The sequence below is a fragment of the Emys orbicularis genome, chromosome 10 (genome assembly GCF_028017835.1).
Source record: "Emys orbicularis isolate rEmyOrb1 chromosome 10, rEmyOrb1.hap1, whole genome shotgun sequence".
Lineage (NCBI taxonomy): Eukaryota > Metazoa > Chordata > Testudines > Emydidae > Emys > Emys orbicularis.
The window spans coordinates 48,540,803-48,612,114 of record NC_088692.1 but is presented as its reverse complement, the minus strand read 5'-3'; the positions used below and the strand labels follow the sequence as shown (position 1 = coordinate 48,612,114).

At 50.1% G+C, this 71,312-nt stretch overlaps 1 protein-coding gene across 1 annotated transcript; it reads right to left on the bottom strand.

Annotated features, from left to right (window-relative positions):
- Window positions 1-16,422: 16,422 nt before the first annotated feature.
- TRIP4 (thyroid hormone receptor interactor 4) lies at window positions 16,423-61,826 on the bottom strand. Its single transcript, XM_065411887.1, has 13 exons — window positions 61,731-61,826; window positions 57,564-57,730; window positions 57,188-57,324; window positions 54,086-54,316; window positions 52,059-52,137; window positions 49,446-49,575; window positions 46,289-46,504; window positions 44,893-45,019; window positions 43,312-43,499; window positions 42,030-42,154; window positions 40,432-40,523; window positions 23,180-23,282; window positions 16,423-16,676 (listed from the first exon to the last, which is right to left on the bottom strand). The coding sequence occupies exons 1-13, from the start codon at window positions 61,814-61,816 to the stop codon at window positions 16,609-16,611; spliced, it is 1,749 nt and encodes a 582-aa protein (XP_065267959.1). The 5' UTR covers window positions 61,817-61,826; the 3' UTR covers window positions 16,423-16,608.
- Between the last annotated feature and the right edge of the window lie 9,486 nt (window positions 61,827-71,312).

Below are 71,312 nucleotides of genomic sequence, written 5' to 3'. Positions count from 1 at the left end.
TCTCTGCAGTCCTCTACAGCCTTCTCCAGGTGCTACTGTCTGTCACCCCCAGGGATCTCACTACCCAAGCCGTTCCCTGAGTTATATGACCCCTTTTCCCCACCTGGGGAGGCAAGTTAATTACATAACAGGTGGGGCTGAGACCCATCCCCCTTAAAGGGCCAGCCACCCTTTGGCATTCCTGAGGATCCAGGCTTTGCCCAGGCTGATGTTACAAGTCCAGGCTGATGACAGGGCTTGCCCAGTCTCTTAGGGCAGGCTTTGCCTAAAATGATGTACTGATTATCTAGAGGAATAGAGCACTACAGAGCTACAGCCATAAATATCCTCCGCAGTACAAGTGCAGCGCTATTACCCGGGGCGTGAGTCATTGCAGCGCTCACCCAAACAACAGGGAAGGAGGTACAACAACATTAATGCAGGGCAAGCCATGCAGGGTCTAATTTATGTAAGACTGATGAAGTTCTTGAAAGGCAATAAATCTCCCCTGGATATAAAGTTGTTCTAAAGATATCATGCTGCTGAGGGTTAGCACGTTCTCCTCTGGCTTAAGGAGCTTTATTTATTGTATAATTGGACAGAACAATCTAATCAGAAATCAGCCCTGTAAATCCTCGCCCAGATGAGAAAGGGTTGGTCTCCTTGGCCAGGGACTGCTCTGGGTTAATACAAGGAGAGGTTTGGGTCCTGGGAATTCAGAATCCCCCCCATCTGTGCCTGAAGAGGGGGAACATGTGCATGTGCACGTGCACACTTCAGTGTATTGTTAATGGTTATTTAACGTCTATATTACAGTGGCACCCAGAGAATGGGGACCCATGGTGCTAGCAAAGACAGAGTATCCCTGCCCCAAGGAGCTGACTCCTAAGGAGCTGACAATCCAGGCTAGGATACAAGGTTTTTAATAAACTTAGCTAATGCTTGTGAAGATTCTAGCATAGACAGGACAAGTTGTATTGAAAGTGTGTTAACTGATCAAGGGGAGGCCTAGGCTCCCACCTGGGGGTGGGGCTCCCCGCGCTGAACTGAAGTAGTATGATTATTTGTATCATGGTATGGCCGAGAAGCCCTAGTCATGAACCAGGACCCCATTGTGCTAGGGACTGTATAAACCCAGGCCGAAGGGCTGGGCCCTGCCCCAAAAGTGTATTATTTAGGTACAAGGTGATAACCTGTGTCTTTACTAGGGAACAGGTCAAGGTGATTTAACATGTTTAAACTCACCCTCACCTACCGTTGGCCACTGTCCCTACTCTATACAAACCCCAAAGAACGGTGCTCCTAGAACCTGCATCTGCTTCACTCCAACCCGGCCTGTGTCCAGAACACTCTGCACATACCAGTCAAGTGAAGTCTGTGAAAATCACTGCTGTGAAATGCAGGCAGTACAGCTAATTCACCGGATGTGCAGTGGAGAGAGATTAGTATCAGCATAGCGTGTTAGTGAAAATATAATGGCACCGATAGTACATTTATGGCTGCAGTTACATTAGCTTCATAGTTGCCTCATCCCCCGACTTGCACCTAACAAAGGGTTTAAGGAAGATACACAGTACCAGGGCGCTAGCAACATTATTAAAGTGCAACGGGGGAGAGTCTGTGCTGCATTTCTAAGGCTAATTCCCCACCGTGCCCTCCCTGGGCTGCTCTGGGGAAAGGGAAAGCCCCCCCACTGTATTTTAAGAGAATGTTTGGGGTTTGAAGGAGTTCGGGCAGCCTCCTGGGCTTCCCTATGGGCCCCAGGACTGCTTTGAGTCTGCACAGCCCTGCATGATGCAGCGCTACTCCCAACATGCTAGAGCTTGGGAAGGGGTCCCCTGTGATCCCCAGGGCCTGCACCACAGCAATCCTCCCTCTGCTAGAGCCAGGGCTTTTACTGGCCCTCTGTCCTGTTCGGTCCTCTGACCTAGTAAAGGGGCCAGAGCTGGGGTGATGAACCCACTCACATGGGAACTTAATGTGTAAAGCGCCAAAGGAATACAAAGAACTGAGAGCCACTGCAAGACAATGGGAACGACCCTGCCGGAAGTTACACACGTTTGCAATGGTGTGGAAAAGCTGGTGTGACTTTACATTGTATTATTTGGGAAACAGACCATGTAATTAGCCTGCAGTGTGATGCATACATATAAGGGACAGAGTTAAGGTTGAACGTGCAACCTTAACTTTGGCATTTCTGTAACCTGAGCAGCCTCATCACTTCCTGCTATTAAATTGTACATTATAATATATTCCAGTTTTTTTTTTTAAATCCATGTTAATCGCTGTAGTTAAGGTCACATAGTAGTTTCCATTTAACCTCTGATTTCCACCACTCATAACTTTTTGAAACTTTCCCCTTTTGGTGTTAGTCATCCTGGCTTGGTCTCTGCTCCAAGGGGAATGCATTGTTCAAGCAAAATGGTTCTGCTATTAGTGAATGTGAAGTGAGTGGGGTGAAAAAATACCCTTGACACTTTCCCTATTATAAAAATAATTCTTGCAACCTTTTTAAAATCTGTCCTGCCGCTGAGCATGGGAAGGCAAGATTTGGTGCTTCCTTGCTACAGAGGAAACTGGCTTGACTTTCACTGTGGTATAAGCCCTTAAAAATCACATGTTGCCAACTCTCATGAGTCTCCTAATATGTGTTGTGTTTCTTAAAGCCCCAGCTCTTGGAATCATGGGATTCCATGAGAATCATAACTTGCATGGGAAGGAAAAAGTAACTTTCTGGCTTTCGTGGTTGCAGAGAAAAGCTTCAGCGTGTGAACTCTGAACACCAAGACCCCATCATGTCAACGAAAAGCACCACAAACATTTTACTGTTTACAATCTCATGGTTTTTAAGCCAACCTCATGAGCTTTGGCTGCTGGGGATAGGTCACACCTACGGTTGCCAACCCTCCAGGATTGGCATCGATCTCCCGGTGATTACTGAAAGCAGTCCGGGAGATTTTAATAGGATATTTTAAGAAAATTACATTACATCATGTTGGGGGGGGAAAAATCTCCCAGAATAGCTTCAGTCTGAGTTGGCAACCCTACATCCCATACTCAGCATGCACAATTGAGGTTGTCTCACCGAGTTTGCAAAGTGCAGAGCGAAGGATGTCATCACTGTTACAAGTCAAGTACATAGCGAAAGGTCCAACCAGCTACATTGCTGGTACTGAGTAGGGCTAGCAGGGGAAAAGGCTCCTGCAGATCTTGTGCAGTGCAAAGGGGCTGCCCTAATGTGTTTGTATAATATCAAAGGAAGCCCAGGCACACAGGCCTATACATACACGCGTCTTCCCTTTACCACCCCAAGGGAACCTGATGGGGAACCAGCAGCAAACAAGTATGCCCAGTACTCAGACAAAACAGGTGTGGGTGTGGGGGGGTAGGGGGGTGAAAGCCCCAGATCTTTCTGTGGGGATTGTAAAGAGCCAGAGCTGTGCCCGATTCAGCTGCTAAGAGGTAACTCACTGCTGCCACCTGGCTGGGGCGTGCGGCACCTGGATTAATTCCCTGTTTGAGTGAGTCTCATGCAGAGGGAGCATAAACCAGGATCTCTGGGTTGGCAGATTAAACACCCCGGGGGACACTCGCTGGCAGATGGATCTTGGCCCAGAAGGGGGCAGGCCAGACAGAAGGGCTGCATTTTCGAAGCTGGCCCTGTCTGATAACTGAGAAGGGCGATATCACCCCAGCAAACAATTCTACCTGGAGAATTCCATGAGAGGCAGTGATGGGTGGTGGTTAGAACAGGGAGTCAGGACAGCTGGGGTCTATTTACAGCTTTGCTAGTGACTTGCTGGGTGACCTTGGACAAGTCACTTCAGCTGCCTGTGACTCAGTTTCCCCATATGTAACATGGGATGATAACACTCACTCATCCCCCTGTGGGGAGCTGTGACAGTTGGGTCAGTGCTTTTTGATCCATGTGCCAAAGGCACTAGAGGAGGGCAAAGGGGAGGTACATCACCAATGAGTGCTGGTTGCTTTTGTCCAGCAATGCTATGAAGCGTCAAGTTTGGATAGTGCTGCGTCCCAGGAGTCCACATGGTGTGTCACGTACACACTCGTTGGAGGGTGTCCCAGGGTCCCACTCACCACAAAGGCACCTCCTCGTGGTTGCTCCAGGGATCGGCTCCACTCATGTCCAACGTGCCCTGCTGCTGCTCATTTGCACTCCCTGCTGCCTCTTTCTCTGCCACTCAGGGTGCTCTCTGCAGCTTGGCCCTCCTGCCAGGTCACCCTCATCCTCCCCTTACAGGATTGCAAAGTCCCACTGGACGATGTCCTAGGCAGTCTGCTGCTCCACTGCCTGGCCTGCACCACGTCTGCACTGATTGGTAGGGGAACCCGGGCCCGGCAACTACTCCAGGTTCCAGCCTAGGGACCCTACAACCAGCAGCCTTGGTCTGCACTGTCCCAAACCTGGCTGCTGTTCCCCTGGCTACTCCTACTTCTCTTCTATCATGTTCTTTCCCACTATCCTCCTTTGGGTATGCCCTTCCACCAGGGCCAGGGCCACAAGTCATCTCTCCGCCTCTCCCTTTCTACAGCTAGAGACTGGCTGCAGGCCTCCATGCTGCAGCCCCTTCTGCTTCCCTCTCCCTGGCTTTATTGTAGCCCCGCCTACTGCTTCTTAGCTGGGCTCCATCCCCGGGCAGGGGTTGCTTATCCAGCCTCATTCCCCTCTAGTGTGGCCTATTGAGTTAATTGGTCCCCTTCCCAAGGCTGGTGTGTGGTGAACAGAGGATAAGGGGGCGGCACGCGCAGGCTCTGTTACAGCTAGGCCCGCGTGAGCGCTGGGGAACTCCCCCCAGAACAACACCCTTCTGCTCTGGTTTCTGAAAAGGGGGATTGTCATGGGCTGGGGGCTTGATTTTTCTTCTCTCCCCCCCCCCTTAAATGAAAACGGCTGTTTTCTGGTGGAAGTGGTTGTTCAGTCAGCGAGGTGTTTTCCCTCCACAGTCGCTGGGACTGGCTTTACTCTCTGGGCGCTGGCACCTGCTCCCTGGAGAGGAGCTGGCTCTGGTGGGTTGCTCCACCTCCAAATGGTCAAGGCCCCCTTGGCCTTCTCTGTCCCCTGTGCAGGTGAAGCAGCCAGCTCCAGCTGGTGCACTGCCCTGGGGCCAGCTGTTTGCAGCCGCCTGTGCTTGGCATTAGCTAGTGCAGGGGTAGGCAACCTATGGCACATGTGCCGAAGGCGGCACGCGAGCTGATTTTCAGTGTCACTCACACTGCTCTGGTCCTGGCCACCGATCCGGGGGGCTCTGCATTTTAATTTAATTTTAAATAAGCTGCTTAAACATTTTAAAAACCTTATTTACTTTACATACAACAATAGTTTAGTTGTATATTACAGACTTATAGAAAGAGACCTTCTAGAAACGTTACAATGTATGACTGGCACGCGAAACCTTAAATCAGAGTGAATAAATGAAGGCTGGGCACACCACTTCTGAAAGGTTGCCGACCCCTGAGCTAGTGCAACAGTCCCACGCCCCACTCAGCTCAGTGCCTAGGGGGAATCTGGCTGGGCAGCAGGGGCTGAGCTGCTCAGGTCCAATCAGAACCAAATTCTGCCCAGCTCCCCAGCCTTTCCCTAGCCCTTTCTCCAGGACGCCACTGGCCTCATGCTCTCATGCAGGGCTAGCTCCTCCTCCCCAACCCAGCCTGTCCTCCCAATGCACCCCTCCTCCGTGCTGGTTCTTGGCTCAAGGGGAGCAAGCCAGGGGAGGATGGGTCCTAGCAGGGCAGGACTCAGGCCAGGCACTGCTCTTGTAACCCCGGGGTGGGATGGGGTGGATGTTACTGCTAAAATGATCAGCAGTGAAATAATTGATAGTCCATTCAGTTGTCATCATTAGGCCTCAGAGTTAACAAAATCAGTGTCCCATTGAGATGATTGGGAGCCAGTCGCACCTCTCAGAGTTACTGGGACAAATCCATCCCTGGTGTAATGCCAGTGGGTGTCTCGGATGAGTCTGAGGGGTGGGCTGCACTGACCTGTGTGCAGACTTGCAGAGGCAACGCCGCATTGGGCCATGCTCGAAAGGTGCCTGCGAGTCAAAGCTGGAATGTAATTTTGTTTCTTTTAATGAAATCTTAATTTCAGTAGCTACTGCTGGGCTTCCCCAGTGCTACGTGCCAGCCAGCGCTAGTCCAGCCCCCCCCCCCCCCCCCTGCAACGCAGGCAGCCGCTGGGCTATGCTGCCTGCTAGGAGCTCCTCTGCCAGCCCCCAGGGCCTGATGACTATATCTCAGTTTGCATCCATCTCAATGTGACCAGTGCCTATGAGGAGAGGTGGATAGTACCAGTGTCCCAGCTTGAGTCTAGCCCAGGAAAATAGGGACTGAAAGTTGTTTTCCTTTGAGGGCTTTTTGGCAGTCGAGATGAGATGAGTTGTTAGGTCCCTGCCAGGCTGGGCCTGCTCTAGTATTGCTAACCCCAAGCATTCAAAAACCTTCAGTTGGGACTTAAAAACCAGGCGATTTGTTTTTTAACGAATCAGTGCTGGGTTCTCGTTCTTTGCTGTCTGGTTTCTGAGCCTTCAGGTTGCACTTGGGTCACATTTTCAGCCTCTTCTCCACAACCAGCAGGAGCAGAAACTTGAAAGATGAGTTTCTCATGGCCACATGTGACGGCAGAAGCTGGGCCCCACGCTCCTGAGCCCTATGGTAAAATCACAACTGAGAGCATGTGAATTCGAGGGTGAAGAGCTCCCTGCCCAGGGCTGTCAGTTTGACACTAACTTCACAGCGAAGTGAAAAGAGAGAAATCTATGCCTGAGGGCTGTCCCACTCCTGGGGGCCGCACAGGGTCATGGCTAAAGCCCCTCAGCTCTCACTAAAACATTATGCTGTTAGCCCTCACAGTTGCAAAAAAAACTCTGAAAATGTGAATGGCATGTGACTGACACAGCGACGCCTGCCTGAGTCTGCAGAAAGCCTGAACCAGTGGCTCCCGAAGGTGTGAGCCACCCCCGCACACACATCTCAGAGGAGTGCTCAGAAACATAAAGGCCACTTCTTAAAAATCAACACTGCCCATTTCAGGGCAGATCATGTTCGTTAATGTGTTGAGCCCACCACCCAAGCGGCCTCCCACGCGCTGGCTGGATGAAATGCAAAGCCGGCCATGGCAAGTGTCCTGAAGAGGTTCCCAGGACAACGGAACATCGCATACAGGAGTGGGTCTGTCCTAGCACAGCTGAGCTGCATGCTCACTTGGGGTCTGTCTACACGGCAGCTGGCAGTAAGCCTCCCAGCCCAAGTAGCCAGACTCGCACTAGCAGGGCTCACATTAGAGCACTAACAGCAGAGGCTCAGGCTAGTCCCCTGAGCTTAAGCCCACTGTGACAGACCCAGACCAGTGGGATACAGGAGTCTGGTAGAGGGCAAATATACTGGTCACTGGATGAGTAGTTTTCTGTTCCCTGAGTGACCAGAGCAGGGGCTGTACTAGAGTAATCAGGAACCTGCTAGAACCAGTTAAGGCAGGCAGGCTAATTAGGACACCTGGAGCCAATTAAGAAGAAGCTTCTAGAATCAATTAAGGCAGGCTAATCAGGGCACCTGGGTTTTAAAAAGGAGCTCACTTACGTTTGTGGTGGGAGTGTGAGGAGCTGGGAGTAAGAAGCGTAAGGAGCTGAGAGCGAGAGGGTGTGCTGCTGGAGGATTGAGGAGCACAAGTGTTATCAGACACCAGGAGGAAGGTTCTGTGGTGAGAATAAGGAAAGTGTTTGGAGGAGGCCATGGGGAAGTAGCCCAGGGAGTTGTAGCTGTCATGCAGCTGTTACAGGAGGCACTATAGACAGCTGCAGTCCACAGGGCCCTGGGCTGGAACCTGGAGTAGAGGGCGGGCCCGGGTTCCCCCCAAACCTCCCAATTGACCTGGACTGTGGGTTCTCCCAGAGGGGAAGGTCTCTGGGCTGGTCCCCAACCCACATGGTGAATCTTTGAGGCAAGAAAATCCGCCAATAAGCGCAGGACCCACCAAGATAGAGGAGGAACTTTGTCACACCACCTATCCGCTGGCTCTGAGCTTGGGTGACTTGCCTGAGCCACGGCTGCTGCCACTAAGTGCACAGAGCTATTCTGAGTGTGCTAGTGTGAGCTCCACTCCCCAAGACTCTCTATGCAGGCTGGGAAGCTTGCTGGGGGACAGCCATGTGGCAGGAGCATGGGGCTGAGATGCCAAGCGTTCCTTCCCCCCCATCCTCGGGGCCACTGGCCCAGCCCCCAAGCCATGTTTTTAATGGGCTATGATAGGACTTTCTCCGTGGACCACCTCCCGTTCTAACCCAGAGCCTCCCACCCTCCCCAGACTAAGCCCTTGGCTGTGCCAGCCAGTGCCCTGCCCCAGTCCCGTGCCCATCGCTGAGGCAGGCAGAGATCAGTGCCGCGATGACACTTCTGGCAGGGTGAGCAGAGGGTGGGAAGGGTGGCTCGGTTCTCGCTGGCAGGAGCGGGGGAGCTGCTGCTGCTGGGAAGGGAGCAGCCTGGTGGGCTCCTGCTCAAACCCAGACCACAGGGAAAGGCAGCGTAGTGCCGGGCTGAAAACAATCACTAGCTGTCAGAGTGCACAGTGGAGTGAGGTGACCTAGCGGGAGGGAAGGGGGATCTCAGCAGGGCCAGCGAGATCAGAGCTGCCGAGTAAGCACCTGCAGCCATGCGCGCAGCAGGAGTAATTTATAGGCTGTTCTGCAAACCTCCCCTGCTCAGCTCATTTTCTCCCAGGATGTGGTGGCAGCGGGGCTCGCTCGTGCTCTCACAGCAGCACTAGCGATAAAGGGTCCCTGAACAGGTGGAGGGGAAAGCGAGTGCTGGGCCAGCAGCAAGGCACGGGGCAGACACAGCTGGGGGGGCTGTGCACTCCCTCTGCAGGCTCCCAGGCCAGGCTGGTCCCCCTCCTGCTCCGTCAGTGGCTCCAGCCGCAGCCCTAGAAAGGCCCAGGGACAGGTCCTCCATGGCCCTGCATGCAGTGCCCATCTTGGGGGCGAGCCAGTCACCCACCAGGCTGCGCTCCATGCACCAGCGCCCTGGGGCAAAACCGGTCATTCTGACCCACCTCGGCCAGAGACACGCAAAGACCGAGAGAGAGACGCACACACAGGCAGAGACACTCACCTGGGCAGGCAGAGGCAGACACACACTTTTGGGGGCAGGCATAGAGACACACACAGGCAGACACACATGGGGTGCAGCACTTGGGCAACCCAGTTCTCCCAGAACAAACTGTTTGACTCCATCCTAAGGAGCATATTCCCAGATTCCAAGGCTGGAAGGGACTATTGTGTTCCCCGGTATAACAGAGGCCAAAGAACTGCCCCACACTAATTCCTGGAGCACGTGGCAGCAGGCTTTGCCATCGTCACTGACTCACCATCTCTCCCCTCCAGGTGGGATGTACTGTAAGATGCCCTTTGTGCATCTACCACATGACCTGGCCAAACCACCAGAGCCGCCTCTGTCTTCCAGAGGCTACAGTGTGCTGAGCTGTGCAATGCAGCCCAGTCAGTGACAGAACCTTTCCCCAGGGACTCCACCTTGCCATGGGATGGCTTGTCTGCTCTGAGGATCCTATGCAACTGGAGATATAACTCCTGGTAGGACCACGCAGGCCAGACATGGTGGAGAGCAGGAGCCAGGCTAACAGCTGCCCCCACCAGGCTCCTGGCATGGTACTGAGTCAGGCTACCAACCTGGCCACACAAAAATGAACCCACCCAGAAGCAAGTCGAGCCTGTTACAGATCTGCAGACGCTTGTGCATTTGGGGGAAAGTGACACACGCTTGCTTGCAGGCAGGTAGGGCCACACAGCCAGACCCAGAGAGGACAGAGACATGCTGATAGACTCACCCGGACACCCCCCCACACACCCGGCTTTGCTGCAGTAGGTACCAGGTGAGATGTGCAGCCTCGCTGCTCTTCCCCTGCAGCTGTGTTGTTCTGCTCTCGTACAGTTGCCTCCCACGGAGCCGCGCTGCAGGCTGGAGCCTGGGGGTGACAGGGATGCCAATGGGAGCAGACGGCGCTGCCCATTCTCACCGAGCCCTGCATAATCCTGTGCACACAGGGGCGCTCCCTGAGCTGGCTTCATTCACCGCTGTGAAGTGGAGTCATCATCCTTGGCCTCTCCTTGGATTCATCCGCTCTCCACGGAGACCCGCCGGCTCCAGCCGGGATGTGGGTGCTTTGACTCAGAGCAGGCAGGTGGCCCTCAGAGCACCCATCTCCCTGGCAGATGGGCTGGACTGACAGGCTGTGATGCCAACGGCTTCAGCCTATACACTGAGCCGGGGCAGCAGCCCTGCGGAGAGGGCACTCCAGTGCAAGGCCCCATTGGGCCAGGCCCCCTCAGCTGGCTGACACATGGCCTGCAGATGTGTGTGTGTATGTGGCAGTGCCCCTTTTCTTCGTGTGTTTTGCTAAACAGTGGGTGCCCCAGGCAAAACTGAGAAATGGAACAATGGACATCGTGGTGACAGGGTGCAGCGGGTCCCAGCACCCAAGGGGTTAACTCCACTGTCCTGCATCTGCAAAGGGCCCACTCAGTGCCCCAGAAACGTCAAGGAGATGAGCGCAGGGAGATTTTAAACGTGCAGGCCGGGTAAGGGGGAGCAATCTGGGGGTGACGTTTGTGGTGCCAAGGATCCATTCAAAGGCCTGCTAGATCTACAGGGCCCTCTCCAGTGCACTTTCAATGCTGGCAAAGTGCAGGATGGCTTGCTGGTGGGGTGGGGAGCAGCCAGAGGAGTGATAGCTGTGCAGGTTGGTGGACTGTGTGTCTGGTTCAAACAGAAGGCCCCTTCTCTGCTCTAGGAGTACTGCACAGCCCATGTGTGCTGATGCCCCAGGGGTGCAACCCCTGGGGGCTCAGTGCCAGCCCAATGGGACCGGCCTGCTCTCCCTTGAGGAGGGGACTCAAACATGGCCAGTCACCCAAGAGCTCCACACACACCATCGCCGAGTTCTCCAATTGTGAGCCCCAGCCCACACTCGCCACAGGACCACTGGGGGACAGCTGGGAAGGAAACAATTTCCCACCCTCTTGGGGCTCCTGAACGACCTGGCTTCTCGCCAGCCTTCCCCAAGGGGAGGAGCCCAGGCACGAGAAATCAGTGGCTCCCTGGTTATGTGGGGGAGACAAGGTGATTGGGATGATGCTCATAGCACCCAAGGGTTGCTGTAGTCTCAGCCAGAGGGTTACTCGGTCTCTTTGGACTTTTATCCCTGCCAACCCCTGAGGTGGAGCAGGGGCCCCAGGGCAGGTGAGCCCCTCAGGAGAGCAAGGAGGGGAGCTCAGCAGCCTGATACAAACAAGGGAAGTAGATGGCCTTAGGCATCACACTCTCCTCCCCACCCCCACCCCTCCCCAGGCACACACTGTGCTCTGGTTGCCAGTACTTCAGCTTGCCAAAGTTTTGGAGCATTGCCTTCCCTGCTGCAGCCCCTTCTCACACCAGGGACCCTTCTCCCTCAGTCCAGTCTGTCCCTGGGGCTGGCAGTGTATTTTGTGCTGGCCATCCGTGGAGCCTGTAAGCTTTGGGGGAAAGACTGGCTCCTCTTCCACATCTTATTTAGCACCATGCACAGGCAGCACTTCAGCAGTGACTGCTAGCAGCCACGAGGCAATTTTGTTGGGGAGACGATGTGGTTTAGTGAGTAGGGCCCTGGCCTGGGTTCAACTCCTGGCTGTTGCATTAGCGTGCTGGGTGAGCCTGGGCAAGCCACTTTCCTGCTCTGTGCTTCAGTTTCCCCATTTGTAAAGCAGTTTGAAATCAATAGATGGAAAGCACTAGAAGAGCAAGTGGTTGTTAGTGGACTGTGCCTCCCACAGTCTCACCTGCTCCAGGGAGTCAGTCTAGTGCCTTGAGTTAATTTCACATCACAGGGGCTCCTTGATATTCTTGTCCCAGGGGTGTTTCTTACAGGGGCTGGTGCCAGGCCCACGGCTCAGCAGCACCTGATATCTGCTCCCTCTCACTTTGGCTTGGCCTTTCTTTGCCAACACACCCAAAGGCCTTTTACCCCCAGTCCACTCTCTAAAGCACTGGCTTGTAATGTCGAAGGCCAATGGGGTGAGGGACTGTGGCAGCAGGAAATGGGTACGCGCCAGCTCAGAGGGGTTGCATTGATTGCAATAGCACAGTAGCTGGTCAATGAAATAAGAAAGGGCAAGCGGCCTATGCGGTCTTAGAAAGCTACCACCCAGCCGGGAGCTAGTCCCTTTGGCTATGAGATAACAGTTGGGCCCAGGGGCCAGACAGATATCTGGGCACCCCTGGAATCCCAATAAGGAGTTAGAGGCAGCATGGTCTAGTGGGTAGGTCAGTGGACTGGGAGTCATGTGACCTACAGCCTACTTGAGCTCTGCTACTGAGCTCGTGTGTGATCTTAGACACGTCACATCCCATTTCTGGGCATTTTCCTCTCACCCGGTCTCTTGAGACTGTAAGTGTTTGAGGCCAGGGAGGGTCTGGCACAAGGAGTCGCTGAGCACAGCTGGGGTTGTCTAAATGCTAGTGCACCACAACACCACCAGTAACAAAGAAGGCAAAGGCACTTTATTCACTATAGGGTCTTTCACACAAACTGGAGCAAAGCTGGCTTCAGACAAGATCATGTGCGGTGTAAAACATGGGGAAATGAATGACATCATGAATAAATTAACTTGTGGAAGGGACTTTGAGAGGGAGTGAGTGCTGCCTTGCAAGGCAGATTTGAAACAAGGGGGAGAGCCCCTAAGGCTGCGCGCTCAAGGAGACTGCTCCGGAGAGCAGCAGAGAAGGCTCTTGCATGGCTGAGATTGGAGAAGGGATGGGGGAGTGGGTGCAGGAGGGAGATAAGGAGAATTCAGTCCTGGAGATGGAAAGACCCTGATCTCCCAGTTAGCCCAGCTCCCTGGGGCAGTGGAGGGCTGTGACTAAGGCGAACAAATCCAGGAAGAGATCCAAGGAACGCTCCATGTCCTGCTCTGATTTGTTCCACTGCCTCTGCCAGCTCCAGGCTGGGGGCACTCAGTGGGGCAGAGCAGAAGCTGGCCCCAAGAGGTGAGTCTCACCTGGATCTCCCACGGCCCCAGGGGAGCTGTGTGAGAACAGGCTGCTGGTGACACACGGCTCTGTACGTATGGGGAGATGGGGGGCCAGCATCCAACACACACCGAGAGGGGCCTTGGGAAGGGGAAGGGCTGGGAATCTTGGCTCCATTCCCCGAGTACCGTTCAGCCTTTGCAGTCATAGTGTCCAGCTCTGCTCTAACTTCCTGCACTGGAGCTGGATGGGGTGGCCTGGCATGTACATTACACGCCTAGACAAGGCTCACTTCCTTCAACACCGAAATTCAGCCACCGCTCAGGAGCCAGAACCTGGGGGCACTGGATGGGAGCGAGAGCCTAGGCTGCTTGCACGGAAGCACCATGAGCAGCACCGCACCCCCAGGCAGCGCCCCCAAACCTTGTGCCAGTCTTGGCTCCCTTTCTGCCCTCACCAAGGAGCTGGGGATGGGCAGGCAGGCTGTGCTGTGGGGGAACTCGCTGGCTGCCAGGTAACACTCAGTCGGCTGCGGGCATGGTGCTAGTGGAGATTGTGTGAGAGGCTGGTGAAGTACAGATGGGACCAGGTGCTCGCCCAGTCAGGGGTGGGGAAATCAGGGCAGAGCACTGCCTCCTGGAGGAGTTTGCACAGTCCTGTAGGGCAATAGCGGGGCAGGGGCAGGTCAGATCCTTGCTATGGGATGGCTGGGGGTGTAACTGGGCACATTAGCCAAGTCCGCAGACCCAGACAGTAGGTGATCAGGGGCCAGGCCAAGCCCGACAGCCAATCCCAACACAGCTGCAGCATCAACCCATGCTGGACATGCCCAAGGGATGGTTAAGAGGCCAGCACAGACTAAGACCCAAGGCAAGGGCCCCATGCCCACCCTGGGCACAAGCTGGCCCCTATCAGTGCCTTGGGGAGCCCAGAGCTTCACGGGGTGCAAACCGGCCTGTCCACACTGCACCCCAGAACTGCAGCCCATGCCCATCACTACTCTAGTGCAGCTGGGGCCGCAGGTTGGAGGGTGGGCAGGCTCCCCTTGGTTTGTGAGACCCCGCGCTAGCCCACTGAGCCTTCCCACACCCGAATGGGGCATTAGCCCCACTTTACAAACAGGAAAGCAGAGGCACCCAGAGACCACATGACCTGCCCAAGCTAGAGCCAAGGATAGGGGCCAGAGCCCAGCACAGCCAGCGGGGAGGCGATTTGCCACCTTTAACGCTAGACTCAAGGACGCCTAAATGGCAAGCACAGTGGGCAGCAGCATAAGCCAGAGCAGCAGCGGGGCCTGCTCTGCTGCTCCCCATGAAGTAATCCTGTAGCCCCGAACAGCCTCCCAAACTGCTTCACCAACGCCTGAGCTGCCCAGCAGGTCCTCCACTGGGGGCTGGTCTAGGTCTGTTCTGGCAGCACCACACCACCTGGTGACAGCTTTATTAACCACATACACCCACAGAGCCAGCGCACGGGGCTGCAGGGCCCCAGATCTCCTGTATCTGCCAGCAGAGCAGTCTGAATCTCAGCCAGCACAGGTGAGTCTCTCCTCCTTTCACAGCCCCATCAGCTGTCTATCCCCAATCACTAGGGAGCAACTGCCTCTCAACCCCTCCCATCCCCCGCTCCGCCTCCAGCTCAGATCTCTGCAGTCACTGGAGATGTTTGGCTTAATCTTAGAGCACAGATACTTTGGGGCACGCAGCAGGTGAGGTTTGGGCAGCACCCAGCAGACCGGAGCCCTGATTGGAGTGGAGGCCATAGCTGCCACTGGAGGAGAAACAGTTACCAAAAAGCAGTTAGCATGAGGGTGCAGGGCTGCCAGGTCAGGGGGAAGGGCCTGCGGCCAAAGTCCAGCTGGAGGGAATTTTACCAATAGGTGAGTGAGGCCAGGATGGGAAGGGGGAATTTTACAGGCTGGGCAGGACCAGCTGAGGAAGGAAGGGATTAACACATCCCCCACCCCACCCCCGTTTCTCCCTGTCCTAGGGAATGGCAGCTTCCCTTCAGTAACCTCAGAGCCAGCTCCACCCTGGCTGAGATCTACATGTACTTGAATCCATATCGACCAGAGACAGAAGCTCAGAGACAGAGTGACACGCACGACACAAACCCAGCAAAGGACAAGCCAGGAGATGGCACCGAGGCCGAGGATGGCATTTGCATGTCGCCTGAGCTAATTCCCTTCTAGCTGAGAATGCCTATGGCTCCGGCTGCTCACCTCCAGAATACTGAAGTGATGCACTGGGCCTTCTGCTGAGAATGCTCCAAGCCCTCCTGGCTCCCAGTGTGTTGTGGTAATAGACAAACAGGGCAGCAGGGTCCGGGCAACTTAACCATTATCTGCATAATGAACTGAGAGCATCTAACCTTGGGGCTCTGGTGCGCCTCTCGGGGGATTTGCCGCTCTGCCCGGCATGGCGGTGCCAAGAGACATCGCTCCGGGTTAGCGCTGTCGTCGTTGGAACGTGGGGGAGGGGGCGGGGTGGGTTCGGCTGGGAATCAGTAACGCTTAGGCCGTGTCGAACTGGCGCCTGAAGCGACGCAGCACGGCAGGCACACAGCCCAGTGAGCACCAACGCACAGGCATGTCACTGCACAGAGACGCTGAATATGAAGGATTAAAGACAGGGGAAATCAATCTGATTCCTAACACAGGGGGCGGTTTTTTCCAAGTCATGCGCACAGCTACTGGACGGGAGCCAGCTCTCACGGGCAGGCAGCTGGTTGGAATAAAAACGGAGCACAGACTGAAGGCTGCCCAGCTGCTGAAGACGCCAAGAGCTGCTACTAACCGCTCAGGGAAGCAGCCTCGCAAGTAAAGCTCTGAGCAAGAGGGGGCAGAGCATTGAGTTCACCTTTCCCCTCCCACCCCTCCTCCTCTGGCCTGCACTCTGCAGAGGCAGGGATGGGGCTCGGGGAGGGCGCTCAGCCCAGCTTTATGACATTCAGCCCCATCCTGCTTCGCTCCTTTTTGACCAGTACGTCTCCTGCTGGAACAGAGCACATTGCATGCCAAGGCAGCTCCAGCAGGAACTGCTGCCAAAGCATCTCTGTGAGCAGCTGCAGCACAACTCCCGTGAGCCTGGTGCTGTGATGTGCCTGACCCGCTCTGGCCAATGGACCTGGAGTCACAATCTCTCTTCCCCTAGCTGTCCGGGGAGAGGATACTGACACCACCAGGGCTGAGCCAGCTCGGACCTGCTGGGTGACAAGGAGCTGCTGGCTGATGTTGGCCTGTTTCCGAATCCTCTGACCCAGTCTGGGGCATGCTTTGAGTGCCGTGTCCCAGCAGACGGAGCCAGATGCCAGCACTCCATTGAGCTTGCCATCAGACCAGCCTCTGCAGCCAAAGCACCAGAGGTCTTTTAAGACACAGGAAACTCCAAGCTGCCAGACTGGCTGGGCTCTGTGCACGTAGAGAGCGAGGCACAAAGCTCTCCTCGTTTAATGGCCTCAGAATACAATAGTCAGATATTTTAACAATGCTCTCAGTCCCCCTGGAAGCACCTGCCTTTCAGAACCTTCCACCTCCACTCTGTCCCAAAGGCCCCAGGAAGAGCAGCTGGGCTGGGCTCCTGGTGGGTGGGGAGCTCAAACAATCGCCTTCTGCTTCATTAACCCCTTCTTTGCTCCCTGATGAATCTTTGAATCCAGTTTCCCTGTAGAGGGGGGAGAAAGGGGGAAAAAAACAACAAAACATCTCATCACTTTATTTTTAAGCGTCATTTGCAATGCAAATCAGCTGGAGGCAGCGAGGTCTCCTAGTTAGTGTGTTCCTGTCACATTCAATTATCCTGCTTCAGGAGCCAGGCATTTCTAAACTCATCCGTTCACTCTGCAGGCGTGACACAGAGAGCGGGGAGGCACTGTGCACCATGCAGAAAAGAAATCCTGGGGGGGCTTCAGCAAAGAGGAGAGGAAATTAACATCCATTGCTCCCGCCGCTGCTGGGAGGAAACAGATCGTTCTGCTCAATGGTGTGACATGACATGTTTTAAGGAAACACTCGTACACAGGTGCCTTCTCCAAACACTGTGCAGGAGAGACATCCCTGCGCTGGCCCAGCGGTCAGAGCAGGGCCCCTGCTGAATGAGGGCAGTGACCTGAAGAAGCGGAGCAGAGCAGGCTGGAGCCCTGCATGACTGCCCTATTGCCATGTGGAAGAGGTCAGAGTTTGAAGCCTGCAGGGCTCCCAAGTGTAAAGCCCAGCCAAGGGGCCTTTCTGGGCTGCAGCCGGAATAGACTAATGGGAAGCACATCTCTAGCATCCCCCACCTCCCTCCTGGGAGCAGAGGGAGCCAGCAACTGTGAACAAGCAGGCTCACAGCCAGCTGCACCCTGCTGGCAGCAGCAGGACCCAGAGCCAACACTGCCTTCCTTGGGCTTTGCTAGCAGACGGGCTGCAGCCCTAACAGAGGCTCTACCAAGATTCCCAGCCTGCCAGGCACAGTGCTTCCAGCTTCCCTTCCCCAGCATGGAGGCAAGGGCAGGCCATCAACAAACCTGATCCAGTAACTGAAGCACAAACTCTATTCAGGCCAAGGGCTCATGCAGAGGCACTGGGAGGGAGCGAGCTGGAGCCCAGAGTGCAGGGGCCAATGTTTGCCTCCCTGGGTCATGCCCAGCCCCCTCTTTCTCCTTACTTTCACTCCATGTCTTCCCTGAACTGCATCCACTCTCTCCAAAGCAATGAATGTGGCACCTATCCCAAGGGCTGGTTTCCCTCCTGCCCTGGAGGCCCTTGTTTGGAGGTGAGGGGAAGTTGCCCACTGCAAATTTACAGTGATACACAAATGGGTCGGGATGTCATCACACACCACTGATAGCCCTGCGCAGGGCAGTGCTCTGAGACCCTTCTACAAACTGGGGGACCACCACCAGTTAGGATAATCCCATATGGTCTCAATCTCTGCCCTAGCCTTCTGGGGGAGGCGCACTCAGCTCCATCCCCCGCCCACCACGCACCAGCGGGAGAGAAGCAGGGACCCTCCCAAGCTGCCGTGCTCACTCCAGAGAGGGCTATGGGGTTGCTGGCTCTACATATGTTCTTTGATCCCTGTCAGATTGATGGAGGATGCACGACATCACCCCAGCCTGAATGGCAATTGCTCTCTCGCTCCCCAGCACTGGCTGGCTCCTCTGAATGAGCATTGCTTCCCCCTGCTGAACAGCCAGCTTCAGCGCTGAGCAACAACAGCTCCACCGAACAATGCCATGGTGTCTACCCTAGGCCCCCTCCTCCCTGGTCCCAGGACTGCACCACCTCTCGCACTAACATTCATCTCACCTTGTGAAGTCACAACCCCCCCCCACAGGGTTCTGCATGGTGGAGGGTCCCACCCTTTGCAAATACAGAGCTTGTCTTTGGCTTTTATAGCTGCTGTACACATTCTCCACTGCCATTTATATTCCTTAATCAATGTGCTGCAGAGCCCCTGACCATTGCTCCACAGACAGAGCCATTCGTCAGGAGGAAGCAGCCTGCACTGATCTCAGCTCTGTTACAGCACAAGCTGACTTTAAACATGCTCATCCATAACCAGCAGTAACTCATTAGCTCCATGTGTGGGGTCAGCTCCCTCTGCCCCCACAAGCTGCTGTCCCGGCAGAGCTCTGGCTGGCAGAACTGAGCATGCCTGCTGTGGTTCAGAGGCGCTGCACAAAGGCGCAGGTGCTTGTGGCTACCTGTGGAGGGAGCTCTAAGCAGCATAGAGATGTCAGGCAGTTCTACCAGCCTGTCTGCGCGCAGCTCAGGGCTTCTGGCTAGGACAGCTGCTATTGAAGACTGGTAGATAAAGGGCAGTTACCTGGTCAAACAGCAACTGCAGACGTGAGCGCCCTTCAGAGCAAAGAAACAAACCCTGCCCTGGAGTGCAAGGAACACGAGGCAGAACTGCACTGGGAGAGGGGTCGGGGAACAGGCCAAGGAGCGAGAGCCGGCATGCACTCCACTCTCCGGGTTACTCCATCTCCCTTCTTGGGCTTAATCAAGGTACCATCCCAGGACACGTATGATACTGTTCCAGGGAACAAGAGCATGTCCACTGGGAAATGGGACCATACACGGCCAGTGTGTCTCCCGCTGGCAGAGCTGTGCCACTGCAGCTGAGCTACACCTCAGCAGGGGGGGCTCTCTAGGGCCGGGGCAGCTGCATGCATTTCCATGTGTTTAGCGATTAACATTTCAGGGCTAGCTCCAAAACACAGCAAGAGGTTTGTGCTGGAGTGGCTGGGGAAGTGCCCCTCGCCCCAGAGACAAACCCTGGGCCTGCCCAAGGAACATGGTGTCTTGGGCTAACTGGCCTACTAATTCCAGCGCCAAAGCAGCGAGAACCTACATGCACAGCTACCATGAGAGGTTCTTGTTCACACCAGGCAGCTTTGCTCAGAACCTCCCACAGATAATGGGAGGAATCAAATCCCAGAGGCTTCCTCCTCCTGCCTCTCTCTCTCAGGTCCCCCTAAATCTCCCTGAAGTTGGCCTCCCCTCCTTTAGCCTAGGTTCTGGGCTAAGTCTGGCTGTCTGGCCAGTCCTCTGCTACAGTCTACACTCCAGCAGAAGCCTTCCAGGAATAGGGATGCACAGACTTTTCTGCAAAAAGGGATTTGCAAAAAGGTGTGAGCAGCTGATTGCAATAAGCAGCATGCAGGTCTCCTCTGCCAGGGTTTGCAGCAATCATGGGAGCCAGAAGCAAGGTAAAACCATGCTTGGGAAATCGGAGTGGCCATGGCCCGGGAGGATCTACTGCTGCAGGGAATCTGCACTGCCCTCATTCTCCTTCTGGTGACAGGCCACATCTAATAGAGCTGTCGCAGCCCTAGAGTCCCCTCTGGCTGAAAGGAAAGCATGATTAGCCACCACACGTCTCAGCAGTTGTGAGCTCACAGTGGCCAGACTGCCCAGTAGCCCCGCATGTCAGACCAGCATGTTACAGAATGGAGGGTTCCTCACAGAGGAAGAACAGCAATGGAGCTACAAACTTAGTTACACGCTTCCATCTCATATGGCCACAAGCTCTGCCAAGCATGGAACATCTTGGCTTCACATTTGGCACCAACTTCATCTACTAGTCTCAAGTGCAAATGCTTCTCCTTATCCCCAGAAACAAGGCTGATAAGAAAGCACCCAGCTCTATTAGCTAGTTAAAAAATTGTCAACCAATGGGTAACCTGGAGCGAGGACAGAGATAAGCACAAGACAAAGGTGAATATCAAAGAACAGGCACCAGGAGTCCGGTTCTCGCAAAACTTGGTCAAGTCATTAAATGCCCTTCTATCTCACATTCCAGAGTCCACAGAATGCCCCACATGCAACCAAAGCATCCTGGACTGCTGCGTTCTACTGGAATGATGGAACTGTCCGACCAATAGGGGGCAGCTTGTGAGTGCTGGCGGCAGGACTTCCACAGGAGCTGGGCCTAGACTGGGGAACTCACTGCCACAAGAGCTAAGGATGAGCACAGGCCTCCTACACTCAAAACTAAGAGAAAATATATTTCTCCAACTCGGCTTTCCCTCAGTGAGTTTTGCCCATGCTGCCTGCCCAAGCACACACAAGCAATGGAGCTATTTCCCCTCCAATCTGGGGATGAAGAAAGAGATTGTTATTGCTATTTGTATCACCCTGGGAGGCGCTTGGACACCACAGTGATCAGGATCAGATCTCTACACGGATTAGATGGAGCCTTTCCTGCACAAGCCCCATTTCTGTTTGATCAAACTAGGGCCTTGTTTCTCAACAATGGGACAAACAGACATTTGGGTCCCTGGCTGAATGAGGTTTACAGGAGACCCTGTAGCAAGTCAGTGTGCTCAGGTGGGGATGCTAAAGTGACCCATACTCAGGGCCTTGTTATAAGGCTCATGAGGCGTTATGCTTTTGAGGTTGACTGTATCTGATCTGAAGCGTGCCCCTATTATGACAGGGAATTACTGTGGTGAAAGCTCAAAGGTTCTCTGCTCCTTCCCCCACTTGTCACCAATATCGCCTGCCTGGCCTGGAATGGCTGTCTCCCCGCTGAAGGGGAATGTGAACCACTGCTGCTGCTCTGCTTTACCCTGATGACAGATCCTGTGCAGGAGGAGTCAGGGAAGGAAAAGCCAGCAGTGGGAGTGGGACACTCAGACACCCTCGAGCCCAGCCGGCGTCCTTCCAGTCTGTTAAGCTGCTCCCTCTTCAAGCAGGAAACTGTCGCAACACAAAGGATGCGATGTGGCAGCCAGCATTTGTACGCAGAGATGCAGTCAGCCCCTGCCCACACTGCACAGAGCACATCAGCATTCCACTCAGCCACGGCACCCCGCAGCCTCCTTGCCAGAGGTGGCTTGATGGAGGGAGGTGAGGGGAGTGCGGGCAGAGCATGAATCAGAGAGGGGAAGGGTTGGGCAGGGTCGGGGTCAGGCAGCTGATGCCAAAATAAATCACACTTGTAAGGATGTTCCAGCAACACAAAAAGCCCCCATTCCAAACAGCTCCTTTCACTCCCACACACACCCACCAGAACCGGAGTCGCCATATTGCGGTGGGCCCCAGGAACAAGTTCCCCTGTGGGTTCTGCGGTAGCGCTGGCTAACCGCTGCTCAAGGAGCTAGAGCACTCACCTTCCCCATGAGGATGCTGGTGTGCGTAAAAGGAAATAAACCAAACAAAGCCACCTTGCCCCCTAGGCTCTGGAAACATGCGGTGGGGGAGAATGATTCGCATACAGTCAATGAAAGACAGACTAAATCCACAGGGAGGGGAACGTTCCTCTCAATCAGTGGAGAGAGAAAAGACTCCAGACTGTACTTCAGAGGAAGTTAACTAGTCCCTAGAAACGCTGCCGCTTCCGTCCCACCAGAGTCTAACTACTCCCAGGGTACGTCTTCACTACCCGCCGTATCGGCGGGTAGCAATCAATTTATCCGGGATCGATATATCGCGTCTCGTTAAGACGCGATATATTGATCCCTGAACGCGCTCACCGTCGACTCCGGAACTCCACCAGAGCGAGCGGCGGTAGCGCAGTCGACGGGGGAGCCGCGGCCATCGATCCCGCGCCGTCTGGACCCCAGGTAATTCGATCCAAGATACTTCGACTTCAGCTAGGCTATTCGCGTAGCTGAAGTTGCGTATCTTGGATCGATCCCCCCCCCAGTGTAGACCAGCCCCCAGTGAAACACACTGCAAATTCGAAAGTAGACCTAGTGATCAGCTCAGTGAAACAAAGAGCAGAGACTCGTTTTGCTTATACTGATTTAAGCCTGTCAAATTAATTTTTCACGTCCCCTGGAACCATGTGTGGTCCCTTCCCAAGGCTGGGAAGTGGGGATGCTGTTAATAAGGCCAGCGCTGACTGCAGAATCCCCAGCTGCTGCGCCCCTTTTCCATTCTCTTTACAGGGATGGGCAGTAAAACCAGCAGCTGTGGATGGTTGGTTGCTCATAAAAGGGACTTACAGCACTGGCAAGCATAGTGTGGACAGATGCTCTGCAGCGTCCCCCCACAGCTCTGCCAAAGCAGTTCCGCCTAGACCTGCAGCCCTCTTGCTATTTCACTCTTGGGTCTCCCATACTGATAGCCAGTCAAGCCAAACTGGGTGGCAATTTTGTAATGCAGACAAGTGTCTACTAGGGACTAGTCCAAGACCCATCTAAGCCATGTTCTCTTTTGATGGCAAGTTGAGACTCGAATCCAGGTCTGTGAAGGTTGAAGAGGAGTGCTATTACCCCTGTACCAGTGAGACACCACTCCCTTCATGCACATGGCTTGCGTAGTGGGATGTGAAGGTCTGCTACTTGCCCTATTTGAAAGGATGCTTTTGGCTACAAAGGTTTATCATCTAATCAAACAACCTGGCATCCTCAGCCATGCTCTATGTGCTCGTGCCAAAAACAGATCAACTGCAAACGTGTGTTTCCTACTTCCATGTGATGAGTCTTAAGGCTCTAGGAACCTTAGCAAGGGAGAGGGAGAAGTCATGTGTTTTCAAAGAAGCAACATTTGGGGATAAGAGAACTAAAGAGGACGCTACTACAGATGTGTTTGCATTATTAAACAAACACCTATGGATCAACGCCTGTGAACAGCTACACAGAACGCAAGCTGAGCTGGAGGACAAAAACTGGCAACAGCCTGCCAGAAAGGGAGAGAGGAGTGTGTCTGTGGGGTGCCATGACTTACAGATTTTGTGTTTTCCTTTGATGGGAAACTTCACGATCATCTCCTGGGGATTAGTGCAGACATAGACAAATGGAGACCCAGACTCCTGGCTCAACTCCGGATACTGAAAAGCACAAACACAAACTGCCTTAGACAAACCGCAGTGGGTGTGAGAGCAGCTCTACATTCAAAAAGAGCACAGCAGGCAGGAACATTTGTGCGGCACGAGAAGGTAAGTCAGAATTTAAGGGCTTGTCCACACACATTGGTTGCACCGACTTAAATAGGTTTAAAAACCACACTAGGGGCAAACCCTGGGTGGCTCTGATATCAGCTGGGCTTGCATCTGATAAGCGCCAGCTTTAGCAGATAAGAGTTGAATCCATACACAAAGTTTAACCTGTTTAACTGAATTGCTTTTATCACAACTATTCAATCAGACCTGTTCTTGCTGTAGAATGGACCTATTTTGAGAACCTTCTGCTTCTGAGGGGTTGTTGACAGAATCTTGCAGGTATACATAATGGTTTGCTGAACCCATCAAATGACAAGACCCCTCTTCCAAGGAGTTTATTCTAACTCGAGGTATGTTTACATGGCAATCCGAGGTGTGACTGCAGCATGTGTAGACATACATGAGTCAGCTTTGATCTAGATTGCCACGGCAGCATGGCTTAGCTGCTTCAGTCTATACCCACAGTCCATGCAGCCCACGTTGCTGCAGCTTCACTGCTACTGTTATTGGAGCCAGCTAGATCAAAGCTAGCTTGGGTATGTCTACACATGCTGCAGTCACCCCTTTGACTGCAGTGTATACATACCCTCAGACTAACGTGACACTAGGAGTCGGTCTGCAGTTTAAAGAGGAGCCAGCACCCAGATGCAGTTGGGGAGGAGAACTGTTTTCTCCTTTTGAAATCCAGGCCATCTTCTGGAAGGAACTTGTGTAAAGCAACTTCAGTGCAATGAAAACATCTGGGGAATTTGTACAGGAAAAACAGTCAACAGAGCCCTTCTCTCGCTAGCCAAAAAGGAAGGCTTCACCAAGAAAGGGAATCCACTGAAGCTCTGTCTGGACGCAGTCCAGTTGCACTGATGTTTAGAAGGTGAACTGCAAAGCTCTTGTAAAAAAAAAAAAAAAAATTAGACACTGTTTAAGATCCTAGATGAGTAAGAGAACATATACCAAACACACACACTGAGACATCTGCAGTTACAAGTTGGTAGGATACAGTCTCAAGGGTTACCAACCCCCGGCTTCAGGATTGAAAAGACTGAAAAGCCCATTACCAAATATTTGTTTCCCATGTAGGTACTTACAGAGTGTGATAAAGTCACTCCTTAATTTTCTGTTAAACTAAATAGATTGAGCTCCTTGAATCCATCACTATAAGGCAGGTTTTCTAATCTTTTAATCATTTTTGTGGCTCTTCTCTGAACCCCTTTCCAGTTTATCCACATCCTTCTTGAACTGTGGGCACCAGATCTGGACACAGGATTCCAGCAGCAGGCACATCAGTGCCAAATACAGGGATAAAATAACCTCTCTAATGCTAGACTGCTAGAGAAAGTATAGTCTGATAATGACACACACCTGGGCTTCCATAACTGGACATGTACGTGTGCACACACAGCATTCCAACAGTAATCAACACCCATCCTTAAACCTCACCTTGTGCGCTCTTCCCACTTCCCCCAGTAGGGCAGTGGGCTGTTATGGCAGCATGGAGGTTACAAAAGTCAAAGGCATGAGCCTACATACTTGACAATTCACTGGCTCAAGAGCTTTGGTTTTCCTTGCACTGACTCTGAAAAGGACAGTGTTTTGCTGAAGCAGAACTTTTTGCCAGCAGGAATTTTTGCAGGCATGAGAACTTAGGCAAAGCTTCCTTCTCATCTGATTGGTTCTACCTCCCCCCCCAGTGAGATTTCCCCCTGTGGAATTCCGAGGTCCGTTTGCCGGTTCAGCAGCAGTTGTATCTGCCTTGTTCATTGTGCCACCCTGTTCTCGGCCACGCTGATGTCCCATTAGTTGCACACTGTCAAGCTGGGCTATTAGTGTGCGTTCTGGATGGAAGAAGAGGTGCTCAGGCCACACCAGCGGGCAGCATGGTGTGAAGCAGCATGTAGGAACGGTGTACAAGGCTTCCCGAGGCTGAATGCGTTCGGGAGAGTTGTGGATGAGGCAACAACAGAGCTTTGTCAGTCTGAGTACTGGGCCCAATTACTCCTTTGATTTATACCAACACAGTGTACAGACCTGAGGCTCTGAGAAAAGTGCCAAAGCAGCCCACAGCTGTGCAAAGGTTGGGGGCACCCCACTGTGCACCAATTACATTCGTGATAGAACTAGTAAAGCTAATAAGTTACCTAAGTGAACCCTGATTCTTACTGGATGTTTTAGATTGCAACCAAATTATGAGACCAGTCAGACTGGAGAGAGAGACACCAATGACTGAAGTGTCAATTTAGAAATGCACTTGAGCATAATGGAGGAGGCTATTTGCTAAATCTGGTGGACCAAGGCATGCATGATCACCTACTCTACTGGATCACCAGCCCTAGGGATGTAAACATCTTTGGAGCAGTTAACATTGACTAGCTGAAGCCCCCCATTATTGCTATTTGAGCAAGCATGTTTTCCTCTCCCAACCTCTTGGGCTATCAGTAGCCTGACCTGGGGGCATGCAATATAACTGATATATGTCTGTATTCTTCTGACTCGGCATTTGTACCAATTGGGTCATGATGTATGATGCTCTCTAGTCAGAACTTCTATCTCACCAGATACTATGGAATCTTGTGGGTGCAGTGGCACTCCCTCACTTCTACGACTTCATCTGTCCTTCCTGAATAATTCAGATCCCAGTACTAGAGAATCCCACTGATATTTATCCTGCCACGCTTCTGAGCTGTCTCTTCTACCGCCAGGCATTCTAGCTCCCCTACTTTTTGCTTTTCAGCTTGTGCTGTCTGACAGAGATGCTGGCAGTAGAACACAAAGGTACAGTTTTCAGAAGTGCCTAAGTGAGTTAGGAGCAAAAGTCCCATTTTTTTTCAGAAGTGACTTAGGCACTTAGGACCCTAACTCCCTGACTTTCAATGGGACTGAGGTTTCTAAGTGCTAGTTACCCCTTTGCTTAGTTATATGTAATTCCTTTATCTGACCCCGTTACCTTGGACTGTACGTCTGACCCCTCCTGCCGCTTCACCGAGGCAACTGGAATGTCTCTTCTCTCCACTACAAGTGGACTCAAACAAAGCTAATCGCAAACCCCAAACATGATCTTGAACTAGATGAGCACAGCGACTCGTACAGAAGCCAGGAATTCCTGGCTCATTCCACCCACGCCAGAAAGATGCAAACCCCAGTCTAAACAAGAGCACTGGGGGGACCCGAGTTTGTTACTAGCAAGTGTGTAACTAGGAGGAATTAAGGAGATCCTTTTCTCCTGCTAAACAAGCAGACAGAGCTTGAGGCTAAATGCAGCATCTCAGTACCAGCTGGAAGTCAGCTATCTAGTCAGCTCCACAGAAGGCGGGCTGCCTACAGCTCCCACACTCCCTATAGATTCAGAAGTTCTAACACACAGCAGGTGGCTATCAGCCACTCCACACAGCCAAAACAATCAGGATGCAGGATGGAATCCACCATACTGAATGTTTCCACCTCTTTGCTATTGACCTCTCCCCAGCATGCTGTGACCAGCAATGTTAAGAGGCCTGGACAGATTTCCCAGCTCAGCCAGCCCACAGTAAAAGGAGTAGAGGGGCAGACAGGTCATCTGAGTTAGCAGGGACACAAGCCCACTACCTCTGACACTCAGGGCCCTGTTCCACGGGGGCATTTTCATCCAGTCAAATTTAGCTAAGCGACAATTTTCTGCACTTTGTCTTAATTCAGGGGAGCAGTGGAAACCCTGAAAGAGGCCAGGAAGGGGAGGAACTGAGAGCAATAGCTGTAGCTGGGGGGAGGGGGGGGGGTGCAGACTACCCCAGAGACGCTTGGACATAACACATTTGGCAACAAACACTGGGTCAGATACTCTTGGCCTACTCTGCTCGCTCGTGCAGCTTAGCAGCATAAAGGAAGCAAAGACTGACTGCACCACTCAAGCTGGGATTCCCCTGGCACGGGAATCGCCAGCAGGCATAGATTGATGCCATTGACTCCTATGCCACTCTTCCTGTAGCCCACCTGAGAAGAAGGCACAACTGGAGCACACTGCACTCCAGCTATTTTCAGCTGGAGGATGATCCCCAGGGGACTATTACTAACTGAGAGCGTTCAGAGTAGCCCCTCACAGCTCCCTCTCTCTGCTGCACCCAGCACAAACTGGACACAACAGACAACCTGACCCATTCAGATTTTTTCCCATCTCCTTCTCATACTAGAATATTTGAATTTTCATATTATTTTACAGAGGGTATTCCTGCTCCCTCATCCCATTTCTCCTTGTATTCCCCCACCCTCATTTCCCCACCTCTGGCTGATTACCCTTCCGGCAAAGGAGGGCTGGACACAGCTTCCTTGGAAGCCTGTAAACCGTTACCATGTTGTCAGCCTGAATGGGGCTCTCCCCACCCCCATCTCCAAGTCCCTGGCTCTACAGTGCTGAGTTTGCCCGTCTAAAAGGTGTCACAAACCAAGGAGGGCGGAACTGAAACAATCAAGGAAAGAAAAGTGCTAGGAGAACACAAATCACCAAGGCTGTGTCTACACTGCCACTTTCAACGCTAAAACTTTAGTCGTTCAGGGGTGTGAAAAAACACACCCGAGCGACAAAAGTTTTAGTGCTGAAAAGCGCCAGTATAGACAGCGCCTCGTTCGGGGTGGTTATTTTTTTTTTAATCGCGTCCGCACTGCAACGTGAGACCTGAGAGAGACCTGGTGTGGTCCAATCCTATCAGAAAACAAAGGCACAACCCACGATGGAGCAGAGGTTCTAGAGAACAAAGCAGGGAGCAAAACCTTTCCCAGGCAGTTTTACTAGTGAAGGCTATTCTTTTGGTGTGACTGAGGTCTCCAGACAGGAAAGCAGAAGGAAATAAACGAATGCCCCAGAAAAGACCAAGGTATAAAATAATGTGTTAATAAGCCCAGTTCCTTTCCTGTCTTTGCCTCAAAAAAAGGCCAGCCTACAGAGCTCTGCAGTGCAGCCTGCCATCTTTAATATGGAGCTGTACAGGTCCCATGCTAATTGAATGAAGATGGAGAAAACTGCACGCTGGGACCTGTAGTCTCTGAGAGCAGCTGCCATCTGTTCTGATGTCTGGGCTTTATCTCCCCTCAGTGCTACAAAATAAAAGAGGCTGCGCCGGAAAGCAAGGCTGTCTGGAAGGAATAAAGGCCAGCAGAGCCCATGTGCTGACATCAGAGCTGGGTTATTTCTCACCATGAAATCCAGTTCAAAAACATCTTGGCAGTGATTCAGCCCCTCGGAAAGAGCACAGGGCTGCTGTGGCGGGGCCTGTGTGTCAATAAATCAGCCATCTGTGGCAGGCAGAAACACCCCATACTCTGTGCTGCCTGCTCCAAGAGTTATGAGAAGCCACTTGGCTATCCCCAAGTCAGGAGGCTGGGAAGCAAAGCGTTCCCTGCAAGAGGAATGCAAGGGCTGAATGGCGTGCTTGTGACAGAGGACAGCCGGGGGAAGTTTGGGAGCGTGCTTGGCCACCGGGCAACTTACTTCACCCAGTTTTCAGTGTGATTTGTGGGAAAGGCGGATCCACTCTTCTTTCATGCCTCATAAGCTTCATCGCTGTCAGACTAACATAACAGGTAATTAACTACTAAACAGCCATTTTCTCCTCCTCTCCTGAGGGAAATTGCTCACCATCCAGCTAGAAAATGTTGCTGTAGCGGTTTCCAAAACAGAAAAAAAAATAGTCAGCAGTTTCTGGCAAGCAGCATGGGAGCCGCAGCCAAACAGCGGCATTTATGCCAGCACTTGTAACCTGCTTTCCAACCCCATCACAAATGTGACCAACGGCTGAGAGGCAGCCCAGGGAACTAGAGACCAGTAAAATTACACCAATGCTTATCTAGACCCCTTGCTTTTTTGTACTCCAGAAGGCCAGGACTGGGGCAAAAACACACAGGCAGCAAGCAACAACTTCAGTACAGTCTAGTGCAGGGGTGGCCAACCTGTGGCTCCGGAGCCACATGCGGCTCTTCAGAAGTTAATATGCGGTTCCTTGTATAGGCACCGACTGCAGGGCTGGAGCTACAGGTGCCAACTTTCCAATGTGCCGGGGGGGCTCACTGCTCAACCCCTGGCTCTGCCACAGGCCCTGTCCCGAGCCTGCTATGCCCTCGCTCCTCCCTCTCCCCCCCCGAGCCTCCTGCACGCCATGAAACAGCTGATCGGGAGGCGCTGATCGGCAGGGCTGCCGGTAGGTGGGAGGCACTAGGAGTTGGGGGGAGCTGATGAGGGGCTGCTGATGTATTACTGTGGCTCTTTGGCAATGTACATTGGTAAATTCTGGCTCCTTCTCAGGCTCAGGTTGGCCACCCCTGCTCTAGTGGTTAGCATGGGAGATCCCAGATCTATTCCTAGCTGTGCCACTGTGCGACCTTCCCCACCTGTGAAACCCAGAGCCATTCGTCAGTGTTCGTAAGCCACTTTGAGAGCATCTGATGAAAAACAGAGAAAGGCAAAGTGTTGGTATAGTGATGGATCAGCTTGGCTTCTGGGGGCCATTCCATGGAAGGGATCTGGACTTGGAAATGCCCAGTTTTAAAGGAGAAATGTTATCTGTGTGGGCAGTGTTCATCTGGTGTTGATTGTTACTTTTCAGGGCCGGGTTTCCACCATGCAAAATAATGGTGCTATAACAACAACAGGGCAAACAGGAAACAAATGTTCCAATGATCATCCATTTTTTGTGTGTCAATGTCCTTTTGCCAGATCAAGCTTCAACTTTAAAGCTCCATTTTCAGAATAATCCTCTCTAGCTCTGTTAGCTGCAGGGCCTGGAAGCAGGAGAAATGGCGCCAGATGCTTCTTATCCCAGACAACCCCTACATAGAATGCTAGAATTTTCAGATTTTTCCTTGGGCAAATCATGCAATCTAGCCAGGTTCCTGTTCCAGGCACTGCATATGAGTTTAACATCCTGTTCCTGGCCAGTCACAGTCTCCGTTACTTTTCTCTGGGATCTTGAAAATCCCCCGTCCTTGATTCTGTCTTCAGGAGGCTCGAGGGAAGCTCTAGTCTGAAAAGATAAACTAAGAATGGCCTCCTTGGGTTCCGTTCTCATCTCAGGGGCTTCACGGAGGAAACATGCTGGAATTTACCAGTCAGAAGGTGTGTTTCTCTGACTGCAAGTGCTGCGAAGTCCGCCTGGCCTCAGAGAAGTGCTGGAATTATTCTGGCTCATACCTAAGCACCAGTAATCAAGATTCTGTTGGCCAGACTGTCCCCTCAGCCACACCAAAGTCTTCCACAGGGTTGCCCAGGTGTAACTGAAGGCAGAATTGGACCCAGTAGCTGGAACTCAATGAACCGTTCTGTTCATGGTGCCTGGGCCAGACATGGCACTGCAGGGCTTCTTTGGCTCAGAAAGTCAGCAGCCCTGGTGCTGAATACACATGGAGAGCAGGTCTGTCGGTGAGGGTGGTGCCACTTTTAGTCACTTTCCATGACACCTTGGGCAAGATACTTCACCTCTCCTTGCCTCAGTTTGCCACCAATAAAATACTGGATTGAAGGAGCTAGGTGAGTGCAAAATGTTACACCTGAGACATTGGTTTCTCTCACAACACATTGGGGGATACTGGAACTTTGCATTTTCAGAGATGTTCTCTGCTCTGATTGCCGTTTCATCTGTCACTATCTTCTCTAATTTCTCACTTCCCCAGAAAGTCTATTGATTGCGATGAGCAAAGAGCTTCCCTGATGGGCGGGAGGGGAGGCCAAACTTCAATGCCAAGTTTACTAGTCCAGAAACAAAGTATCCAGTATTCTTGCCAGAGATCTGGACTCTCATTGCTGATGCCCCATTTACCACCTCCTTGGGATCGAGAACCCAGATAACTGTCCAAAGCCACTGCATTAGCCCTATGGCTGAGAGGAAGGGAAGTGCTTCGGTGCAGTGCTGGGGCAGGCTGGGCTAGGAAGCAGCTAATCAGTGATATTCCACTCAGTTTGACAGGACTGGCAGAAGGAAAAGGAAGATTACAAAACAACAAAAGCTGCCAGCCAAACTTCAGTTTGAAAGCCTGTTCGGTCTAGACTGCAACGAGTGAGGAAGGAACAGCTCAGAACCACAGCTGCTAATGGTTATGGATTTGGCAATCATAATGTCTTTGTTAAAAAAAGTTAACTGCCTTACCACTGAGGTTAAAAACCACAGCCTTGATGCATTGTTGCAGTCAACATTCTCCCTGCTGTTTTTGAGAGCTTACATCTGCTGCTGGTGGATCATATGCTGGCAAGCGGCACAGGCTCCTTTCATGGGGCTGCACAAGGAACTTTGCTAGGCTGCCTTCATTTCCCCTTCTTCCCACAACTGTGCCCCTCAGGTGTCACTTTTTCCTCTGCCTGCTTGTGCAGTATTCCACTATTCCGGAGCACAATCAGATCCACGAGCAGGAGGGAGGATAGGCGTGGGGCACTGCTGGATTCTCTCCAGGACGCCCTTTTCAAGTCAAGCACCACTACTTTCCTGAGGTGCTTTCTGCATCAGAGTTCCCAGCCCAGATCTGCATCACAGGCTGTAGCTTGGTTGTGCAAGGTGCAGGGGGAAGTAATTATGATTTAATAGGAATGGGGCTTCAAAAGGTAGATGAACATTTAAACTAGTTGAATGGCATTTGATTTTAAAATGCTGAACAGACCCACACTGCTCTGTTCTCAGAAGGCTTGGAGGATTCAAGAGCGCCAGACAACCTGGACTGTGAGCTGTCCTCCTCTGCTTTCCCAACGCCCAGGCTCACCACTGCCAAATGACTGAGTGCCACTGAAGCCTTCAGCAACTCTATTCCCTACCTGGAAAAACACCTGCCTGTGGTGAGCCAAGCAAGCTACATTTGGTTGGGTTCAACACATTTATTGGATGACTGATGACCAACAGGAGAAACTGAGTGGAATTGGAAAAACATTCACCAGTATAAAGGCCGAAAGGCACATTTCACACGTTTTCTTGTTCCATGCCATCCTCTCTTATGGCCAAACAAAAGGCGGGAGCAGGAAGAAAACAGAGGACTGGAATGGTGGGGGAAAGAGTGCTTCCTTCTGCCTTAGCAACTCATGGTAGCATTGTGGGAGTGCTTCTGTCAGCAGAATAAAGTCCTTTTATAAATGATTACTGAGGAATTAATTATTCAAATACCAAGAACCGCGTTAGCAAAGGGTTAAGGAAAAAAGTGATACAGCAGAGTCCAGCTAATGCCATAAACAATCCCACAAAGACCCTTGGCTAGAAATTAACAATTAATGTATCCACCCAACTCCCTGCTCTGGTAAACTTCATCACTCACTATCACTCTACCTACCCAGCCTTGGCTTTGCCCCCTAGCATTGCTCTGTAATGAAAGCAAATTGTTGGATGCATGCTCTTTGTTTTAGATATTGTTGATTAAATTATATCAGAGTTCCACCAATTCTCACAGTGGGATGTATTGGTGGAATCCAGATATTTTTATAAATGGATTTGGAAAGATTGACCTGTTTGGGGGTATGAAATGTATTAATTACATGGTGGTGAAGGCTTATGTAAGTATGTGCAGTCCTTGCACATTTGTATTTGAACTATATTAACTGTGTTGAGTAACAGCTAAAATATTCTTCTCTCTCTCACACACACGATAATTTTTCACTCGTAATTCCCTAGCCTTTTAAATCTATGTCACTGAGCAGAGTTTACTTTTTGGATCCAGTCTTTAGCAGGACCTTGTAGCAAGCCAGCAGTGTTTGCCTGTAACAATCCAACTTCTCACCTGCTGCTCCAGCTGTGGAATGCTAAGAGGGCTCTAATCATAGAAGTGTAGGACTGGAAGGGACCTTGAGAGGTTATCTACTCCAGTCCCCTGAACTCAAGGCAGGACTATGTTATAAGTAGACGATTCCTGACAGGTGTTTATCTAACCTGTTCTTAAAAACCTCCGATGATGGAGATTCCACAACCTCCCTAGGCAATTTGTTCCAGTGCTTAACCACCCTGACAGTTAGGAAGTTTTTCCTAATGTGCAACCTAAACCTCCTTCATGGCAACTTCTTGTCCTATCCTCAGAGGTTAAGGAGAACAATTTTTCTCCCTCCTCCTTGCAACAACCTTTTATGTACTTGAAAACTGTTATCGTGTCCCCCTTTGGTCTTCTCTTCTCCAGACTAAACAAATCCAATTTTTTCAATCTTCCCTCATAGGTCATGTTTTCTAGACCTTTAATCATTTTTGTTGCTCTTCTCTGGACTTTTTCCAATTTGTCCACACCTTTCCTGAAATGTGGCATGCAGAACTGGACACAATACTCCAGTGGAGGCTGTATCAGCGCGGAGTAGAGCAAAAGAATTACTTCTTGTGTCTTGCTTACAACACTCCTGTTAATATATCCCGGAATGATGTCCGCTTCCCCCCCCTCCCCCAGTGTTACATTGTTCACCCATATTTAGCTTGCGACCCACTATAACTCCCAGATCCCTTTCCACAGTACTCATTCCTAGGCATTCATTTCCCATTTTGTATGTGTGCAACTGATTGTTCCTTCCTAAGTGGAGTACTCCACATTTGTCCTTATTGAATTTCATCCTATTTACTTCACATCATTTTTCCAGATAATTTTGAATTTTAATCCTATCCTCCAAAGCACTTGCAGACCCTCCCAGCTTGGTATCATCCGCAAACTTTAAAAGTTTAATGATTTACTAGAGCAGATGGTTCATTACCCCACCCTGGAATAAGGGAGCTGGGACTTGTTCTCTAGAAATTGAAGATCTAGGGTGAGGGCTGAGCAGTCTGGAGGGAGGAACTCTAGAAGCACCGAAGTCTAGGAAGGTTTGAATTGAATTTTGTTACCTTATCTTTACTGTCAGTATTAGTAAAATCAAATACCAAGAAGGAGGTGAGTTTTGACTCTCCATAGAGTGTGGACTGTGTTTGAGAGCAATGTTAAGTCCCAAACCACTGACTAGCTTGCTAAAATAGTAGCAAAGGCTAAATCTACAATCACCATTAATTAAGTCATATGCTTCGGCTTTAGCCTCAGTTCTTCCCCAGGGTCTCTGAAACCAGAGAAGAGGGCATGCAAGCCTCTATCAAATGCTGTAAAACCAACATTCAGTTCCTTTTGGCATGCTAATGTGTTCCTAAATTAATCATCAACTGGCAATTTCTCCTGCATCTTAACAGATTTGAGCAGTAAATTTTTTATATCTGCTGGCTTATGATGGGAAGCTAGAGTATCAGAACAAGCTCTTCTGAAAACTAGAGAGCTTTGGATAAGGAAAAATTCTAAAGGCCCTGGAGGACTAAAATCCAAATTAACCGTATCCCTAATTTGCTCTGCTTTGTCACAGATAAGCAAGACCCTGGAGGAGGACTCTCTTGCCTGGAAAAGTATACTGAGAAATCTCAAACAGGAGGGTTGGTATACACATGCTCTTTGCACCATCTGTAGGTCTCTGCAAGCCAGAATTAGACCTAATACAACCTGATCTGGAATTAGATTACATGTGATCAATGCAGGTTCAGACACTGCTAATTTTGTGGGCCCCTGAGTTAGAAGGGCATGGATGCTAGCTACAATTGTTAACTGTGGCATAGATACACTACTTTCTGCACCAGGCTAGTCAAGTTCCAAACAAATCTCAAATCCTCGTGGAGACCTTTTTAATGGTAGACATGTACAACTTAGCAGACTCTCATCAGGAAGTAGAAGGTGTTAACTGCCACAGTGAGAAACAACGTTATTACTCCATCTTCAAAACACAGATCACCCGAGATCTGAGATGGAATTCCTACCCCCACAGAAAGTACACGCACACCAACAGACAGGTGTTTTCACGTGTGGGTTGCCACTGCCTCTCACACATAACCCTCTTGTTTGAACCCTGTGTCAAGAAACTTTTACAGTCAGAAACTGAAACGTGAGAGGGTCTTTGCAGATCCCCCAGGATAACTCCTCTGAAATGTTGCCAACTCTCACAATTTTATCATGAGGCTCATAATATTTGGTGTTCTTAAAGTCCCAGCCCTTGGGGTCAGATAACTGAATGAGAATCTCAGTTTTCTTTAAATAAAAAAAAAGGGGGAGGGTGGGTGGGAGGGGAGAATGACATTCATGGTTACAGAGAAAAGTTTGAAACATGACTGGAGCGTATCCTAAAGGCTCAAAACCCAGAGGATAAATAAAAATTCCAAATTTACTGGTGTTTTTTTTTTTTAAATCTGATGATTTCAGAACACTTGGAATTGGCAATACTGCATCTGTGTGACTTTTCTTTTGGACTTTTAGAATAAGATACTTAGGACTTGCACTCATTTTACATTCACATGTTCCGGAGATGTTATTTACATATCTATATAGTTTCACTATTTTATGTTATATAATTCAGTTACCGTGTTCCTGAGATGTGTTTTTCTCTCTCTGATTTCTTGTTCAGGGGCTGATTACTAGCGTGTATTGGGACTGGTCTACAGTACCGCTTAAATCAACCTAACTTACGTCGCTCAAGGGTGTGAAAAAGACACCCCCATGAGCGATGCAAGTTACAGTGACCTAAGCACTGTCCACAGCGGCGCTATGTCAGTGGATATAGCCGATATAGCTTCCACCTCTTGCGGAGCTGGAGTAATTATGCCGACAAGAGAACGCTCTACCATCAGCATAGCATGTCTTCACCAGATGTGCTACAGCGGCATAGCTGCATCGGTGCAGCTGTGCGGATGTAGCGCTCTAGTGTAGACTTGCCCTTAGTCTCTCATCTGTAAACATTCCTAAGAATGTTATCTTCTGGATCCTAAGTACAGCAAGACTTATTTATTGTATTCCTGCATGGGATATGAATTGTTTCTTGTATTCCTGGCACCCTAGTATTTTTGGAGCACCAGGTTCAAACTCAGCGGAGTGGGAAAAGTGAAGCCTACTGAAAAGGCACACTTGCCCTTCAGGCACAAAAATTTAGCAAAGCCCCCTTACACAGATTTAAAGTGGCAGGTGATTTTTCACTCACATGTGAAATGTAAATTCCTAATTGCTTTCCAGCATTATTATCTGGTATTTAATACCAAGGTTTGATCTACCTGTAGTTACAGATATACCTACCCACTTTCAAAACCATTTAGAAATACCTAAATAGCTGATATGAAAATGCTTTTTGGTAATTAAAATAAAAGCTGGTTTAGATCTCAGATCATCAACAGAATATGAATAGATCTCAGTGCATTAATTGTAAATCATCTGGTTCTTTATTTCCCTGCCAAGGCCTGCCTGTAGCATTCTGTGTTTCCCCAGTTACAACTGATGAGCTCACTAACACCTAATACAGGAAAAGGAAGGCAGCTCTCTGCTCTGCTTGAGGTGTTGGTGAGGTCAGCCTGGAGCAGGGAAAAGCAGCCTCTTAACTCTTGGCAGGTCACCATTAGCACAGCTAAGCGCAACAAAGGGACCATTTGGAGTTGAATTTCCATTTTTTGAGGCTCCCATTAATGAAAGCAAGTGAACCCAGAACACACTCCAAGAAGATGGGAGATCTGTCAGCACAGGCCAGACATTCAGAGTTAAGCCTGCCACATCTTGGGCTGTCTGAGCAGCAGAGCAGACCGGTAACCAGGCTGAGTGACGGGAGCAGTTATAGCTTCACTCTACTGTTGCCAGTGCAATTCAAACCATTCATGTCAGGTGGATGTTGTATCTGATGATAACCCTTTGTACCTTATCCAAGGATCACAAGGAATGACATCAGCCTCACACCACTTCTGCCAGGGAAGCAGTATTCCATCTTACAGATAGAGAAACAGGCACAGAGAGGTTAAGTGACTTGCCCATGTTCACACAGCAAATCAGTAGCACAGCTGGGCTTAGCGCCCATGTCACCTGATTGCAGGTCTGTGGTGATTTTAGCCTTACGACCATCTTTCTTCCTCACCTCACCCCACCCCTAAGCTCCCGGGCACTCCATTAACACAGGACCCAATACTGCAACTCTTCCTCATACAGTTAGTCCTTAATCATGCAAATTGCTGCACTGAAATCAATACGACCAGTCATGCAAAAATTACATCTTAGTAAGGGCTGAAGGATTGGGCCCACAGCAGTGATGTGAACATACTGTATGTATACTGTGAACTTGTAAGTCCTCAAATTAACAACTAATAAAGAATACGCCAATTAGACTGTGAGGTCTCTGAGGTAGGGACCATCTCTACCCGTCTGTTTGCTCAGCACAACAGGGCCTCATTCTGACTTAGCCTTCTGAGCAAATCTGTAATGTAAATATTAAAGGATGAAGCGGAGTGAAAAACAGCAGCAGGGTGTCCTGGAAATTAAGAGCTGGGTTTTACTAAACTTCATTAATAACCTGACAGAGGAAGCAAACAGCTAGGAAAGAGAATCACCTTTACCTACAGAAAAGATTAGACAAGTAAAATCAAACTTGTCGATCTTGAAAAAAACGTGGCCTCCATCACCAGGCAATGTGCATATTGGGCAATTATTTAATTTTCAAACCATCATCCACTGATGTGGTTACATGGGAACTGTGTAATTACTCCATTTCCTGGAAATGTGAAAGAAGTATCAAATGGGAGCTGAGGGGGTGGGGGCAGATAATCAAAGGAGAATGTTGGTGAAGAAGTCTAGCATGTCTTGCTCTCATGGAGGGATCTCTGCTGCCAGGTTTGCACTGTTTATCTTACTGTATTGTAGGTTTTTAAAATATTTTCTCCTATGATAGATACAAGTGTGCAGAAAACTAGATGCTCCACCCCGCTTACCCTGAAGCCAACAGGGATTTGTCTGCACTAGGAAAGGGACCCATTGCAACAGCCAGCTTCTGTATCAGGTGCTGCTAAAACTGTGTTGAAAATAGATGAGAGTAGACAGAACCACATCGCATGCAGCAGTGCTGAATGTGGGTTGGTCCTGTCTACATACTAGGGATGTAAAATGTTAACCTGCCTTAACCGTTAACCCCCGGGCCGGCCTGTCAACCCCAGTGACCCCACATTAGCTGGCCCGCCAACCCCAGTGGCCCCGCGCACCAGCCAGAGCGGTCCCAGCCCCAGCCACACTGGCCGGCCCTTTAATCACTTAACCGTTTAAATGAAATATTTTGTAAGCAATTAAACGGTTAACTTTTAAAACAATATTTACATCCCTTCTACATACACTCAGAGTTAAACTGTTTTCTCTCTGATTCAGCTACACTCATTATTGACAAGAGGCAACAACTAAATGTAGACATCCTCATCAGTGATTTAAGTGGGAGCCACACTCAGGTCTTCATATTAAATTCAAGCCAATACATATGGGGAAAAATACCAAACCCACAAATAGTGACTCGTGGATAGCATTAATTCTGAAAGAAACAGCAAATTAGAGACTATATACATTTACAATGCAGTATGGTAACAGCAAAAAGCCAGTGTGATTTTGGGCTGGACATGTAAAGGCAACATAGCACTGAAAGGAGAGGAAAGGAAATTATACAGTTCTGGCAAGACTGCTCCTGGAATAACGTGTTCAATTCTGGTGCCTCAACAAAACAGAAAGATGACAGCAAACTGGAAGGAATTGTGAGACAGCAACAGAGCTGACGAAGAGTCTGGAGGGCTTGATCTATGAGGAGAGATTAAAGGCTAATTACATACAGCTTGTGTTAACAAAAACTAGGGAAGCGCCATGACAACTGTCTACAATACATGTACCTACAGGGAATAACCACCAAGAAAGAAGAGGAATTTTCCAGGGCGTTTCCATGGGGTGGAATTAGGAGTGATGGGATTCAATTAAAAAAAGAAAAAATATAGGCTGGAGATCATATCTCCTATCAGTGCACCTGATTAGACTGGGGAAAGTTTCCCGACGGCAGCTGGGAAAGGAAAAAGGCCCTCATTTGAAACCAGACTGCACAGGGCATTGGCTAATATAGTGTATGGAACAATCATGCTCTGGCCCCAGGGGATGGAGGTGATGATCTAATTCGTCTACTCCCTTCTTCACTTCCTAGGATTCTGTCACTCTAGGCAGGCTGCATGGTCATGACATTTAAGTGGCCTTTCTGATACCTCAGTCCCAAGGCGCCCTCTGCTGTTCAGATTCTAACACTCCTGTCCCAATTCTAAAAGCCAAACAGATGACAGGGAAAAGAAAAATCCCATCCAGTTCAGCATGTCGCCTTTATCTCTAGTCCCCAACCACCACTCTTCCTGCTTCTGCTTGGCATAAACTCACAGGGCTGGGGGGAGAGGGGGAGAAAGAGGGAGGAGCAGAGCTCTCCCTCATGTGAAATGATGTCACACTGATCAGCTGCTTCTCCACAGCCCAAAGGAAACTCACTGCTACGGTACATTCTGCTTTAAGCATTCTTCTCCCGGACAGCCACTTTATCAGCTTCTTTCTCAAAGAATCCACTTAACCTATGGATAGGGACTGGCAGTGACTGCTGCTTAACTGGGATAGCATTCACATAAATTCTGCTTAATAGGGACCAGTCAAGGAAATAAATGGTGTTTAATCAGATGTCACACTGGTGTGAAGTTTAAGCTCCTAACTCTTAATACAGCTGGTGCCAAACAAAGCTGAAATGCAGTGAGGATAGCTTTAATCCAGGACAGCAGTGCTTCTCCTACAGCGGTCTGCAGAATGCCATCAGTGTGCAGGTGAGCCACGTCTGTCACAACAGCCTTGTTGGCACCAGGAAAGCCATGAACACCTTTCAGCATTGGTTCCCCTGAACCAGTGTTGACTGGATTAAACAGAGACGATAAGAATAATGTAGACTTGACAAAACTACTTCCAAAGCCATACCAGAGACTGGCTTCCACCAGCATTCCATCATGCTCCCAGCAGCATCAAACATTGTTTTGTCTAGTCTGTACCAGCACTTAGACCACTTTCCACACTGGTTCAGGGGAAACTCTTGCTGAAATGTGTTCTCTTCCCAGTGCACACAAGAGTAGTGGTTCTCCTCATCTTAATTTAAATCCTTTCTTCAGTATTCTCCTTACTTTCCCATGGATCAATGTACAGATACGAGTCAGGGTAGTCTGAAGATCAGTATGTAGACAGTTAAAAAGTCAGCTCAGATAGGCTGGTTTTCCTTACTCACCTGCTCCTTGAATTGTTCTTGTGATAGACAATCAGTCAAGTCCACGCAACCCAGGAGGCACCCAGAAGGATAATCTCTGGGAAATTCCACATCTGTGTCAAGAGAAAGAAAAGGATTGAACACACACACGCTCTCTGTGATCGTCCAATTTCTCAGTAAGCTCTTAACTGGAAACACAGGCTCATTTGCACATCTCTTCCGCTCAAACTTCTTGAGGCACAAGAAAATTTGAATCATAGAATATCAGGGTTGGAAGGGATCTCAGGAGGTCATTGAGTCCAACCCCCTGCTCAAAGCAGGACCAATCCCCAACTAAATCAGTGTTTATTTAGTGTTTATTTTCTGTAATTCCTTTCATATTTTGGGACATATGGTGCATTGCTTAGGAAACATGGTCTTGGAGAACTGGCTTAAGCCAGACAGATGATGGTAAAGACAAAGACTGTGCATGGCTCTGCCAACACATCTCCATCCTGCCCTGCTACAACTCTGCTGTAATGTACTGGGGCTCCCAATACACTCAGTCCATGCACCTCCATCCTGATATCCACCACTCCCATTATTCCAATCCTGAGCCAGCCCTTTAGCAGAAACTGCCAATGAGCACAATACAGCATGTTAGATCATGCGGTGCTTTGGAGATGGAAGCAACTGTCAACTGCCAGCTGAGCCAAAGTGACCTTAATAAAAATAGACTCTAGCTCTTGTAAAGCACCTTCCATTTGTAGATCTCAAAGCACTTTACAAAGGTCAGTATCATTATCCTCATTTTACAGATGGGGAAACTGAGGCACAAAGCAGGTAAGTGACTTACCCAAGGTTACCCAGCAGGCCAGAGCCAAGAATAGAACCCAGGTCTTCTGAATCCCAGTCCAGTGCTCCAGCCACTGGGCCATGCTGCTTTAAAAGCAAACGCACAAAAAGCCAAGATGGCCTGAGATTTGGGGCTCTCGCTCCTGGCGAGGGATGTTAGCATCATGCTTTTGTGCATCTCTCCCCTGTTGTCTCTTTTCAGGCAGCAGTATGGCCGATGCACAGTGAATGCACAGTTCCTTGCTTTGATGAGGAAGAAGGAAATCCCTAGGCATCACATCTGGGCTGACTACTATCCAGAGGTGCTGCACCAAGAGGCGACATCTCCCTGGCTATGCAGCCTGGACCAGGTTGATGCCTCAGGCTCACCTAGCCTCACAAGAGCGAGAGATCTGCATGCTAACCTGCAGCTTTTTATTCCTGGCCTCCAGGAGGCCAGAACGTATGACAGCATTTGAACTTCAACGCACCAGCTCCTTCGTCCATTCACAAGCAATGACCTATTGCCTGAACCAAGAACTAAGAGGCACTGCTGCCAGGAGGTATTGTCAAAGTAAGATGCAATTCACTAATGCTCACAGCTTCTGACTAGCCAAGAGGACAGGGTTGATCTGCTTCGTGACACCCTTCTGGCTGAAAAAATGCAGAAAGGAAGAGGGGAACTGAAAGGAGAAAGGAATGTTAATGAGAGAAGCAGCGATAACTGCCCAAGAGCGCCTGCTTCCTGCCTCTGCTCATTACACGGCTCAAGGTACCAAAATCAGAGACTCAATAGTGAGGTTCACCTTCACGGAGCAGCATTCTGTATGTGGCCTCTAGCTCAGAGATTTCTTGAGGGGATGGTCTTTTAGCAGTAGCTGCTATCCACAGCCGCCCTCTGTGGGATGTGTACCAGGTCCTGCCCTCCACCCTAGAGTGAACAGAAGAGAATGCAGAACTGACATACCAGCTGAGATCCCACATGGCACAGTCGTAAATGGAACGTTTCACCCTGTGACTCCTGTTACCAAGCTTTGCCCTGGGAAAGGGCGTTTTCCTCTTCAGTGAGGAGGGCTGTTAGTGAGAAGACTTCTGGAGTCAGTGAATCTCATCAAGCGACTTATTTAGGTGGTTTAGTCACTCTACTCTGACTTTGCAGTACCCAGAAATCAAGTCTCTGTATTCCTAGGAGCTAGGCAGTGGTCAGTATGCAATCTAATGGGCAACGTGGCCCACAGACTTGGACAAAGCAGTCAGCGTCTTCCCTTTTCTTTAGGTGCAGCTCCCAGAGACTATGGGGACAGCATGAAAGGCTCCAACTTTATCAGAGTGGCTGGCTTGCAGCATTCCCAGGCTGCTTAGATCTAGGAGCACGGTAATGTGGGATCTGAAGTCTCTACAGCCTGAGGAACTGATAAGTCTGCTTTTCAGAATTAAAAGTCATCTCCTCAGAAACTTCAGAAAAAAAAAATCTACAGAAATTCAGGGATTTCCCAAGACACCCCAATTACACTGGAACAGGGAAACAGCAGCTGATTTGTCTGGAAAACTGCCTTGTAAAGCAGAAGCTTGTCTAGTAACACCTCCTCCCTCAGGAACCCAGCTCCTAGGCATGGAGCACCATGATGCTGCAAGTTATCTACCAAGGAATTTGTACAAAAATAGCAAAATATTGGAGTATTTTCAGGCCTTCATTAATTATCATCATAAAGAAGCTGGCTCTTTCCAGCCTGCTCAGCTCCGAACCCAACAGCATGCTCGGATGAAGAAGTGCAGCTCCCTGTTCATACATTTCCTGCACAAACATTTCCCCCAGGGAAGCGGGCTGTGTGTGCAATTAGAGAGCTAAATGGAAAGTGCCAGTGGGACTGTACTAGGCAATAGCTTAGGGCCACCGAGTCCTCAGCATGTATCAGAACATCACTGCAATGTAACTAAATTCTGTCCTTATGGTATGAGTTTTGGGAACTGTTCTCATTGCAGGCACTATGTTGGGGGGGGGGGGGGTTGGGGGGGGGCAATTACAAAGCTGTTGGCATAACTGCATATTGTTCAGAACATATCACAGTTCCATGCCTTTTTTTTTACCTTTTGATTCCTTTTACCAGCAAGGAAGCCCAAGGCTGGTGCATGCTGAGACACCAGCCATCATCCGAGATCTCCTGTAATTCTCGATCCTGAATCCGTAACCTGTTCCTTTCAGAGGCAGACTCATGCCCAGTTTCTGCAGAATGGGCAGTTTTTCTGTGCAGGAGCAATCCAGTCTGGTCTACCCACTTCAGCATGTTCAAAACAAACACATAACAGAAGGTTTAACTCTTGGTCGAAATCACTAAGTTTTTCCTTTACTTAAGAACAACAGTGCAAAAGGCACCATGGCCTAGCCCCCCTGCTGGATTAGATCTGTCCATTCTTTGGCCCACTGGATCAGAACCCTGCTCTTATCATTCTCTGGATACTGCTGGGTAAGCCAGACTTGAACCCAAAGGGGAGGGAGTGGGGACAGAATCTAACCTGGGATGGTGCAAGTGACACTCAGGGCAAGATGTGGGCCAGGTGGCCACCTTTGTCATGCCCCCCATAGAGACCACAAGCCAAGCATACAAAGGAGAGCAGAGCACTCATCAAATGGAGCACTGCATGCCAAAGCCTGGAGTCTCTGCATGCCACACCTTGGTAGCAGTCAAAGCAAGGGAAACTGTAATCTGCTCTATGTAACCCTCACATTGGCTGCCCCTGAACTAAATGGCAGATTTAAAGAGTAGAACTATCAACCGACGGTGTCCCAAAGCATAGACAGCACATTCATAGTGTGTTCACAACTGAGCAACCCCCCGCTGGCGGCACCTGCACTGGGAAGAGTTTAAGGGAGGCCAAAGGGATTGTTCAGACAATCTGCTGATGTAGCATCCTCCCCCTCATTGTGGATTGTCATATGGGATATTGGCATTCAGAGCCAGCCTTCTGGTGCAGCCACAGACCCCTTCTGGGTGCACAAGCAGTACTCATGGCCACTTATCACATGCCTTTTCCTCTTGAGAGGGCAGGAGAAAAATCAACCAACTATAGCCCAAGAGCTCCCACAACTCTCGAAAAATACCTGGATGTAGAAAAAAGGTTAAGTGGAGGCAGGAGAGGCACAAAGCCTGGTATGAAGACAGGGATGGGTTTAACTTGCATTATCTGGCATGGCCTGTCACAGACTAAGAACAAGTGTATATTAATGCTTGGAAGTGTCTGAGCACAAATGGTGCACAGGAACCAAGGACAGACTAGAAGGGACACTTGCAAGTGGAGACCGTGACCGAGGGGGCACAACTGAAATCTGCCTGGTGGATTCTTATAAATGAAATGTTAAAAGGGAAACTCCTTTAGACTGAATGTCCGGAAACCTTCCCAAGAGCGAGATGCATCAGGCTGAGGAAGGGGAGGGAAACCCACTGCGCAGGGTTAAATATGCCACTGGCAAAAATCCTGCCCAGGCCGAGAGTTTGGGATGGATTAAGCCACCTAGCTGGCCATGTCCATCTTTAGCTCAGATGATCCTAATCCCACAGAGGAGGCTGGGGGACAGGGAAGAGATGCCGTAACTTCCCATGTGTTGCTAATACTTGGGCCCATGTCTCTTGGCAGTCACTGCTCGGGAAGGAATCAGAAATTGGCACTGACCAAGGGGGCAGGCTGGAGAAGGTGGGGATTCACCAGAAGCCCAGAGCTCTCTTCAAACTTCCCCTCGGGGCTCCTCGATGGCTTGCTTAATGTGCCACAGTTAATGGCATCGATCGTTTCATCCAACCTGCAAGGAGACACAAACCATGTTAATACCTCCCAGCCTCCCCGTCCCAGAAGCCCTTCCTGCCATCTCTCCCAGCCAGGCTGCTCCACTGCTGCCTCCCTCACTCTGATACTCGGGCTCACGCAGACACTCAAGGCATGTCTGCTGTAGATATACAGCTGCTCTGTCCTGCATTCTCCCAGGGAGCTACCGGCCTGGAACGCTGACCAACGTGCCAGCTTAGGACAGTTCTGCCTGTAAGTCAGACAGAGTGCAATTCAGCAGGAACAGTCAGTACTGAGAGCATGGCCCTGCACAGCACAGGGTAGCCCTGTAAAATTGGCGTCCAGATCATCCCTGGTCAGTAATGATCCCAGGACACTGGTCACAGAGCAAGACTCTATCTAAAGTGGTTATCTGGCACCCCGTAGTATCTGAGCCTCACAGCCTTCAACAGCCCTATGAGATGGGGATGATGGCACATCCCAATTTTACAGTTGGGAAACTGAGGCACGGACACTCTAAGTGACTTGCCCAAGGTCACACAAGAAGTCTGTGGCGGAGCAGAGACTTAAACAGTCCCAGGCTTGTGTCCAAGCCACTAGACCTGCCTTCTGAGAGCCACAGTGGCCTGGCCAAACCCTAATGTGGGCAACTCCATTTGGGATGTGGTATTCTTCAGTCTACCTCCTAAAAGCTGGGGGGCAGTACTGTACACATAGACTGGCTGCCATGTTCCACCCCAGAGGATGCTGAATTTCATTTGTGGGGGAAGTGATCCTGTTACAGGGAGTCTGGAAGATGCCCAGGGATGCAAAGCTCTACAGAACATCAAGTTATTATATCATTGCTTCCTTTTTGCCTCTTCTTTATTACTAGCATATTTGCACACAAACAGATTTTTGCTCCTTAGGAGCATCATCTATCTGCTCCTGAAGCACAAACCCCTAAACTCTCTGTTTGTGCTGTCATGACTACGGCAGATGTCTGCAACACCACAGACAGAGGGATGAGATTGCAAACGGGGAAATAAGCAGCAGGAGCAAACCAGTTGCTAAGAGCTCAGGATCCTGTTTGTCCCAAACAATGAGATACAGGGAGAAGCACAGAACATTCTAACCGAGTGGCAGGGCTGCCTCTCAAGAGAATGGGCTCCGCAGTTTGTCGTCTGTTGCTACTGACAGTAGCTCAGCTGCCTCGCTAACAATCACAGATAGTGTTTCTCCTCTCTCTGCTCTCTGGAGCATACTCTGCTCCCTGCCAGCTCGGTGCCTGGTGCCACCTACTCACTTGCTGTGATATTCAGCCATGCTGTCCTGCTCCTCCAGGATCTGCCTGCCAGCAAAGTCGATGGTAATTTTTCTGGCAAGTCGAGAAGCATGGCGCAGCTCTCGCAGCTCCTCCTCTCTCTTCTGCAGTGCCTCGCGCTCCTGTTTGGACAGCCACTGGTTGGAGTCTGTAGCAAAGTAATCCGACTCGTCATCGATGACTTGGGTACGGCGCACACTGGTGAGAGACAGCCAGAGAGAGAAAGCAGAGTGGTACCAGGTACGACAGCAAACAGCCCCAGACATACCTGGGAACATCGCGTCAGTCACACAGCCACCCCTCCCTGTGCTCCCACGACTCCCTTGTGGTCTCTGGAGAACATGGCTTGTCAGTAACACTAAGCCAGAGGCATGAAATTTTGCCCTTCTGGGGGTCAGGCTGGCAACCTGTCAGGAACTCGAGGAAATAAAATGGAAAAAGATCACAACTACTCCCATCTTAAATACTGAGGAGAACCTGGGGAGACTCACACAACAGCAAGCTCTGGACGCAGCTCTCATGGATTGAGACAGGGCATCACATGCTAGAACCTGTATCCTCTGCAGGCTCTATAACGAACAGGTCAGGCACAGGGCTGCATTCAGCCCATGGTGTGCACACTGTTGTAGTGGCATGGACGTAGTATAGTGTGATTTGTTCCCTACAGAGGCTGCCTCAGTATCCTTTACAGATCCCCAAGATCTGCCCCCACTCATGCCCTTCCTAGGTTAAGGCCCCCTTTCCCTTGTAAGCCCCATTCTTCTGGCTGAAGGGGACTGAACAGTCCTAGCAGGGGATGAGAGACCAGACAGGGAATTAAGCCCAAGGCTCCTGCAGAGCCCTGCCAACAGATCACTGGGCTGGCCCCTGGCCTCAACACAGTGCTTGAAAAATTAACTCGTTATGAAACTTCTTCCACCAGGCGATTGTGAACACGTCTCGAAAGGCAATGATAGTGAGGAGTTTATCTACTGCACAACGCAGCCTGTCAACCCAAAACTACCTGCGAATTTCACACAGGCCACTGGGCTATGGGAGATTCTGGGGCTGGGCTCTCTCAATCTCTCCCACTGAAGCTGTTCCACTTTTTCAATAAAAGAAGCTGGGGGGAGGGGGGGGCTGAAGACAGCGTCTGTCCCCCCCCCAAAAAAGCCGGAGCAGCGTGGGGATGAAGCCAGCCCCCCCCCCCCCCCCACAGTCTGAAGCCAGGAGTGACCGTGAGGCTGAAGCCAGCACCCCACTCCCCCCAAAGCCAGGAGCAGGTGCGGGGCTGAAGCCGGGTACCCCAGAGGCCCCTCATGCCCCCTCCACTCAAGCTGGGAGCAGCGCGGGACTGAAGCCCCCAGCCCTGGCGCTCCCCGTGGCCAGAAGCCCTGAGCCCATGGGCAGAGTGGGGGGGCATAAGGGTGTTGCCCCCCCCCCCCCCCTCCAACTGCAGTGACTTACCCAGAGTGGGGCAGTCCGGGGGCAGCTCCACCCCCCCCCAACCCAGAGAGGCTGTGTGTCCTGCTGAGGTGAGTCACGGGGTGGATGTGGCGCTCTCTCCCTGGACCCCGCTCTGCAGAGCTGGCCCGAGCCCTGCCAACCCTTGCCCACCCCAAATAGAAGTCAAACTACGCCTATGCCCAAGGGTCCGTCCCCGTCCCCCCCTTGGCCCAGAGCCCTGAATCCCCCCTCCCGCCCCCACTGGGCCCTGGAGTTTTTATAGAATGTTGATGTGGGGCTCAGAAAGAAAAAGATTGAGAACCCCTGGTTTAGAGTCCCCAGCACGGAGTTCCCACAGCTGCTGCAAGGCGAGTGCTGTCAGAACAGACTCAAACATCAGCTGTAGCTGAAAGGGCATTTAAGGTGTGTGGTTATGGAGCAAGATGGCCATCTCAGCAGGGGAATTTTCACACCATTGTCTTGTGCAAAGTTCCCCCCCACCTTTTCCTTTAAAGGTGAACTGGGGGAGAGGGGGGAGAATGGGCTTGAATCTTTCCACACCTCCCCCCACCCAACAACAGCAGCAAAAGGTTGTTCTGCTTGTTTTTATATTAGAAATTCAAGTCTTGTCTGCCCTGGAACACCCTGTGGTGACCGGGAGAACGAATGAAATGAGATCACAAGATAGTGAAAGCGGCAGCAATTGAGAGGGGAAAGGATTTTTACTCTGGCTGTTTAAAACTCTATTGAACTCCAATGGCTACAGCTCATGAGGAAGAAAGAGTGTGTCTGTTAAAGATTCAACAACGCTGACCTACAGCTAACTTGTAAGAGCTCACAATACACATCCTCAGAGACCCCCCAAGAAAGCAGCACAGGAGAAGACCAGACTTGAAATTCCTGATCATTGCAAGGTAGTAGAAAAAACTACTTAAAAACAACCACCACACACCATTTCAGGCCTTCTTAACACATCAGCAGAAAAAAGAGGAAAATACCAATTTTTTTTTTTACTATCTTTTGCTGGTCACCTTTAAAGGACATTCTCCACTTAGAGAGACAATCTGTTCAGAGGGAAAAAAACATCAGAGGGAAAGAGGAAGATGGACAAGCAGAAAATGCAGCACTACAAAAAAGACTGTAGCTCAAAACAAGAACCAGCAGTGGGCCAAAGAGAAATTCCTGTGAGAGCCAGGGAATCTGGGCAGATTTCATGTGACTGAGCCAGCCAGCTGATGTACCACTTCCCTACCAATCTCAAGTCCAACAGCCAAACAGGAACCATGTTTTCCAGCAGAAATACTGTTCTCAGCAGTATACAATACTGGCGTGACCACCTGCCGGCTGGTCAGTGGCCAATATGAAATGACAGATGCTTTCAGTGCAATTCCTAGTGGACAAAACTACTACAATGGGTGCGCACTTGCTGGAAGTCTCACCTGAGAGGTTAGGACTGGATGAGTCACAGAGACTAGACTCCCCTTCCCCACTACAGGGCCTCCATCTGGGGCAGGAGGCACCAGCTTGCGATACCACTGCCTGGACCATTCCCATCTTGTGATATTTTCTCCATGATTATGATCCCACCTATAAATTCAGGTTTAGTAGATTTGCAGCCAAGGCAGTTTCGGAAGGGATGGAATGCTGATACTATTTAGATCAAAAGTGACTCTGGCCTGCAGGATGGTTTGTGCTATTTCAGCAAGCACCGTACCTCATTTTGTCAAATTCCAGCAACTTGTCTTTGTGTTTCACGGCCAACTCCAGACCTGTCTTCAGCCGAGCTTCCTGACGAGGCAGCAGGTCCTTGCTGAGGATCTCCATCTGCCCAGAACTCTCAGTACCTGGGATACACAGACACAAATCATGATCCGGTTCTTGGGGATGGGCTATCAGTTTAAACACCGATGGGCACAGAGATACTCCCAAGAACATGTGACATTACAGGAAATGGAAGAAGTCACTTGTCCAAAAGTCTGGCACTTTTGAAATTGTCCTAACCCCCACCTCCCTGCTTCCCCCCCACTCCACATCGTCCTCTCATTCTCCTTTCTCCAGCAACAAATTAAGTGCTCAGATACCATGGTGATGGGCATGGGATAAAAATCTAGACAGAAACCATTTACCCTTGCTGCTCCAGTCACCTTCCCCAGTAACTTAGTTGTTTAGTTTCTATGGGAAGTAATTCTGCCTGTGTTCCCCCACTTACCCTTATTTCCCTCAATTTTAGATTATGTCTCCTAATTCAAGCCCTTCTCTGGAAGCCCTGATTGTTCTCCTCTCCTGGTCCTACTCAAAAGGGATTTCCAAAACGCTGACTGTTGGAATTCTTTGCCACAATATGCTGCTTGTTATTTTATTTTCTGATCCTCCAATTTCTCTTTTCTCCTACTCCCCACACCTTTCAACATGCAACCCCCCATCCTCCTCTTCCGCCCCCATCTAGCTGGCACTGTTTGATTGCCTTCCCCCCGCCCCTCCCAGTGTCTTACACTGACTGTCCTCTGTCCCCATGCTCAGCCACACAGATGTCTGTCCCTCATTAGCTATTTTGATTGGACCGCCCCACCTGAATCTTGCACTTCCCAGTGGGATTGAAATCCAAAAGGCCTGTCAGCGTGACATGCGTTTCCAAAGTGGGTGATGTGAGAGGTGTGTGACATCTATGGGTCAAGCCAGCCTTATGGGCTGAACAAACTCAACCTTAACAGGACAAAAAAGCAGGGAGATGGCAGCAGCAGCCAGCCGGGGGAAGCAAGCACAGTTCCCGAGCCAGCCAGTGGGATTTTCCTCTCCGTTTCCTCTTCAGGAATATCTCTCTTCTATTAGGGCCTACTCCAAAGCCTGGTAAGTCAATGGAAAGATTCCCATTGGCTTCAATAGGCTTTGCATCAGGCCCTTAGCAGATCCAGAAGCTTTGGCTCATTTCTCCCCTATGGCTGGACACTGGGAGCAGGTTTCATATTGATGGATATTTTACTCCTGGGCGTGTGGCTCTCTGTAACAGCCAGACACAAATCTGAAGAACTAGCTGTCACGGACTCACAGATCGTGCCTCACTTCGTCACACTAGCTCAAGCACTGTAAATGCTTAGGGGTTTAGATTCTTTCCTGCTCTCAGGATGCCAGTGAAAGCCTTGGTCCGGTGACAAGGACAGCCACACTCCAAGCAGGGTCTAGTGGCACTTGCGGGGAGAGGGGCAGAGCTGAGCCCTAAAGATCCCAAGTCAGGAGGCTAGTTCCATTGACACTTGTAAAGGAAACTAGGCTAGAGCTCCCCCAGATGAAATGGAGTTCGGCTCCTGTCCCCCTTCACCCACACCAACACCAGCAGCACTGTCTGAAATCAAATACGCAGCAATAAAGACAGGGAGATACTGAAAACACCTTTTCAGCAAATTGGGGCGCTGCCACTTAGCGCCAGCTCCTGCACCTCAGTCACTAGGAAGAGAAGCCTACATTGAGGCCATAGAAGACTAGATTCTAGGCTCTAACCAGAGGACCTGGAAATCCAGATATTTCAGCAAAATTAATGCAGACAGCCCCAGAATCCATAGGATTTCACCAGGGGGGTAACTGTTGTTAGTTCTGCTTCTCCTCTTGGTCCTGTTCCTACATTTACCACCTGAGAAAAGTGTAAGACACAAAATTGTTCCAAAATATTTAATATCAGCTGCTTCCACAGAAACCTCCCAAGTCCCACAGCTCTAATCCCAGTCCCCTGCAGCAGACACTCTACATGGGACTTTTATTCTAATTTTTAAGAACTGCTGCAACTGCATTTCCACAAATAATTCCAGGCTGTCTAATGGCCAGCCTTGGTGCATTGTGGTCAGTGCATCATGCATTGCCACTCAAGAAACTCGGGCACTACACCCAGACCTGGTCTCCCCCGGCTAGTGCCTGGGAACCATGCAGAAGGGGAAGCACAACATGCTGGGCAAGAAACAGGACTGATGCGCTCCGATGAGATTCTCATCCAGCCCTTCAAGGCCCAAGAATGCTGCCACAGGGCTGCGGTGGCTTGGAAACATTTTGGAGAGCTTTGGTCATCTTCTCCAGGGAGTTCAAATTCTGTAGAAAGCATCCAGAGGGAGTCCCTGAATCTTTGGGAAATTTCCCCCCCACAGTTTTCTAGAGCCCCTCCCTATAACCAGAAGGAATAGCGCTATACTGCTAAGAGCCGAAAAAGATTTAGGCCCTGTCTACTACATAACACTGATGAAAACATAGGCATGGGCTCTAGTCTAATGTAATAATAGTAGAGCAGAGCTGAAACTGTGTATAACTTACTGGATTAACTGCATTACACATGATTGTTACCAACCTGCCATGAGCTTCTTCAGCAGCTTCTGGCTCTTGTTTGAGTCACGCTGCAGAATGTCCTGCTCTTCCTTCGTGCACACCTAGAAGACAACAGGAAGATCAAGGCTAAGAGTGATACTTAGCACCTGACAGCCTCAAAGCCACTGACAAGAGTTAAGGGTGAGCTGCAAAGGATAATGAAGAGCAGGTCCACAGGACTGCACCAGGGTCCAAAGGCCGTGGACCTTTCTGCATCTTCGCTGTATACGGAAAGAAGACCTGGTTCTCTGCTCACTTTTTTTATCTTAGACATCTCAGCAACACCAAGACTGGTTTTCCCTGTTTTTTTGCTGGAGGATTTCAGGGATGTGTGGTTCTCTCACAACTTCATTAAAGAGGTGGGTGGCGTTTAACAAAAGTATCCTTTCTCTCAGGTGGTCACTAGGCACTGGAGTTAAACAGACATTTAAAACAGTTTAAAGTAGTCTGATTAAAACTTCTCTCTCCTCTCAGCTATACAGCTTTCACTCTCTCATGAAGTCAATTGTACTGGCTTTCCAGTCACTACACTGTCCGAGGGAGACAAAAAGTTCAAGGGTTTTTGTTGGTTTTTTAAACAAAATCCATCATAATGTTGTGAGGGGGAAAAAGGTCAGAAGCCGATTTTTCCCTCCTCAGGCTACCTTTAAAATGCCTTCATTTTGGTTGTTTTGAATAACATATTTAACTCCATTTTGTAGAGAACTCTCAGGAGAAAGGAACTCTATGTTAAAGGTCTAACCCCCCCCGCATTTTCCCTTCAAATAAGCAGACAGAACGCACAACATGCTGTGAGACTCCCGAGAATTCTTTCCTGCAAAACAAAGGTAGGCCCAATTTGACATTTTTCATATTCCTAAGGTAAAAATAAATATAAAAATCCTTCTAAAAAAATGACATGTATGCTCAGCCTGCCATAACCACCTTTCAGGTCTTTATCCCATCACGAAACAGCAAAAAAGGGTCCAATTTTTATTTTACTTTTCTTTATAGAGCTCTTTTAACTAATTAATTCTCACCCACCCTAAGGAATCAGAGAGTATTAGTCCATTTTATAAAGGGGAAACTGAGGGCCAAGAAAATGAAAACGCAACTCATGTCCTCCTGTGGAAGAACACACGTGAGCTTGAATGGCAAAGAAAATCTGATCACATAAAATCCTATTTGGGAGGCACCTTCTGATCTGACCCTGTATTGCCTCCCAGCCCTTCCTGAATGTAAAGATCATTAAAAAAATTCTAAATATAGGAATGAAATGCTAATTTCTGCTCTAGCCTCTTTATACTGGGTTAAAGGGCCAAAGCAGCATAAATATCCTGGTTCCAGCTGGAGAAGACTTTCCCCAGTGCAGGCACTGTGGAGGACCCCTTTGCAAGCCCTGGCAGGCAAAGTGAGTATGCCAGGGGGCTGCAGTGCTGTGGCCCATAGGGAAGCCCCAGGAGGCTGCCATAATTTAGGCAGGCTCCCAGAGCTATGTAAATTACGTCAGCAGCCTCTCCAGCCCCAAAATCAGAAGGGCTTAAAACTACCTTACTCCCCCCTGTGCCGCAAGCTGGGTGCAGCACAGACTCTCACCCTACACCTACAGCCTTAGTGAGGACCCAGGTTCTAAAGCAGTGGTTCTCAAACTTTTGTACTGGTGACCCCTTTTCACATAGCAAGCCCCTGAGTGCGACCCCGCCCCCCTTATAAATTAAAAACACTTAGATATATTTAACACCATTATAAATGCTGGAGGCAAAGTGGGGTTTGGGGTGGAGGCTGACAGCTCGCGACCCCCCATGTAATAACTTTGCGGCCCCCTGAGGGGTCCCAACCCCCAGTTTGAGAACCCCTGTTCTTAAGGGACTTTGATCTGAGCAAGCCAATTTGGAAGGGGAAAAACGTTGCTAATTTACAGGAAAGATAAGAAACTAGTGGGGCTAATCCAGCCACATTCCATCTCCAAGACCCAAGCACTATAGACTGCAGTTAAGTATGGCAGATAGAAAAAAGCAGGGGGTTACATACCAATGTACTACAAAATAAGCAGGGGCCGGAGCCCTCCTGTTCGCAGACAATACGACCACAGGTCAAACAGTTATTGATGAGTTTGTGCTTCTGGCCCAGGCACTCACAGGAGTGGCGTCCGGGGATCAGGACTGCCAGTTTGTCCTGACCCTCCTTGGTGTACAGGTTGACGAATTTGGCCTTTTTCTTGGAGGTACTGCTGACACTGCCACCACTGCCCATCTCTTGTGCCTAATTTAGAAAGAGAAAACAGTGAATGTAATCTGCATTCTCACTGCAACACAAACATCAGAGAGAAACAGGGGCCCTTTAAACAAAGAGTGGGGATAAACAGCCAGCCAGCCACCTGGCCAGCTTGAGTGAAAGTGGGACCAGACTCCAAATTCAAACCAGGATGATATCACTGAACAGAAGCAAGCCTCAGAAAAGGTCAGCACCATTTACATGAAAGGAGGACTGAAGGACTGCTCAGCTTTGTGTCCTCTCTTTGCAAACTGGAATTGCCTGGATTCTATGTGCCGGAGAGAAAGCTTTTGGATTCTGCAACCAGCAACCTAGATTAGGTTTTGTTAAATCAAACAAAAACTATAGAAAATCAGACCAGCAATCAAAAGCCCAGCCAACACATTGCTGCAAGACACAGTGCTAGTGCTGAACAAGGTGGGCAAATGTTATAGCACGGTAAATCCACATTCCTGACACATCTATAAAGTAACCTATGCACCTAAATGCAGATAGAAATCACAAATATCTGAGAGAGTAGAGAGCTTTTAGCTCACGTATGTAGCACAATCTATAGATTACATATTAATTATATTGATCAGTTATGAATTCCCAGTAATCACTCTGAGGTTTGACAGGTTCTTGTCCCAAGATCAGGTCAAGTATTATTACAATTACTGTTCAGTTAGGAATCCTGATGTGCACAGTAGCAACACTCACACTTTAGGAACCCTCCTGTATTTACAAATAGTTTATTAATAGATTTAGCAAAGTCACAAACACTCTAACCCAGCAAGGTGGATATGGTACAGAATGTACATCTGAACATCAATATACTCACACTATCCCTTACAGAACAACCTGAAATGTTAGCCAACATCTTCCTCAACACCAGTAGCCATCATTCTGGCACCTCCCAATGGCTACCTCTCTCTCTCCTCCTGTCCACAGGCTGGATACAACTTTTATATGTTACGCTGATACCACTATGTCTAATGCCTGTTCAGTAGGGGTTTCTCCCCTCTTCCTTATTTATATTTCCTCACACTACTAAAGTTGAGGTGTCCTTCTCCTGTAGGTTAGTATATTAATGATCTCAACTTATCGTGTACATCAATTCATTGCCATGGCACTCTTGTGGTCAGGCCGCTGCGGATGTTCTATCCAAAAGTGGGCATTCGCTCATGTTCCTGTGGTTGGCTGGTGTCATTATGGACAAAATTCCCCTCTACACACTCCAATTCCCCAGAACTTAGGGTGATCGTTAGACTATTTATCTGTGCCAAAGGTCATAGGCCTCAAACCCTATGCTACATGCTGAAACCAATGTCTTACAGGACACAGGCCTGTAGGTTTCTTACTGCTGAACAAATCAATGCTAAAGCTAGCTCTATAGACTGCACATCTAATCCACAACCCACCTCTCCCACCCTCCACTACCACCTGAGCAGGATTTCTCCAGGCAGTGTATATTCTTTGGCAGTTTGACATAATGTAATTTACTATTGTTCTCATCTGAGGCATAATATTAGCAAGATGACAGGTTACTTTTGATGTTCGTCTCTCTCAGGTGTATACTTTGTCTTATGCCGAGGTGACTCTGATGATAGATGGGACAGGATACCATGGATGATGGCTGCATGAGTGGCTGGTCAGTGGAATTCTCAATCTTTTCCCTCAAGTCCTCTTTCATCTTGAGCACTGAAATGAGTTCTCGCTTCCTTCAGGTCTCTAGCAGGCATTGTATAGGTAATGTTTCTGATAGAGTTTGCTTCCCTCAACTCTTAGCGGCAGAAAAGGAAGAGATGCTCTGTGGGATAGCTGCCCAGAGTGCACCGCTCCGAATAGCGCTGCAAGTGCCACAAGTGTGAACATGCTATTGCGCAGGCAGCTGACAGTGTGAACACACAACAGCTGTTTCCCTTCAGCGCTCTCTGAGCGGTACTGTAACTCCCGGCGCTGTAACTCTGCCAGTGTAGACATACCCTTAGACATGAGCCAAAATCTAAGACACACGCCACTTTTTCCATTTCAATGTTAGCTTTGTATGCATTAACACTGCCAGGCATAATCATTTATGTTGCTTCTGGGGATTGGTATCTTCAATGTCTATTACATGTACTAATCCAAGCTTTCATTTTTAAAAAAAATTATGTCTCTTGTCCCCATGGTTGTGCAGAGAACCTTGAAAATATAAACAGAGTATAAGCCAATGCAGTACTGTGAGCATGAGTCTGTGGAGAGCCTGAAACAACAGTCCTAAAATGTGTGAACTGCCCCATTCATTCCAGTGGCACTATTTACTCTAAGAGCTAGTTTACACTGGCAACATTAAAGTGCTGCCGCGGCAGCGCTTTAATGTGGTTTGTGGAGTCGTGGCAGCACTCTAAAAACAGTCCCAGCGCTCTAAAAAAACCACCTCCACGAGGGGCGCGGCTCCCAGCGCTGGTGCACTGGCTACACTGGTGCTTTACAGCGCTGAAACTTGCAGCGTTCGGGGGGTGTTTTTTCACACCCCTGAGCGAGAAAGTTGCAGTGCTGTAAAGTGCCAGTGTAGACAAGCCCTAAAACTTACTGGAGGTTTCTGCTAAAGTGATCAGCCCTGAAGGTCTGCTTTCTGCGGTCTGTTAGATCTGCTACCCTAGTCCAAAGTGGTATTGCTCCAGGCCATGTTACATGCAGTCGTTTAGTAAAGAATGTCCCATGCTACCAGTGCTAATGAGTCCCTAAAATAGTTACATCTGTTCACCAGTTAGCTCCTATTGCTGGAAGTCAGTTGCGGCTTGCGCAAAGCCATCTGTTTCCTCCAGCTCCTCTGTGAGACCCATTTGCTCTGCATTCCACAGTTGCCACTCTGCCCTGGCTGCCAGGCACACTCACCTTGGCCAGATCAAGGGGTGTTTTTACTTCCTCTGCAGGCAGGTTGGGCTCAGCATACAGAGATGTTTCTTGCTTGTTCCTTCCTTTGCGTCTCCCCCTCTTGCCTTGGTCTCCAGCCCGATGCACATCAGAAATCTCTAAAGGGTTATGCAAAGAGAGAGGAAGGTGTGTTAGCTAGCAGCAGTGAATATTGATGACCTCTTGGGGAGAGTGATCACTTGGTTTTAAACCTTCAAAATGGACAGAAAGGGAGATCCAGGACCAGCTGCAGAAGATGCTTTGCGACCCTACTAGCATCTGCTGATCAAGTAATTAAGACAAGTTTTGGTTACTTTTGATACTTTCATCCTACCACCCACCCTCTACTTTGACCCACCGTCTCTTTTTCTATATACTGGCAAAGGGTCAGAAGCCGGATGAGAGGACTTTCTCCATCGGGTTACTAGCTCTTCTATAAACCGACTCTTCTTCCCATCTGTCCCCTGGATGAGGTCAATTACATACTCTCGGATCTCCTCCTCATTTTCAATTGACAAGATGTACCTGGAAGGGGACAAAAAGAAGAAAACTGATAACATGAGTATATTTTCCAAAAGACAGGCAACACCAAAGCTAACCTCAACTTCCCCTCCACACTCTTTGAATCAAGTTACTGCAGCGAGCATGGGAGAGAAGATGTTACAAAAAAGGCCCAAGAGGAAGACACATATCTGAGGAAGATATGTTTGGAGAAATCCCTTGTTATTTCTGGACCAGTGAAAAAAGGGGAGGGTCAGATACCTTTCCAACCCACCCCCTCTCCACCAACACAATGACAACTGCACTCTCCCTACTATCAAAAGAAATTAAAACCACACTGGGATTCCTGCTCACTCCATACTCCCTAATATCTAACCACAAATGAAGTCCAAGACAATCTCATCGGTTTAAATATTATTGAAATAAATATTTCCTCCTTCTACTTGTCTACAAACATCAAAATCTTTTTTCAGCGTGGTAGCCGTGTTAGTCTGTATCAGCAAAAAGAATGAGTACTTGTGGCACCTTAGAGACTAACAAATTTATTTGGGCACAAGCTTTCGTGGGCTAAAACCCACTTCTGAAGTGGGTTTTAGCCCGCAAAAGCTGGGTTTTAGCCAGCAAAAACTTATGTTCAAATAAATTTGTTAGTCTCTAAGGTACCACAAGTACTACTCATTCTTTTTATCAAAATCTTTTGTCCTTCTCTTTCACCTTCAAATGGAAGAATATCAAAGTACTTTACAAACAAACACCCCCTTCCCACATACATGGCAGATGAAGGAGTTAATCCTGACCTATTTCACAGAGAGGTTACATGATATGCCCAAGATGATGCAGGAAATCTGTGTCAGAGCCAGGAATAAAAAAACCCAGGGCTAACAAATCACAGACCCCACCTAAACTGCTTCATAACCTATACACACAACACATCAAAACGAGAATGCCCATATAGAACAGACTGGACCTTCACTTTAAAAGTGACTGATGAAAGTGGAGGAGAAAAAAGGTTGTACCCATGTTTGTTTCTTTATGATGTACAACAAAGGCCTAAAACATTTTACATGTACTGGAGAATTTCCTGAGGGTCCCAAAGAGGTAGACTGAGAGCGTCCCAATCCTTAAGGTGCAGGAGAACTGATTTTCTTCCAATTGTTTGTACCATAGTGTTTGAGTTAAACAGGTGTTGAACAATAAACAAAATTTTAAACAATGTGAATAATCTGTCCTTTGCAAATCAAGTTGCACTTGCTTGGTATCTGCAGTGTCATAAGCCCATTAATTCTCTAATCATTCATAGTGTCTTCCAGGAAAAACAAGAATTTTGAATGTAAAAGAGAGCAGCTGGAGCAGAGGGAGATTTAAAAAAAAAACAAAAAAAAAAAACACTGTTCAGATTATCTTTATCCATCAGAAAGAAGCAAAAGAAGGGCACAAATCCAGTTTTTCCTTTGCACGTAACCTTCCAGGGCTCATCCAAAGATGCACAAACAGTAAACTGCACAGGAGCTGACACATCTACCTTTGAAGGCTGAAGGGCTAAATGAGCTCTGCTAGGAATCAGATACAACTAAGCCATTCCCTGTCCTGAGACACCCAGTGTCGCATTTAGAGGCTCGCCCTATAGGTTACAAAGTTACCTCTGAATTTGGACAGGGACTTCAGGTGAGGAAATACCAGCATGATTAAAATTCTCTCTCCCTTGGAAAGAGATACAAATCCACTTAATAATGGCTATATGAGAAAGACTGCAGGTATGATGGGAGAGAAGAACTGGCACAGTGATACCATAAGGAGAGAGACTATGGATGGGTCTTCACAGCACAATTAGCTCGCCATACTCAAGTTTACTGCATTCGAGTACCTGTAGAGAGACCACAATTCAATGGCTGTTTGGTGTGGTGCTCTGTCCCCCTTTGGTAGCACTATACCATCTACAGATTGATGAGTCTCATACAGCAGTGGTTCTCAACCAGGGGTACGCGTATCTCTGGCGATAGGCAGAGGTATTCCAGGGGGTACATCAACTCATCTAGATATTTGCCTAGTTTTATAACAGGCTACATGAAAAGCACTAGCGAAATCCGTACAAACTATAATTTCATACAGCCAATGACTTGTTTATATTGCTTTCTATACTATACCAGTGTTTCTCAACCCGGGGTTGTGATTTATTTATAATTATATGGTAAAAATGAAAAAGTGAGCAACTTTTCAGCAATAGTGTGCCATGACACTTTTCTAATTTTATGTGTGATTTTGTTAGCAAGCAGTTTTTAAGTGAGGTGAAACTTGGGGGTATGCAAGACAAATCAGCCTCCTGAGAGGGGTACAGTAGTCTGGAAAGATTGAGAACTATTGTGTACAGCATTGGCTCATACACAAAGCTTAAGGGGTCTCAGATTCGATCCTGCCCATCAATGACCGGGGTCCAGGGCCGACGAGAGGGAGGGGAAGCAGGAAGCGGCGGTCCAGAAGGGGGCCCGGGGCCCAGCTCCCCCCCCCCCTCGTCGGCCCTGTTTAGCCAGTCTGTCCTTGCTGGGGTGCCCGAAAATTTTTTTTCACCGGGGCCCAAACTCGCTCTCGGCAGCCCTGCAGGGGTCTGTCGCCGTTACAAAAAACACTCAAATGACAGAATGAATTGATTAGCTGCTGTCAGGTGTAACTGGAGCAGTAGCATCCCCACTGCATTACTAGCTCAAACTTTCCTACAGAGGCTACCTAGTTGGAGCTTAAGGGGCTGTCTATACTAAAAAAAAAAAAAAAAAAAAAAGTGGCAGTCTCAGAGTCGGAGTCAACTGACTTTGGTTCACTGGGCTTGTGCTACAGTGCTAAAAATAGCAGTGTAGACATTCCCGCTTGGGCTAGGGCCTGGGATCTGAGACCCGCTCCCATTGCTGGGTTTCAGAGCCCCATTTTTAGTGCTGCAGCACGAGCCCGAGTCTGTTGACCTGGGCTCTGAGACTCACTGCTGCGGGGGTTGTTTTGCAATGTAGATATACCCTACAGCAGCACTTAACTCAAGCTAGAGATTTTTGTGCGTGAACAGGATTTGAGCTAATGGTAATATTTGAGTTATAACTTGAACTAAGTGGTGTGAAGACACACACTATGTCTGTATATAAACAAGTGAGATAGAAAAAAAATATACGCAGCAAGTGGTGTTGCACTTAAAAAAACTCATCTTTGTTCCAGGACTGTTAGCAGCAGATGTTTAAACAGGATGGTCCTGGAAAGGCTTACACGCATGCTTAACTTGATGTATGTGAATAGTGCCATTGACATCAGTGGGACCACCCATGTGTATAACGTTAAGCATCTGTGTAAGTCTTTGGAGGATGGAGGCCTGAATGGAACAATCTCCTCTCCTCCTCTCCATGGGAACTGTATCTACCTTTGGTTTAGCGGAGGGATGGGCAAAACTGTAATAAAAATACCAGTGTTAAACACAGGCCACTCAGCTGTAACATGCATTAACCCCCACACATGTGTGCCAATCAGTGCAATGCACAATACTTTTATTCAGCAGGGACACCAACAACTACACCTTGATTAAACAAAAACCTGAGCCAATAGAAGAAAACATGGAAAAGAGCAAAGACTCCTTTTTGCAAGAAAAGCTCCCTCTCTTCAACATCCAGCGTGTTATAGGGAGCTTTAGGTCCATGAACAATGCAAAACAGATGTATGTAGTAGAGTTGTTCCTGGCTCCGGGAGCTCCCAGGGACCAGAGAGACAGAAAGACCCACCAGGGACCATCCAGGCCACCCCAATCCAAACTGGGTGGGGGCCCGGGTGGGGTCAACTGAGCCCTACAGCAGGATCTGTAGAGCTGCAACCTGACCAGTCCAATTTGAACCGGTTCTTCTCTTACCCCTCCCCCATCTACCCAACCCTCTCCCTCCCCCCCGTCCCCATTTACCCGACCCTCTCCCTTCCCCCACCTTCTCTCATACCCTTCCCCTTCCCCATCTACCTGACCCTCCCCCCACCCCGGTCTCTCCCGCCCCGGCCCGCCGCGCACCCCACGATCTCCTCGCTGACATCCAGCCCGAAGTCGCCGCGCAGCTGCTGGATGCACCAGGCCAGGAGCGCCCCGGCAGCGGCCATCTCTGCCCGGGGAAGGGAGATCTGAACGCACCGCCGGCCCCAGCGGCAGCTCGGTGCAGCACTTCCGGCCCGCAGGGCAACACATGCCGCAGCGTTGGGTTCCGCCGGCCCCTCGGCAGCGATTCCGCCGTCCTGCCGCCCCCCACCCCCCCGCCTGACCCAGGCCGCGGCAGCCGCGGAGGGGCAGGGCCTGAGGCGGCCCGGCGGGGGGAGCGGCCGGAGGGTGGTGCCCCCCTGGGCCCGGACGGGAGCACTGGCACCAGCACGGCCTGGGCCGGGTCCTTCACACAAAGGCCTGGAGTGAGGCATGGGCGCGCCGGGCCGCTTAGCCCCGTGGGGGAGCCCTGGGCTAGTCCTCACCTGAGCCAGGTCGGGGCCTGCACAGTGCACATGCTTCAGAGGGCCATGCCCAGCTGGCACTCCGCCTGGGAGCTGCGGTGGCCTGCACTGGGAGGGGAGGTGCCAGGCGGGGCCTACACTCTCTGGGGGGCACGGTGGGTCTGCACTGGCCGTGGGGGGAAGGAGGGGTGGGTCTGCACTGGCTGGGGGTGGGAGGAAGGTGATGGACTGCATTGGCTGGTTGCGGGGGGGCAGTACTGGCTAAGGGTGGGGGAGGTGGTGACAGCGGAGGGTGGTATCAAAAGCAGGATAGCTTAGCAAAATAGCCTTGTGTGGAGTCCACATTGGACTTTAGCTTCACTGCAAAAGTGTCTTTTTACACTGAGGTGACTAACTCGATGGAGCATCTCGCTGTAAAATCCTGGTGGAGACAAGGTACAGGTTTTTTCCTCCAGGCAACTAATCTAGGTCAACACTGTACCCCCGACCTGGAGTTTATTTTGACTAGATGCATTGAGGTACAAACTACAGCCCTTGACTCTGCTAGGATTTTACACTGAGATCCTATTTCAAGTTAATAAAGACGTTTTCTGCAATGAAAATATAGCCTAGGTGGCTGGCAGGATGATAAGGACTTGGACTAGAGCCGTCAATCGAGTACAGGTCAAATGTGCAGGAAATGGCAAAGGAGGAGAGTGGGTATTGTTTGTTTTTGGCCAAGAGGGAGATGAGTGAGGCAAGTGGCAGCATTCTAACGAATGCACATGGGTTACGGCAAATAGATAAAAAGTCTTTCATTAGTAGTGTTCGTACTGAGTTCCTAGAAATATGCCCACCAAAGCAATGATGGTGCCCATCAAGAAATATGCCCACCAAGGATTCTTGAGAGCCTAAGAAGGGTAGGAACTGAAGGCTAGTTTCCCTCTCTGTGTGACAGAACTCATAGGCTCAGTGACAAACAGTAACAATCATAAATGTACAGCAAGCACCACAAAATTAATAGTTGCATTGACAGTGTTATATTCATTGTTCAATACTGTCCCAATACTTCTGTTAGTCTCAAAGGTGCCACAGGACCCTCTGTTGCTTTTTACATATTCATTGTTATACACCAACTACCACACAGTTCCTAACAGGCACCAAAACTCAGTGGGGGGGGGGGAGGGATAGCTCAGTGGTTTGAGCATTGGCCTGCTAAACCCAGGGTTGTGAGTTCAATCCTTGAGGGGGCCACTTAGGGATCTGGGGCAAAATCAGTACTTGGTCCTGCTAGTGAAGGCAGGGGGCTGGACTTGATGACCTTTCAAGGTCCCTTCCAGTTCTAGGAGATAGGATATCTCCATTAATTTATTTTTTATTTATTTATTTAAAACTGCAGGATCGGGTTGAGCACAGTACACCATAATGCATTACTGTGGCTCACTGTTAACGTGCTCTTTCAAGGCTTCCCTCAGCCGTATAGCTTGCATTGAGGTCTTCAAACACCGGTTGTGTCTGGCTGTTCAAATGCAACAGACAGCCCCTTCAACCAGGCAGCAGTTTTCCCCCCTTTGCCTCACAGACACTATGCAGAACATAGCTGGAAGCTATAACCACTGGAAATTTTTTCCCACAGAGATCCAATCTTGTGAGTAAACAATGCCCATCCTCCCTTCAGTCTACCAAAAAAGCACATTCAACTGTCATTCTGCACCTGCTGAGCCTGTAGTTGAATCTTTCCTGGATGCTCTTGAGGTGGCTGGTTTACGGCTTTGTGAGCCAGGGGAGTTAGGGGTAAGCCTAGTCCCCCAGGATCACTTCTGGCATTTCTACATCACCAATGGTAAGCCATCTGTCAGGAAAGAAAGTCCCTGCTTGCAGTTTTCTAAATAGTATAGTGTTCTTAAAGATACAAGTGTGATGCTGGCAGACCAGATGCCAATTCATATCAAAGCCCCTAGGCCTCAGCTGAACACTGACAAATACATAGGGCACATCTACACTGGCAAAGTTACAGCGCCACTCAGAGAGCGCAGAAGGAAAACCGCTGTTGTGTGTTCACACTGCTAGCTGACTGTGCAATAGCGTATTCACACTTGCGGCACTTGCAGCGCTATTTGGAGTGGTGCACTCTGGGCATCTATCGCACAGAGCACCTTTCTCTTTTGTTGCTAAGACTTGTGGGAAGGTGGAGGGGGTCGCGGGGCATCCTGGGTCCAGTCCCAATGCCATATGATGCATTGCTTCACATCCCAGCAGTCCCTGTGCTTCCGTCCGCATTTGGCGCCATCTTTCAACAGTTTGTGTACTTAGGATGACCAGACGTTCCAATAAAATCGGGACTATCCCGATATTCAGCTGTTTGTCCCGCGTCCCGACGGATGTATTGTCAGGACACTATTTGGCTTCTGCAGTGCTCCGGCTTTTTTTTTTTTTGTTGCTTCAGCGGCGCCTTATCCCACCCCCAATGTGTCCCGATAATTAGTTTTTGTCATCTGGTCACCCTATGTGTACTGTGCGCCCTGCCTCTTTTAGGCTGTAGGAATGGATCCCGAACTGCTGACCGGTATGCTGCTCGCTCTGACCAACACATCACGAGTTGCAGTGGAGTTATTAAACTACAAAGGCAAGAGGAGTGCGACATTGAGTCACTATGTGAAGTAGCTACGACATGAGATTGCTTGTGGCATTCACGGAGGTGCTGACCACAGTGGAACGCTGCTTTTGGGCTCGGGAAACAAGCACTGAGTGGTGGGATCACATCGTGATGCACGTCTGGGATGACGAGCAGTGGCTGCAGAACTTTCGGATGAGAAAAGCCAAATTCATGGGTCTGTGTGATGAGCTCGCCCCAGCCCTGTGGCACAAGGACACAAGAATCAGAACTGCCCTGTCACTGGAGAAGCGCATGGCGATTGCACAGTGGAAGCTGGCTACTCCAGACTGTTATCGATCAGTCGCTAACCAGTTCGGAGTGGGAAAGTCGACCATTGGACTCGTGTTGAGGGAAGTGTGCAGGGCCATTAATCGCATCCTGCTCCGAAAGACTGTGACTCTGGGCAACATGCGTGACATTGTGGATGGCTTTCAACAAATGGGCTTCCCTAACTACGAAGGGGTGATAGATGGCACGCACATTCCAATTCTGGCACCAGACCACCTGGCCACCGAGTACATTAATTGCAAGGGGTATTTCTCAATGGTTCTCAAGGCGCTTGTGGATCACCGTGGGCCTTTCACAGACTTTAACGCAGGCTGGTCCAAAAAGGTGCATGACGCATGCATCTTTCAGAACACTGCCTGTTCAAGAAGCTGCAAGCAGGGACTTTCTTCTCAGACCAGAAGATCACTGTAGGGGATGTCGAAATGCCCATTGTGATCCTGGGAGACCCCGCCTACCCCTTAATGCCGTGGCTTATGAAGCCATACACCAGGCAACTTGACAGCAGCAAGGAGCGGTTCAACAACAGGCTGAGCAAATGCAGAATGACTGTTGAGTGTGCATTTGGCCATTTAAAAGCCTGCTGGCGATGCTTGTAGGGGAAGCTGGACCTGGCTGATGACAATATTCCTATGCTTATAGCCGTGTGCTGTACGCTCCATAATATTTGTGAAGGGAAGGGTGAAAGCTTCACTCAGGGCTGGACCGCAGAGGCTCAGCACCTGGAGGCTGAGTTTGAACAGCCAGAGACCAGGGCTATTAGGGGGGCACAGCGCGGGGCCATAAGGATCAGGGATGCCTCGAGACAGCAATTTGAAGCTGAAAGACACTAATATTTGCTGCTATGCTTGAGATTGCAGTGTTTGTAATGTTAGGAGGTGACTGGTGCACATGATGCAATAAGGGGGTTTAACATAATTGCATGTTGTTTTGCAGTGCTCTTTTTGCTTTCACTTAACAGAATAAAGATTGCTTTCAAACCAACACAATTCTTTTATTAAAATACAACAACCGGAGAAGAGAGTCAAAAGACAAAAATACATCAGCAGGGAGGAGGATGGGGGAAGGGAAGGTCTCTAGAGGAGGGGGGGGGGGTCCTGGGACGGCTACAGATTTGTGTATGGCCAGGGATCATACCCAACCTTCTCCTTTGGAGTACAATGCAGCGGGTGCTGTACTTCTGCAGGGCCAAACTGCAGAGGGTTGGATGTTGAGTGCAGTGGGTAGTGGGACTCCACAGTGCTGGACTGTGATGAGGGAGGAATGGAATGCTGCCAGTCAAGAGTGGAGCCAGAAGGTTGATAACAGCGTGTGTGTGTGGGGGGGGGGGGGGGGGAGTGCATGGGAAAGAGCTTTGTGACAGCAGCTGCAGGGGAGGGCGATCATGGAGCTGCTCGGTTTGAAGAGCTAGTATCACCTGCAGCGTGTCCTCTTGGCGCTCCATAACGTTTAAGAGCGTCTCTGTGGCTTCTTTCTAGTGTGCCGCATTCTCCTTTTGGTCCCTCTTCTCGCTGTCCCACCACTCCTTCAATTCCTGTTTCTCAGCGGCGGAGTGCATCATAATGTCACGCAGAAAGTCCTGCTTAGTTTTTCGTGGCCACTTTCAAATTCTGCGTAGCGGTTCTGCCACCAATAAGGGAGGCTGGGCTCCCAAGGTCATCTCTGAAGTTTAAATGCAACATTTTACAGAAGCAGTATTTTTTGAAACACAGACAACACTGATTCAGTGCTTTAAAACACAGCCAGTACTCACACACCTGTCACTCACTGGCTGACCCCAGGCAAGCACACATGAGCCACAAGACCTCCAAAATGGTGAGTAGCCGCAGCAGGGTAAATCACTCTTCCCAGACCCTGCTGTACACTGCGCACGTGGCTCTTGGGGAGAGCCAGCACTATGGGGAGGCTTGATAATCATTCCTCTCCCCACATTTTCCACAGGATGTGATCATTATGGAAGATATCTCGCTGCTGAGGGTGAGCAGGGAATCAAGGGAGCGTCTTTTCCAAGCCTGCAGCTTCCACCCTGGCCCATATGGGGCTCGTCTGTATGCAGCAATGGACCCCCCTCTGTCCCCCCCGTGACGGCACAGTGGTGCAGGAAAGTTACCATTAATGGGGCAAGAAACAAAGCAGCTCTGCCGCGGAACCTGCAGCAGTGGATTGCCCAATATCTCCAAGACAGTTTCCTGGAGATCTCTGAGGCAGATTCCTCAGACTGGTGTGCCGAGTCTTCATTTATTCACTCTAATTTAAGGTTTCGCGTGCCAGTCATACATTTTAATTTTTTTAGAAGGTCTCTTTCTATAAGTCTATAATATAGAACTAAACTATTGTTGTATGTAAAGTAAATAAGGTTTTTAAAATGCTTAAGAAGCTTCATTTAAAATTAAATGAAAATGCAGAGCCCCCCGGACCGGTGGCCAGGACCCGGGCACTGTGAGTGCCACTGAAAATCAGCTCATGTGCCGCCTTTGGCATGCATGCCATAGGTTGCCTACCCCTGGTCTAGCCTAAAAAAACCCCTTGAGTCATCAGTTTACCTAGAAACAAATCTAGTGTTCTTCCTTGAACCATTGTATTTTCTCTACAAAAATCCCTACTCACCCTCCAGTAAGGGTTCTGATGCATAGACCCAAGCTCTGCATCAGTTCCACTGGGACTCCATCTCCTGACTGATCATGCTGGGGGCTCTGCCTGTCTCCTGCCCTCAGGACCCTGAACTACCACCATCCCCTGGGAACCCTGACCAGTTCAAGCTTCAGGGAGTGGTGAGATCCCCTTCTCTCTCTCTCTCTCTGTTTTCCTCTCTACCTTAGGTATTAACCTTTAATTATGTATGTTATGTTGGTTTAGCTCTCCTTGTGTAGTGATCACTATTATTCAATAAATAACTTGTCTTCTTTTACCTAAGCTAAAGATCCCGGCAGCGCCCAAAATACTGTGGGGTTTGCTCATCAAGTAGGTTACTGCCAGTACAATTGTGATGTGAGAGTGGGGATAGGGATGTGCTGAATCTGGGACACATAAGGGTAACAGTTTGAAAGTGCTGCTTGACCCAGTCCATGGAGCCCAGGGGCATATAAGGAGAGGCAGCTTGGAAGTGCTGCTTCATCCAGCCCTAGATTCTCTCCATCCAACTCCATTTCTTCGTGTTGTCCGGCTGTGTCTTTGTAAAACAGGTCGGCGGAAAATTGCGTGGCGAGGGTGTAATAAAAGGGTTTCACTTAAAAGAATAATGGAGTATGCAGAAAAAATATACCTGGTGCCCAGCCGCCAATTGGAGCAAATAAGGGCTCCCCCTCCGGCAGAGGAAAATATCAGAATGATCTGTGTAAAAAATATAGTTTTTTTTGTTTTGTTTTTTAAAAGAACAAAAACCCCACCAAATATCAGTTGTCTTTAAACCCCTCACCTGGAGTGCTTTATTGGGTAACATGGCTATGAAAATCATTGCAAGATACACATATCTGGGCTTGTTGAAACATGTTTTGAGCAAGGCTAGGCATGCCCAAGAATTTAAATTTATTTTTTACAAAATTCATCACCGTCGGTCGTTTTGCACTAAGTCGTTAGAATACAATTTTAAAATCCGGTCAAAAGATAAACCCTTGCTACGATGATGTAAGAAAAACACGCAGTGATCGCCGCAGGCGACGGAGTGGGGCCTTGTAATTGTCTATTGTGAAACACAATGTCTGTGGCATTTTTGTTTAAAAATTTCATAATGCTTTTAGGAAACAACACACTGTTCGGGGGATGCCCATATGAGTCAAAAAACGCTCCACGGTTACGCTCCGCCAGATACCAGGCGAGCCAGTGTTGACCCGGTTGGTTGTGTGGATGCGTGTTGACCACCAAACCTAGGGGTCTCTGAGACAGCTTGCCTCCAGGGAGCCAGTCGCAAGGGAACACATCTAAGAAATTCTTTTTCGTGTAAGGGTCCGTTGATAAGACACGTGAGAGCAGCACAGTGTCCATGTTCACATGTAGTCAAACAGAACGTTTCTCCTCTGATTTATCTCTATGACATTGTCAAAAGCCTTCCCAAAACGTATTTCTGCTCTCAGGTTCTCGGTTTTAATCAGGGAATAGTGATTGGCGCATTCCTGGTTGGGAGACAGGTCAAAGGCAAACAAGGTGTAACCCTGTGCAAACTCCTCACGGTCGATTAACAGAGAACGATCTTTCATGTGTTTACCAGCCATGTGTACCAGATTCATGCAGGGCCGGCTCCAGGCACCAGCCCTCCAAGCATATGCTTGGGGCGGCACCTGGAGGGGCGCGGCGCTCACCTGGGGAGAGCGGGGCCGCGGCGGGCTCGCTGCCCTCCCCCGGCGCTCCGGCCGGCCGCGGAGAGTGGGGCCGCGGCCGGGCTCTCTGCCCTCCTCCCAGCGCTCCGGCCGGCCGGGGAGAGTGGGGCCGCGGCCGGGGTCGCCGCCCTCCCCCCAGAGCTCTGGCCAGCAGGGAAGAGCGGGGCTACCCTCCCCCGGCGCTCCGGCCAGTCGGGGAGAGCGGGGCCCCGGCCGGGCTCTCCGCCCTCCTCCCAGCGCTCCGGATGGCCGGGGAGAGTGGGGCCGCGGCCGGGCTCTCCGACCTCCCGCCGGCGCTCCGGCCGGCAGGGAAGAGCGGGGCCGCCCTCCCCCGGCGCTCCGGCCGGTCGGGGAGAGTGGGGCCGCGGCCGGGCTCGCTGCCCTCCCCCCGGCGCTCCGGCCGGCAGGGAAGAGCGGGGCCTCCCTCCCCCGGCGCTCCGGCCGGTCGGGGAGAGCGGGGCCCCGGCCGGGCTCTCCGACCTCCCCCCGGAGCTCCGGCCAGCAGGGAAGAGCGGGGCCACCCTCCCCCGGCGCTCCGGCCGGTCGGGGAGAGCGGGCCCCGGCCGGGCTCTCCGCCCTCCTCCCAGCGCTCCGGACGGCCGGGGAGAGTGGGGCCGCGGCCGGGCTCGCCGCCCTCCCCCCGGTGCTCCGGCCGGCAGGGAAGAGCGGGGCCTCCCTCCCCCGGCGCTCCGGCCGGTCGGGGAGAGCGGGGCCCCGGCCGGGCTCGCCACCCTCCCCCCGGCGCTCCAGCCGGCAGGGAAGAGCGGGGCCTCCCTCCCCCGGCGCTCCGGCCGGTCGGGGAGAGCGGGGCCCCGGCCGGGCTCTCTGCCCTTCTCCCGGCGCTCCGGCCGGTCGGGGAGAGCGGGGCTGCGGCCGGACTCGGTGCCCTCCCCTGCTGCGCTCCCCATGGGGGGGCGGCAAAAAAGCCAGAGCCGGCCCTGGATTCATGTAGTCTCTTACGCAGTGTCCTGCCTTGAAGTCCGGTTGCAGAGGCTTGGTCGGTATCTGTTCACCATCCACATACAAGGCTACAAAATTAATATCGTAATGTTTAAAATGAAAGGGATTTTTAGCGTAACTTCCACTAAAGGCATCATTACCCACAAACCCTAGGACAAGCATATTGGGTAACTGTCCCAAGAACAGGTTCTCCTGGTTACTGACCCTGCTGCTCGCGGGGATGCTAAACACTTTCATTCCCACACGGTCCACAGGATATTTAGCATTAGCGGTAAGCAGGGCCTCCGCGTGCCCCAGATGGATACTCGGGGCCACCTGTACTTTCTTCCCAAAAAGGGACGCTGATACAATGCGCAGTTTAAAGCATTCAGCCGCACTGCCCATTAAACAGAAAGCGTCTTTACTGCGCGTCAGTTTAATTTTCACATCTACTCTGTTCAACAAAAGTTTTTCTTGGAAAAACAGGTCGCTGTGTAGATGACCCAGCAGCTCTACCGTTCTGCTCTGGGCCGTCAGCTTTGCACGCCTCACAAACCCTAGATTCCCGCCATCCAACTCCATTTCTTCATGTTGTCCAGCAGCGTCTTTGTAAAACAGGCCAGTGGAAAATTGCGTGGCGAGGGTGCCGTCGCTGTAATTGAGCACCGATTCTATAAAGGCCCTGTAAGGGTAACAGTTGTTGCTTTGGCTTACGAGGCGGTCTCCCAGCGTGACATCGAACTGACTGAAAATAGAGGCCATGGGGTAATTCACCAGGCCCACCACGGCGTCCTTGGCAAGTTCAGTTCCGTCTCCTTTTATAATCTTGCAACACAGGTACAGCAGCGTGTTGTTTAAATCCATATAATCTATGCCATTCCCTGCTATAAAAAAGTCAATGGGGGCAGACTCCGTAAACAGCCCATAGAGGCAGCACCTCGATGTAGATGCTTTTCTCGATGCTGGTCTGCGCAGGGGCTATTTG

Coding starts and splice junctions, on each gene's coding strand:
- TRIP4 (XM_065411887.1), bottom strand. CDS start 61,816: ATGGCCGCTGCCGGGGCGCTCCTGGCCTGGTGCATCCAGCAGCTGCGC. Junction 57,731..61,730: donor GTCAGCGAGGAGATCGTGGG/GTGCGCGGCGGG, acceptor GTCCCCTTCCAG/GTACATCTTGTCAATTGAAA. Junction 49,576..52,058: donor GCTGAAGAAGCTCATGGCAG/GTTGGTAACAAT, acceptor TGTGTATCCCAG/GTACTGAGAGTTCTGGGCAG.